Raw genomic sequence first — 72089 nt, 5'->3', positions numbered from 1 at the left:
CACTACTGCTGCTGTCCAAAACTGCTTTAGTGCAAAATGTTGATTTCCATTTTGCCCCAAATTTCACAGTTTATACAATTCGGTCCTTTCTCAATTAACCCCTCAATTAATCTAATTTTCTCAATTAGTACTTTACTATACATTATAAGTTGTTACACAACTATTGAAATTCAAAATTTCCACATATAACTCTATCTTCAAACTCTTTTACTATTAGGTCCCAAACATTCACTTTCTATTCAATTCTTTCAATAAAATCAGCATATGAACAATTTAAAGCTCTAATTTCATGCTAAATCATCATATACTTCCAGCACATATTCATATCAACTTTCAACTTCTTTCATAAAATCAAAAACTAATGGATTTAACAAGTGGGCCTAGTTGTAAAAGTCATAAAAATACAAAAATTTCAAGAAATAGTCAAGAATTGAACTTACTTGTAATAAAAATATGAAGAACCAGCTTGAAGAAGCCCTTCCATGGTGTTTTAGCTGATGAGAATTCAGAAAAATGAAGAGAAATCTAGATAATTCCACTTGGGTCCTAACTTTATTAAGCAAATTTTGCAATTTTCCAATTTTGCCCTTAATTCTCCTTACTTTCTTGCTGATTTCATGCCTCTGCCGTCCAGCCCAAATAGACCTTGGGTCTATTTGCCTTTAAAGCCCTCTTCCTTTTATCATTTAAGCTATTTAATCATTTCCCAAAATTTTGCATTTGTTACAATTTAGTCCTTTTTGTTCAATTAATTATCGGAACTTTAAAATTTCTTAACGAAACTTTAATACTAACTTTTTAACACTCCATGAATATTTATAAAAATATTTATGGCTTAGTTTAAAATCCCCGAGGTCTTGATACCTCATTTCGATTCTAATTATTTTAATATTTATTTCTAGTGCACTATTCACTATTTCAAAAATTTTCCTAACTTCATATTTAACTTATACTTACTAAATTAATAATATTTTCTACCCATTTGTCGAATTTAGTGATCTCGAATCACCGTTCCGACACCTCTGAAAATTCAAGCCATTACATTTTTTTTTTCGTCGGATTTGTGGTCCCGAAACCACTGTTCCGACTAAGCCTAAAATCGGGCTATTACAACTCTCCCCCCCTTTAGGGATTTTCGTCCCCGAAAATCTTACCAGATGGTAGGTTAATGATTTACTTCCACAGTATATTTCAAATTCACACATGATTTTGGATTTTCATATCTTTTACAGATAATCACATAGATTCATAAGAAAATCAGGATAGCGATATTTCAGCATCTGAAGCTACACAAAGTATCGAAAAATTACAATCCATATAGAATGATATCCATTTTGATAACCTGAGTAGTTTTCAGAACTATCAAATATTTCTCTCTTTTTATATTGTCCTCATTTTCTAATTCATTCACTTTTCTGACCACATTATTATTCTCCCGTACACGAACTTCTGTAACACTACACTCGTAAGCTTATTCAACCAAAATCTCACAAATTTCATTGTAACATTTTACTAATATGGGGGTGAGTGTAGTAAAGCCTCAAATTTATCTTACACATAAATGCGTATAACACATACCATACACACATACTATGAAACTTTATTTTCACACATGAGCTTAAACCATGACCAATAATGCACAAAAATAAGCATCATTCATATTTCATCGTTTATGAGTTATAATCAAACATATGACCATTTATACACGAATCATTCATATATTTCCCAATTTTCCTCCTCCTCCTCTCCATTCCACATCCTTAATGTGTATAACACACTTAAACAACATTAACCATAATTTCAATATTCACTAACATGTATATTCAAAGCTGTTTATCCGAGTCAGAGTCACTAAATTATTTTTATCCGGAGCTACAGAGCTCCAAATTAAGATCCGTTAATTTTCCCTGAAACTAGACTCACATATCTTCATACCATAAAATTTTCATAATTTTTGGTTCAGCCAAATAGTACAGTTTATTCTTTAAAGTTTCCCCTGTTTCGCTGTCTGACAGTTCCGACCACTCTTCACTAAAAATTAATTATCTCATTGTACAGAATTCAGATGATGTTTTAGCTTGTTTCTTCTAAAAATAGACTCATTAAGGATTCTAACCATATAAACTATAACTCATAATCATTTTTGTACAATTTTTAATGATTTTCCAAAGTCAGAACAGGGGAACCCGAATTCATTCTGACCTTGTCTCACAAAATCTATTATATCTCATGATTTACAATTCCATTGCTCACATCATTCCTTTTATAAGAAACTAGACTCAATAAGTTTTAGTTTCATATTTTATTCATCCTATAATTCAATCTCTACAATTTTTGGTGATTTTTCAAAGTTACACTACTGCTGCTGTCCAAAACTGCTTTAGTGCAAAATGTTGATTTCCATTTTGCCCCAAATTTCACAGTTTATACAATTCGGTCCTTTCTCAATTAACCCCTCAATTAATCTAATTTTCTCAATTAGTACTTTACTAGACATTATAAGTTGTTACACAACTATTGAAATTCAGAATTTCCACATATAACTCTATCTTCAAACTCTTTTACTATTAGGTCCCAAACATTCACTTTCTATTCAATTCTTTCAATAAAATCAGCATATGAACAATTTAAAGCTCTAATTTCATGCTAAATCATCATATACTTCCAGCACATATTCATATCAACTTTCAACTTCTTTCATAAAATCAAAAACTAATGGATTTAACAAGTGGGCCTAGTTGTAAAAGTCATAAAAATACAAAAATTTTAAGAAATAGTCAAGAATTGAACTTACTTGTAATAAAAATATGAAGAACCAGCTTGAAGAAGCCCTTCCATGGTGTTTTAGCTGATGAGAATTCAGAAAAATGAAGAGAAATCTAGATAATTCCACTTGGGTCCTAACTTTATTAAGCAAATTTTGCAATTTTCCAATTTTGCCCTTAATTCTCCTTACTTTCTTGCTGATTTCATGCCTCTGCCGTCCAGCCCAAATAGACCTTGGGTCTATTTGCCTTTAAAGCCCTCTTCCTTTTATCATTTAAGCTATTTAATCATTTCCCAAAATTTTGCATTTGTTACAATTTAGTCCTTTTTGTTCAATTAATTATCGGAACTTTAAAATTTCTTAACGAAACTTTAATACTAACTTTTTAACACTCCATGAATATTTATAAAAATATTTATGGCTTAGTTTAAAATCCCCGAGGTCTTGATACCTCATTTCGATTCTAATTATTTTAATATTTATTTCTAGTGCACTATTCACTATTTCAAAAATTTTCCTAACTTCATATTTAACTTATACTTACTAAATTAATAATATTTTCTACCCATTTGTCGAATTTAGTGATCTCGAATCACCGTTCCGACACCTCTGAAAATTCAAGCCATTACATTTTTTTTTCCGTCGGATTTGTGGTCCCGAAACCACTGTTCCGACTAAGCCTAAAATCGGGCTATTACAACTCTCCCCCCCTTTAGGGATTTTCGTCCCCGAAAATCTTACCAGATGGTAGGTTAATGATTTACTTCCACAGTATATTTCAAATTCACACATGATTTTGGATTTTCATATCTTTTACAGATAATCACATAGATTCATAAGAAAATCAGGATAGCGATATTTCAGCATCTGAAGCTACACAAAGTATCGAAAAATTACAATCCATATAGAATGATATCCATTTTGATAACCTGAGTAGTTTTCAGAACTATCAAATATTTCTCTCTTTTTATATTGTCCTCATTTTCTAATTCATTCACTTTTCTGACCACATTATTATTCTCCCGTACACGAACTTCTGTAACACTACACTCGTAAGCTTATTCAACCAAAATCTCACAAATTTCATTGTAACATTTTACTAATATGGGGGTGAGTGTAGTAAAGCCTCAAATTTATCTTACACATAAATGCGCATAACACATACCATACACACATACTATGAAACTTTATTTTCACACATGAGCTTAAACCATGACCAATAATGCACAAAAATAAGCATCATTCATATTTCATCGTTTATGAGTTATAATCAAACATATGACCATTTATACACGAATCATTCATATATTTCCCAATTTTCCTCCTCCTCCTCTCCATTCCACATCCTTAATGTGTATAACACACTTAAACAACATTAACCATAATTTCAATATTCACTAACATGTATATTCAAAGCTGTTTATCCGAGTCAGAGTCACTAAATTATTTTTATCCGGAGCTACAGAGCTCCAAATTAAGATCCGTTAATTTTCCCTGAAACTAGACTCACATATCTTCATACCATAAAATTTTCATAATTTTTGGTTCAGCCAAATAGTACAGTTTATTCTTTAAAGTTTCCCCTGTTTCGCTGTCTGACAGTTCCGACCACTCTTCACTAAAAATTAATTATCTCATTGTACAGAATTCAGATGATGTTTTAGCTTGTTTCTTCTAAAAATAGACTCATTAAGGATTCTAACCATATAAACTATAACTCATAATCATTTTTGTACAATTTTTAATGATTTTCCAAAGTCAGAACAGGGGAACCCGAATTCATTCTGACCTTGTCTCACAAAATCTATTATATCTCATGATTTACAATTCCATTGCTCACATCATTCCTTTTATAAGAAACTAGACTCAATAAGTTTTAGTTTCATATTTTATTCATCCTATAATTCAATCTCTACAATTTTTGGTGATTTTTCAAAGTTACACTACTGCTGCTGTCCAAAACTGCTTTAGTGCAAAATGTTGATTTCCATTTTGCCCCAAATTTCACAGTTTATACAATTCGGTCCTTTCTCAATTAACCCCTCAATTAATCTAATTTTCTCAATTAGTACTTTACTAGACATTATAAGTTGTTACACAACTATTGAAATTCAGAATTTCCACATATAACTCTATCTTCAAACTCTTTTACTATTAGGTCCCAAACATTCACTTTCTATTCAATTCTTTCAATAAAATCAGCATATGAACAATTTAAAGCTCTAATTTCATGCTAAATCATCATATACTTCCAGCACATATTCATATCAACTTTCAACTTCTTTCATAAAATCAAAAACTAATGGATTTAACAAGTGGGCCTAGTTGTAAAAGTCATAAAAATACAAAAATTTTAAGAAATAGTCAAGAATTGAACTTACTTGTAATAAAAATATGAAGAACCAGCTTGAAGAAGCCCTTCCATGGTGTTTTAGCTGATGAGAATTCAGAAAAATGAAGAGAAATCTAGATAATTCCACTTGGGTCCTAACTTTATTAAGCAAATTTTGCAATTTTCCAATTTTGCCCTTAATTCTCCTTACTTTCTTGCTGATTTCATGCCTCTGCCGTCCAGCCCAAATAGACCTTGGGTCTATTTGCCTTTAAAGCCCTCTTCCTTTTATCATTTAAGCTATTTAATCATTTCCCAAAATTTTGCATTTGTTACAATTTAGTCCTTTTTGTTCAATTAATTATCGGAACTTTAAAATTTCTTAACGAAACTTTAATACTAACTTTTTAACACTCCATGAATATTTATAAAAATATTTATGGCTTAGTTTAAAATCCCCGAGGTCTTGATACCTCATTTCGATTCTAATTATTTTAATATTTATTTCTAGTGCACTATTCACTATTTCAAAAATTTTCCTAACTTCATATTTAACTTATACTTACTAAATTAATAATATTTTCTACCCATTTGTCGAATTTAGTGATCTCGAATCACCGTTCCGACACCTCTGAAAATTCAAGCCATTACATTTTTTTTTTCGTCGGATTTGTGGTCCCGAAACCACTGTTCCGACTAAGCCTAAAATCGGGCTATTACACTATAACCCTTTTTTACCATACTATACCCGGTTAAAATACCAGGAACAGCCCTTTTGGACAACTTGTCCCTCTTAACAGCTGGTACTTGGCTATAACATAGGCAACCAAAGACTTTCATATGAGCCAATGATGGCTTGAACCCGAACCAGGCTTCAAAAGGTGTCTTGTGAGCAAGTGCTTTGGTTGGAAGCCTATTCTGAATGTAGACAGTAGTGTTGACAGCTTCAGCCCACATGGTCTTGGGCAAATTCTTCTCAAATGATAAACATCTGGCCGTATCCATCAAGCTCCTGTTTTTCCTTTCACTAACCCCATTTTGTTGGGGTGTGTAGACATTGGTTAGCTGGTGTTTGATGTCAGCGTCTTTGCACAAAGCTTGGAACTGAGCTGAAGTGTATTCAGTTCCATTATCTGACCTAATGGTCTTTATCTTGCAGCCTACTTCTGTTTCTACTGTAGCTTTGAACTTCATAAACACTTGAGCAACCTCAGACTTATGCTTCACAAAATAAACCTAACAGTATCTGGTATAGTCATCAATAAAGAGAATAAAGTACCTATTACCACTTAGTGATTTTGTCCTCATGGGGCCACAAACATCAGTGTGCACTAGTTCCAGCTTGCTTGATGCTCTCCAGGTTGTGTTTGTAGGAAATGGAAGCCTGGCTCATCTGACAGACTTCACAAATATCTTCATTCTGAACTGTCTTGGTGAAGTTTTCAACCATTTTCTTACTGACCATCCGAGCCATAGACTTAAAGTTGGCATGACCAAGTCTTTAATGCCAAAGCTTGGTATTTTCTATTAAGGTTGTATGGGTTGTGTGTGAGTCACCTGACCAGTCAACGTCAAAACATTTGTCACTCATGGTGACTGTCATAAGTATGGATCCTTTTTGGTCACTGATTTGGCACACCTTTCCTTTAAAGACCACAGTATATCCTTTTTCCAGCAGCTGAGCTATGCTCAACAAATTTCTATCAATTTCAGGTACAAACAGTACATTTGGGATGAGTTTGTTACCTGATGGAGTGCATATTATCACATCACCTATGTCTTCTGCCTGAATACAGTGTCCATCTCCAATTTTTACTCTAGTCTTACAGCTTATATCTAGAGTTTTGAAGATAGTTGCATCTGGTGACATGTGGTTGGTACAGCCACTGTCAAGGAGCCATCCCTTTTTAACCTTGCATTTTGCAGCTAAACATGAGACTGCAAACACTTGTTCTTCACTGTCACTGCCTTGTTCAGCTACTCGAGCCTCTTCATTCTTATGTTGAGGTTGGTTTTGGCCAGGTCTGCCTTTTTCTTTGCAGACTCTTTCAACATGGCCCTTCTTCTTGTAATGTTGACATATGGCATCTGGTCTGAACCAGCATCTGGCCTCTGGATGACCGGGCCTTTTGCAGTGTCTGCATGGTCTGTCCCATTTTTTTGAGGCATCAACTTTGGATTTATCCCTCCAGTTTTTCTTGCCTTTGTAGGCAGCATTACTCGAGCTAGGCTTGCTCTTGGCCTGAAATGCACCCTCCTGGTGCTCATCGATCCTGCTGGCTCTTCTCTATTCCTAAGCATAAAGAGCATTGATAAGCTCAGTCAGGGAGATCCTTGTCAAGTCTCTCGAGTCCTCTAAGGAGGATATCTTTGCCTCATATATCTCTGGTAAAGTAGAGAGAACCTTCTCAACTATCCTTACTTCGTCAAACTGCTCACCAAGGAGCCTTATACTGTTTACAACAGCCATTATCCTGTCAGAATATTGTTTGACAGTTTCCTCTTCTTTCATTTTCAGATTCTCGAAATCCCTTCTCAGATTTAGAAGCTGCTGCTGCCTAGTTCTTTTAGTGCCTTGGAACTCCTCCTTAAGCTTGTCCCAAGCCTGCTTCAGGGTCTCACAGGTCATAATCCTGGTGAAGATCACATCAGAAACACAGTTCTGAATACAGGACATGGCCTTGTGCCTTTTAGTCCTCTCATCTGCATGTTGACGAATCTGAGCCACAGTGGGGTTGGCCCTCAGTAGAGCTAGCTCGATGTCTGTGTTAACAACTTCCCACAGATCAAAGGCCTGCAGGTAAGTCCTCATCTTAACCTGCCATATGTGGAACCCTTCACCATTAAAGATTGGTGGTGCAGCAGGAGAAAAGCCTGATGAAGCCATTTAATTTTCAACAACAGGTCCTCTAAGATGAAAGCTCTTGATACCAATTGTTGGAGTTTGAGAGTACTTTAACCGGGCAAAGTAAGAGTTGTAAACAGAGCACCAGCAGCAACGTAATATACCCGGGTAAAGAATGAAGGCAAAAATGCTTCCAGTTCAAGCTTTAAGAGCAGAAATTGGAAGGAAAACAAGAACAGAGCTAAAGCAAAGAAAGAATGAGCATGAAGAATAGTTGAGAGTATTGATGAAAAAAGAATTGTATTTTTTCATACCATTATCATAGGCAGATTGCCATTACATATATCAAAATAATAATAAAAAACTTACAAGTCAAATTTCTACCTAAACATACACCTACTTCCACTAAGCTTTCCAAATAACAAAAAGCTTAACTTGTACATTAACACAAAGATGGTTAATAGCTCCATCAACATCAAATTACATCAATCAAAAAGCTTATAGCAAACTAGACTTCAAAATGAACAAAATATTAGTTCAAATCTAACAGCAACACAAAACCTAGGTTGCTGCATGCTTGTCACGAGCTTGCATGGCCAGCTTCCAACTACATTTGCTTCATACCAGCTGCATGGAGATCAGCTTCAACATAAGCACAGGGTAATCAACATTTCAATTCATATTGTTTTGATTTGGATCCATTTGACTGATGAGGATTTGGTTGTTGTTTGTTTTCAGGGTGATATTTGGCATGCTTATTGCTTTACCTGTAGCATTGATCTACTATCTTGTTTTAGCATTGTTAAATTCCTGGAAAATCCTGCTAGTTTCCTGGGAAATTGTTTAACATTGTTGTTTGTATGCTGGGAAAAAAAAAGAAGAGAAAGTTCTCTAAATCATAAACCATAAATGGAAAAGTTCACTTTCATTAACTTTACATAGCAAATTACATTTCATATTTTTAAGCAGAGAGACTAAATATAGATTTCACTCAAACACACTAAACCGTATCCTGGTTTTAAGACTTTTTATTACAATCAGGAGTTTGGGTTTGACCCTTTATTCATGATGGTGAGATGCCTGAAGCAGGCCATCTCGAATCTGAGTGGCAATGTCTCGAACAGCACCAGGTCCATGAGGGATAAAGACGGATGAAGATTTAGAGGCAGCACCAATTTCTTTCATGGTATCAAAATACTGGGTAATAAGGACCATATCCAAAACATCCTTAGCCGTTGTCCCTGGAACATTGACTGAGAACCCAAGCACACTGTCCCTTAGACCGTCCACAATCGCCTGTCGTTGCCTTGCAATCCCCACTCCTGACAGATACTTTGATTCCGCCTCTCCCTCTGCTCTCTTTATCTGTATAATCTTCTCCGCCTCTGCTTTCTCGTTTGCTGCAACTCTCATCCTTGCAGCTGCCATATATATCAAAAACTCTTACCAATAATTAATCATTGATCAAATCAAAATTTTTGGAACAATTAGATGTCACAATAAGAGCTTTATAATGATTTGCTTATGTTTGATTTAGAAATAAACTCACCAGCATTAATCTCGTTCATGGCCCTTTTCACGTGTTCATCTGGTTCTATATCAACAATGAGGGTCTGGACAATCTCATATCCATAAGCAGACATAGCCTATTAAACACAAATCATCAAATATCCCATCAATAAATTTTATACGGAGATCAAGATTGTACAGGCTTACAAGCCGTTTGGAGAATAAAGAAGTTGATAGTTCGAATTACCTTTTCAAGCTCATCTTCAACAGCTTTAGCAATATCATTCTTTTGCTCAAAAGCATCATCCAAATCCAGCTTTGGAACACTTGCCCTAATAACTACAGAATAAGAAAAAAAAAGGTAAAGAAGAAAATCCAAGTTACCATTTGGCAACAAATTAAAGAAGGATATTAAAGCAATAAGATAGCTGTTTGTGAGACCATCAAAAACATAGGCTTGAATTTGAGTCCTGGGGTTGCTAAGTTTGTAGAAAGCGTCATTAGCCTTCTCAGCCAGCGCACGATACTGTATGGATGCCACAACGTTGACAAATACATTGTCCTGCACCAACAATTTTTTGAGTCTAACCAACATAAATGGTATAAAGCGAGGATTTGATGGTTGCAAACCTTAGTCTTTGTCTCACAACGCACATCAAGCTGCTGTAAACGCAGAGTGAGATGGCCGGCAAGCTGGCTCCCAATACACCAAGGTAAAAAATGGCATCCTGGCTCTAGAACTTCATCAAACTTGCCAAATCTTTCCTTTACTGCTACGGTTGATTGATCTACTTGGACACAACAAAATAGGTTGCCCATCCCCTCCCTTGTTTTTCTCTATAGACTAACAACAAACAACAAAAGAAACACATAAAAAAGAAGCACAATACATACGACCGGACAAGGATGTCAAGAGAACACACATTTAGAGTTTAGTTTGAAGAGAGGAAAGAAAACAAGGATGATATAAATAATGCCATTCAAACATCTGACTAGATACGGGGCTAGAAAATATCAAGCAAATCTATTTATTAATAATTAGATATGTTAAAACTATACGTGAAACCTTTACGGAAAAAATTAATGTCCAAAGAAAAAGAAATTTACTAATATTAAAAAACGAATGATACAAGAAGAGTTTTGATGTTCTATACGAATTCTACTTGTGCAACGTGATCTGTATCTCTAAAAATTTATATCTTTAAACCCTACATAGATTCTTTTATTTTGTCATTATATTTCATTTTCTTAATAAGAATTTAAGTGACACAATTCTAACAAAATATATCCAGTTTAATAAATATTTTATTTTTATTTATTAGTAAGAGTATATATATATTTAAAAATTTAAAAATAAAAATGAATTAAATTAATAAAATTTGATTCAGGTCAATTTCATTATTTATTGTGTTTGCCGTATTAATCCAAAGATTCCTACTCACTATAATCATATATTTTTTTTCTTAATGTTTAAAAATTATAGTCCAGGTTTTCAACCAATGAAAGTGTAGCTTAATCCCATTGCAGACACCAATTATAATGATGGACAGAGTAGTATACGTAATTGTCAAATGATGTAGAAATCCTTGAAGAAGGAATCAATGCTGTTTTTAATAATTTAATGAGGGTAATGATAGGTATGCTTTTTGTATTTTTGGTAATTTTGTTAGGTTAGTTTGATGTATACATCAAAGCATTGATTTTCACACTGTCTAATTTTATCATTTATTTCAACAACGAGAAACTAATGAAATTATGTTTGGGAGAGAGCAAATGAAAAAGAATGCATTCAAACTTTAATATAAAATTAAGCGGTTGAATTTTTAAATGTGATTTAAGGATTACACAGTCATCATGCCTAATTCAATCAATGTAGTTCAAATTCCGAAAAGATAATGAATGATCAAGTTTAATAAATATATATGTCCATGGCTTCTCCGTCAAACAGACAAAACAAAGTTGGAAATTGCAAAGACTATCTGGATAAATAATCATAAAGAAAAGAGGGAGAGATTAAAGCTATAAAATTATACCATTTTATTTTATTTAGACAGATAAAACTATTAAGATTTTCAGTGAGACAGTGAAGATAAATCAAAGAACTCACAACCAAATATATTCCTTTTATAAATAATTTAGGTTAAAGCTTAAGAAGATAAAAAATATTTACCTCTTCCCCATTGATTTAAAAATTAAGAAGAAAACTAAATTAATAAAAAGTAACAACTCTTAAACTAAAATTTAAATTCATTATTAAGGAAGTAGGATCGATTCCAAAGAGGTGAATCTAATTTATTTTAAGATTCCTTAAAACTAGAGAGTTTCCTGTGAAAATAAAAAGGAGTTAAAATATAATGTAATAAAATAATAAAATAATAAAATAAAATAGAATATTAGGATTTCGAAATAAAAATAAATTTAATAAAAAGAACTCTAGCCTAAACACAACTTCAATTTTGATTCTGAACTGGTCACAAATAGAAGAATACAATTCAAGTCAACAACCTCGATTTTGTGAGCTATTTAAACTAGATCAGTAAGTCCCTTGACGTCACCTAACTGCACTCAATCAAACCACGTCAATTTATTCTTCGATAAAATAAAACAACAATTATGAATTTAGTTATCATACACACAATAAGAACATACTCACACCACATGTACATGCACACACTATGTCTAAAGGAAGGTGCCTAAATAAAGGCTTACTTGCTCTTTCAGAGACTCGAACCTGAGTGAGATCTATGGGTGAACAACTCTTGACTACCAGACTAATCATAGGATTTCTAGAAGTCTTATTCACTCATGACTTCTAAAAGAATGATGATATAAATGTTTAGTAAATTTATTCAAGTGATCATTTGAAAAGTTAGCATTCAAGATTGAATACATAGAATATAAGATATTATATGATGTTGTCATTAGATGAGAGTAAATACGCGTTGTACTCTTTTTCCCTTAGCCGAGGTTTTGTTCCATTGAGTTTTCTTGATAAGGTTTTTAATGAAGCGGCATGATATGCATATTATAGATAATTATACTCTTTTTCCTTTACTAAGATTTTTTTCTACAGAGTTTTTATCTTAGTAAAGTATAACAAGGCACATTATCTACCAATGGATATCCAAGAGGGAGCGTTTTGAATATATTATCATTAAGTGGATGTCCATTAAAATAAAAATAAGTTTGATGAATTTTAAGACTCTAATATTTATTAGAAGTAGAGATTTAATTCATTTATACTTCTTATGTCTATAAATATAGACTTTGGAGAAATATTGTAAATAATTCTATTGATTATAAAAATTCATATGTTTTCTTTCCTATTTTCTTATTTGTGGTAAATTATTTTATGAAAAAATAGGCTTAAGGGTGCAAAAAACCCTCAAAAATTTTCAAATAAAGCAACTAAGCCCCCCTTTTTTTGCAATCATTTGTGTATTTAAACTTTCAAAATGCATCAAAAAGACCCTCGAGCTTTTTCAAAAAAAGCAATTAAGCCTCTGCTTTTATTAAAAATTATAAAAAATTAAAATCTATAAAATTTATAAATATTATTAAATTTTAATAAAAAATTCAAATATTAAAAATTATAAAAATATATAAAAATCGTAAAAAATAATAAAAGATTGTAAATTTTTATAAAAATAGTAAAAAAATTATAAAATATATAGAATTATAAAAAAATTATAAAATTTTACAAGTTCTTAAGAGAATTATAGAAAATGTAAAGAAATATAAATTTTGTAAAAAAATTATAAAAATTATCGTACCAAAAGAAGCATTTTATAATTTTCTTTTATAACTTTTATTGAATTTTTTTTTATCATTTTTCGTCACATATCATGCTGTGTTGCAACACGTGATGACTTTAATTGAAAAAAGGGGGTCATAAATGTTTTTATGATTTTTATAAAATTTTACAAATTTTTTTTACGATTCTTATAGAAAAATTCTAATTTTTAATAAATTTTAAATTTTTTATATTTTATTAAAATTTAATAATTTTTTATAAAATTTATTATTTTTTATATTTTTTTCTAATTTTTAATAAGAGTAGGAGCTTAATTGCTTTTTTTAAAAAATTTGAGGATCTTTTTTTTTATGCATTTTTAAAGTTTAAGTACTCAATTGAGTGAAAAAGAAAAAAAGAAAAGGAGAGACCTAATTGCTTTTTTTTTTTAAGTTTGAGAGCTTTTTACACCCTTAAGCCAAAAAATATTACTTTAAATTTTTTTTCAAACTAGAGTTTATTTTTTATTGAGTTAAATTATGCATGATATTTAGATAATTGAATATTTGATGATTAAATTCTTGTTATTAAATATGTTTCAAATTTTAGTTAAAATTGTAACGGGGAGTATTTGTTAACCAACTATTGTTGAAGTCCAAGTAAGACGGACTTCTAGAGTTCCTACTAGATCTTTTGCATTCTCTGAAGTGAATCAAAACATGTCAAAGCATCCAAGAACACATGCCTAACCAATGTGCCCTCAATAACACCACAATTCAATTTTTCAACCAAGTTATATACAAAGCCCTTAATTCTTTACTAAGAACACATGCCAATCTTACCTTTCATACATATAATTCAAGTTTACTTCTATCATAGTATAGTCATTCAATAGTAGCATATAACCAAATGATCAAAAACACTTATTTATGAACCACTACAAGCCCAATATCAAAGACATATATTCACATAAACCAAATTCGTTAACTAGTAATCAAGACATTACCAAAACACCTATTACATGCCATATAACCAAAAGTAAACTTTCAAAACTACCAAAAGATATTTGGATAATGTGATTTCTTTTACTCAATCTGATCACCCGATTTCCACGAAATGCTATCTAGAAAGAAACAAGATAAATATCACGAATAAGTTTTTATAAAACTTAGTAAGTTCGTCGAGTAAAACAATAAAACTTGCTAAAATAACATGAAAACTTAAATTACAAGATTAATAATTAGTATTTCCTGTCAATCACAATTCATTACAGGTGAGTTATACACAAACGAGTACGAGATACATTTGAATATAATCATACGAGTTCATACAACAACAAGCCATAATGCTTATAGGAATTCATGAACAAAACATCTAACGCTAAAAATATTGCCCGATGAATGATATAATAGATATGAGTACACAGTTATCCACTCGAAACACACCAAGAGCTCAAATGAGCCAATCTAATTGAAAACACACATTGGCACCAAGTGCCTAGCCTGTAGGCTAACATGCCTCCAAAAACACGCCTGGGCACTAAGTGTCAAACCCGAAGGCTATACATCCGCCCCCGGTAACACACCAGAATCACTATAATATAACTCAATAGTTCGCAACAAATGTTGAACTTTGGTATATTCAGTGTAATGGCCTAAATTCAAGGTTATTGGAACAGTGGTTTCGTAACTAAAAATCTGATTTAAAGAGAAATTTATTTTAATATTTTTGCATGAATATTGATATGATAGGAAAATCGTATGAAAATCGATAGAAAAATTTTACCAATTTAGTGGTTAGTTAGAAAAAGAAATTATTGAAGAAATTGGGTGAAAATAAGGTATCGAGACCTCGATCTCGTAAAACTAAGTCAAAAATATTTTTATAAATATTTATGAAATGTTAGTAATATGGTATTAAAATTTCGTTAGAAAATTTTTACGTTTGGGTAGTTAATTAAGTAAAAAGAACTAAATTGAAAAAGGTGTAAAAGTTACTAAAAGGATTAAATAGCTCAATTGTCAAATGAGGACGGACATAAATTGTAAATAAGCCCAAAGGAGATATTTTGGGTGGCATAAGCTGAGAAAAATCAGGAGAATTGGTGAAATAAGGGCAAAATGGGAAAATAACAAAATTTACTAAAATAAAAATGGGACCAAATTGGAATATCTAGAATTCTCTTCATATTTCTTCATTATCATCAGCCAAAAATGTCCTAAGGGTTTATTCAAGCTGTTATTTCATAATTTTTGTACCAAGTGAGTTAATCCTTGCCTTTTTCTTATAATTTTTGGGTTTTTAAGACTTTTACAACTAGGTTCTACTATTAAATTCATTAGTTTTTGATTTCATGGATGAAATTGGAAGTCACCTTGGTTGATTGCTGTAAGTTTATGATGAAATATCATGAAATTTAAGCTTTAATTTATTTATGAGATGATTTTATTAGGTAATTTCAATAAAAATTGATTTTTAAGACCTAATTGTAAAAATGTTTGGAATTAAAGTCTAGTGCTGAAATTCTGATTCCCAAAGGTTATAAAGTAGTATAAAGTGATAGAATTAAGTGTTAATTGAGAAAAATCAGCTCAAGAGAGGTTAATTGAGTAGGGACGAAATTATCATTTATTAAAAGCTTAGGGGAAAATGGTAATAAACATCTTACACTAAAATAGTTTTGGACAACAGCAGTAGATAGAATTTGAAAATCACCATAAATTGTGGAAATCGAATTAGAAGATGAAAAAAAATATGTAAATAAAGCTTATTGAGTCTAGTTTCTCATAGAAGAAACATTGTAAGAAATGAAATTATAAATCATGAGATATAATAAATTTTGTGAGACAAGGTCAGAATGAATTCGGGTTCCCCTGTTCTGACTTTAGAAAATCATCAAAAATTGGATAAAAATAATTAGGGGTTAAAATTTACATTTTTAAATTATTAATGAGTCTATTTTCAATAAAAACAAACGGAAACATCATCCAAATTTTTTAGTAAGAGATAATTAATTTTTAGCAATGAAAGGTCGAAGCTGTCAGACAACAGAACAAGGGTAAGTTTGAAGATTTTACTATACTTATTGACTAAACCAAAAATTCTGAAAATTTTATGGTAGAAAGGTATTTGAGTCTAGTTTCAGAAATATTAAGCAGTTTTTAATTTTGAATTCTTTAGCTTGACATATAAATAATTTACTGACTACGACTCAAGTAGAAAGCTTTGAATGAACTATAAATAATAGTGGAATTATAGAGAATGTTACATATGAACATGAAATGTATTAAATTGATAATTAAATTTATTTATTTAGATCCAAAAAATTCAAATACGAAGCTAGATCGAGGAAAATAAAAAGTTCGGGATTAGTAGCTTTTTGTATACGACCAAGTATCGAGGTAAGTTCGTGTAACTTGAATTATATTCTTAAATGCTTGAAATGTATGTTATTGATGTGAATATGATTTGAATGTTCATTGTATGAAAATTGATGAAACATTGATATATTTGATAAAAGGGGAAGAAATCTCGGTTGAATGAAAGGAAAATTCGATGGATCTCTGAAAATGAATTAACGGTAAAAAGGATCTAGCCTGGACGGGTGATCCTATCTTGATATAGCCCTCTCGAAGAATATGTGTAAAATGGATTTAACCCGGACGGGTAATCTGAATTAGGGTCTGAATTTAGCCTGGACTTGTAATTCAGATCCAAGCTCATTAGAGTAATTGTCGTTGTAGGGGATTTAGCCTGGACTGGTAATCCCAACAATAGTCTAGGAGTTTATATTACATGGGATTTAGCTTGGACTGGTAATCCCGCTGTATGGATGAGGTTCGCGGGAGTGTGCTCTCTGAAATGGAAATGTGAACACATGAATATGAATTGACAGGCCCGGAATTGTACACTAAAAGTGTACCTTTGAAAATCCATCAAAATTCCGAGAAATTCAACGGGATAAATATGGAAAAATAACAAGGGAATGGAAATCATGGTATTGATGAGCTCATCAATCATGGTATATATTATTGATACAGGGAAATTATTAGATTAACTTAAATGTTGAGTTTGTGCATGTTAGGGTAATAATACATTGAATGGATATTTGAATGTTTATTGCATTGTATTGAAAATATTAGGTAAGTATAATTCTTGTTACATGAGCTTACTAAGCACAAAGTGCTTTGTAACACCCCTATCCCGGATCCGTCGCCGAATTAGGGTTACAAGGCATTACTAAACATAAACACAATTCATCACAGTCGTGTCCCTTATTACAAATCATGCACAAAATTATATCGACTTCTTTAATAATAATTTATACTAAATTAATAACCAGACACGCATCCATAAAAGCTAAGTCTACATAAACCAATCACATAACCAATACAAATCGAACGTACATTATAAATCAAATATAATCATGTGCATTACTAATTCATGTGCAATTCATTATAATATCTTTAATCATTTCCAAATATCAAAGACATTTCATATCATACCTAATTTGACTACTCAAAAAAAAAACTAACTAAATCAAATATGCCTAGCCATTTTAATTCGGCACAAGACTTTCCTCATAAGGCCATATTAATTTTCAACTTACATTAATCACACATTTGCATTACTTAACCAAGCAAGGGTCAACATAAATTTTTATCATTTATAACACATATACTAATAATGCTTTATAAATTAAACGTGTCAATAATATTTGTTGATCATTTTACTAAATCTCATTAATATAAAACATATAATAATGCATATACTTTATATTTGATTTAGCCGAACATACTAATAAAATAACATGACATTTGATCACTTAAAAATATCATTAATCGTCATTTATTTGCACGTAATTATCTTACAATAAATATATTTATTTATAAGCCATTCCACATGCACATATTAGCTTAAATTAAACTATACCTCACGATTAACTAAACAAAATTTTACAATACATACAATCATAAGTAAGAGACCGAATTTCACTTGCAAAATAATCAATTCATTCATTGCTTAATTAACTAACATTTATAATTTCATGCAATTTAACTAAATCAAAACATGTCAATTACATATGTTATAAATTATGCTAATATTTCATATACACAACTAAATCAATTTAAGCATATATTCGGTCATTTAATATGACTTCCTTATAACAGTTATAATATATCTATTCTAGCCATCATAAACTGAACATAGATAGCCAAACATCATAACCAAACATTTGGTCATTCAAATAACTTCAATATGTCTTTTAAAATTTTATTCATTCTTTGCTATTTGTAACCGAACCTAAATAACAAATTCATATATGGACATATCATAAACATATACCTTTTACTTTAGCTAAGCTAAGTCGATTATACTTAAACATTGTATAATCCATCATTTATCTCCAAAAATCCAAATCAATTACAAAAACATATAACACAAACATAACTCAATCAAATTATATTTCATTTGCCATAATTCGTCAAGCATTGATCATATATATGAATACAAATTTCATTTCGTAAATAGCTCATAACCTTCATCTGTATTTATAGAACACAAATCGAATTAACCATTAAAATTGGCTATAAATTCATCACTTACTCCATTATAAAGCCAACTCACAAGACTAACTACATATGCTAATCAAATCCATTTACCGAGCTTATTATTGAACTAGTTGTAAGTTAATCATATCATTACTCGCATCAAGACATAAAACCAAACATCATTGATATATGTCATAAAACATACTTACGAAATGAGCATAAACCATGATCAAGTACATCCAAATATTAGCATAATAATCAAGCCTTGAAACCGAACTTAACAAAATGAACAAGCCATTTTTGCATGGCTTATATATATATATATACATGCCAAATTCTAACATATCCAAAAATAATCTAGCCTATACATGCCATGGGTTCAAAATTCAACTTATAAGTACCGAAAACAGTCGATAGTGTGATAAACTCCGCTGACGATTCCCAAGCTCATAACTAAACTTCAAAATCTATAAAACAAAGACAAACAAGAACACACACAATAAGCTATCATAGCTTAGTAAGTCATAGCAAATAAACAGCTTAAAGACATAATCAACTTATTTAAACCATACCAAAATATATTATCATAATTACATTTAAATTCAAGCTTACTATTTTCTTGTATAACATATACTTTCACTTATAGAATTTATCATGGCCGAATGTACACATATACATATATACAAAATGACATTCAAATTTAAAGCCAAAATATCATAATATAACCAAGTACATTTATATTCATATATATATTCATAAATCAAAATATAACATCACATACATATTCATAGCATATGGCCGAATATATCACACAAGAGCACATATGTTTACATTATTAACTTGTATAATTTGTATCACAAGCCAATAGCCAACTTACCTTATTTTCAAATAAATAATCAACCAACTCATACCTGATCATCTTAGCTCGTTTTACACATTCGATCTCAACTTATCATTGCCCGTTGAACCATTCGGAATTGAATAGGATACTCAGATAGTCACACGTAACATACAATGCCAACGTCCCAGACGTGGTCTTACATGTAATCACATATCGATGCCACTGTCCCAGACAGGGTCTTACTCGTACACATATATCGATGCCATGGTCTTACTCGCACATCACATATCAGAATTCTATGTCCTAATTATTCCTAAGGTTCACATAAGGTTTTCAGACGTCGTAACTCGGTCGAATCGAACTCGTACACGTAGGTTCTGAGCTTATACACTTTTGGCTTTCACATATATATTATCACATTATACATTTCATCATATATAATTCATATTTAATCAAATAAATAACATCTATTTGCTTATAAACTTACCTCGGACAACGATAATCGGGACGAAACGACTAATCGACAACTTTAGCAAAATCTGATTTCTTTGGTTCTTGATCTAAACATATTCAAATTAAACTCATTCAAACATATTTTCACTCAATTTAGTCCAAAAACACATAAATGGGAAAATTACCATTTTACCCTGGCATTTTACACTTTTTACAATTTAGTCCAAATTGCACAAAACACAAAATATGCAAAATTTCAACACACCCATGTTGGGCCGAATATTCTTAGTGTTCATACAAGTCCATATATTTCATTTATTTCATATTTTAGTCCTTCAAATTATTTTTTTTTGCAATTTAGTCCTAATTACTCAAAATCATCAAAAACTCCAATACAAAACATGTTAACCCAAAACATATCTTTCATATTTCATCATCAAACAACAAAAATCACAAGCTTTCAACAATGACATAACTCAAAATATTCACCAAAATCAAAAATCCAAGCATGGGTCTTGTAGATAACTCAGCAACGATCTCAAAAACGTAAAAATTATCAAAAACCGGGCTAGTTACATACCTTAATCAAGATCAACCATGGCCGAACAACCCAAGCTTTTTCTTTTTCTTTCTTGTTTTGATATTCGGTGATGAATAATGAAAGAAAAAATGCATGATAACTTATTATATGTTTTATTATATTAGCATGTTTATTATTTTACATGTTTAACCTTTTAGTTAAAATTTTAAACCATTATAAGCAATGGTTATTACCGTCCATCACATTAAAAATGGTCATATTGCATAATAAATGCTCCAAATTATAAAGACAAGTTTAATTAAGTACTTTCACATTTAACCACCAAATTTTCATTTTACGCGACTAAGTTCTTTTATTTAATCTGGCACCCAAACAACAAAATTAAAGCACGAAAATTTTACAGATATAAATTCACATAAAATAAACACAGAAAATAATAAATAAAAAAATAATTTTTAAATATTTTTTTGACTTGGATTCGTGGTCCCGAAACCACCGTTCTGACTAGGGCCTAATTTGGGCTGTTACATGCTTACCCTGTTTCCTTTTCCACTGTTTTATAGTGTTAAGAGCTCGGAGGTCGGATTTGGTCGGAGACACATCACACTATCAACCTCAAGATTTCGGTATATAAAAAAACTTTATTTTGGAAATCAATGGCATGTATAAGCTAATAAAGTAAATGTTAATGTGAAATGATTGTAAGGCTAGCCATTGGTATGGCTAACAAATCTTCGTTTTGGTATGTGATGAGGTTATCTTATAAATATGCATGAATCTATCTTGAAAATATGCTGAATTGGATTGGTTGATATTTGGTCTCGGTTTAAAATTGCAGGGAAGGTTAGATATCTATAAAGGGATTATATTGAGTTAAAAAAACTAATTTGTAAACTCCGGTAATGCCTCGTACCCTATTTCGGCAACGAATACAGGTAGGGGGTGTTACATTCAGTATATAAACATAAATTAGGAATCATCGCCCACATATCAATCTCATATAGTGCTCTCTATAACCTATTGACATGCTAATCATACTCTATCGTACGTTCATCTGGCTCAAATCACATTATCGTCAAATAAGTTCCAAACAATTTATTATCTTAATTTATATTAAAGACTCATCAAGTATTCAACCAAGGTATTCAACAATCATTTTTATATTTAACGTTCATTTTAAAATATCTATTAAAATAAACCGAACGAACTTACCAGGGCTAAATTGCAGTAGTGGCAAAAGTCTAGGGACTATTTTGTAGCCTTCCATTTTCCTCGATTATCAACTTGTTATTGATCAATAATATAATTTTATTTCAATTATTAACCTCAATTTCATATATTATTCAATTCAATACATATATCTTCTTATTTATAATTTTGCACATTTGACCTCAAACATTTACATTTTATACAATTTAGTCTCTATACATGAAAATTACAAAATTAACCTTATTTAAACACAACCCAAGCCAACCAAATATCTAAGGCTCCTCAACAACCCTCTATTTATCATTAATTCACAACAATACCATGGAATTTTACCATTTAAACAATTTATTTCTTTAACATTAAAATCAACAAAAGTTATTTTACAAAATAGTCCTATTTAACAACCAAGCTTAATAATCTATTATAAACTTTCATAAACCCTTCAAACTAATCCATGGCACATTCTAAAATATTTAACAATTTCAAAAATAGAGGTACGAGTGAACTAGACCTAGTTGCAACAATTCCAAAAATATAAAAATTACAAGAAATGGACTTACATGCAAGGGTTATCCAAAGCTGAACCTTCAACCCTTCAATGGAGGTTTTCTTACTCAAAAATCGGTGGAAGATGACGTTTTTGGAAGATGACCAATTATATTTTTATGTTTTATTACTTTATTATTAATTAAATCTTAAAAATCAACATATAATATGTATAAAATTTACTTAATAATCGTCCCACTATATATAAAATAGTATAATTACCATTTAAATCCTTCCACATATAATAATTAAACTATTTAATCATTATGAATCAATAGTAATTAAGTTTTACCTCTTTTATAAATTAGTCTTTTTTCTTTTAACTAACTAAACATTAAAAGTCCTTAACTAAAATTTAATACAGCACTAATGATCTCGTAAATATTTAATAATTAATATTTATGGACCGACACATCGGAATTGTGGTCTCGAAACCACTATTTTTGATACTATTGAAAAATAGGTTGTTACAACTCCGCTCAAAACGAGTTGACTTCGACCCCGTAACGGACGAGGGATGTCCAGTTTCACTAGTCATTGTAGAACCTTCTAGAAAATAAAGACTATTGGTCCTTTTACCTTTTAACAAAACGAGAGCCTCATGAGACACCTTAATGCCGCTCAACTAGATGTTGATTCTGCAACCTTTCGAGTCTAAAATACTCAATGAGATGAAATTCTTTCGTAAATCAGGTACATACTTGACATTTGAGAGTGTCCTAATCGTCCCATCGTGTATCCTAATTTTAATAGTACCAATACTAATTACCTTACTAGATGAATCATTTCCCATGCGCACAACTCTACCTTCAACCGAATATGTGAGAACCATTATCTGTTGAGACACATGTGGAAAAAACATATCGAATCTAGGATCCACTCAGACGTAAGCTCGGAGCTATCGCTTTTTAACACTAATAAGAAATCATCATCGCTTTTGTCGGCCAAATTAGCACCTGCTACATTTTCCTTGTTACTGTTGAACTAATGTTGATAATGATAATAAAAAACAATCGCAAAGTAATAAGAAAAATATTTATAGGTAGAGTTAATGGCTAGATCAGACAATTGGGTTTGTTGTTGTGTTTTAATGTCAGAATGGGTCTGCTGGTCAGGTGGTGGGTTGTGTGTTAGTTTAGTCTGGGGTTTCGGGTTTGAGTCCTCAGGTGCGTTTTGAGGGACTATTTTTTTTTATTTTTGTTTTGTTTTGATTTAAAAATTTAAAAATTTATTATTTTTAATTTTAATTTTATTTTTATTTTAAAAGAAGTCAAATTCTTTTTCACGTTCTCTTCTTCCTATTCCACACATTTTCTTCTTTTATTTTTCTCCCACATTCTCTTTAGCACATTCTTGTTTTTTTTTTCTCTCTGTCAATTGGAACTTTGTTCCTTTGATTTTTCTCCATTTCTCTTGCTTTGTTTTACAATTTCGTCGACAGGGGTTCTGGAATCGGTGGATTTGAGGTGTCAATTATTTTAGGCGTTTTAATCGCGAATTAAGGTGTGGGTTTAAAAATTTTTCCTTTTTGTTATTAACGAAATTCTGATTTGGTTCTCTGAATTTCAACATGGTTTGTGGGTTTCTTAAATTTATCAACTAAAGTGTCATTATTGCAGAATCGTTTGGAATTCTGTGTTTTTTTTTACTTATTCTTGAGTTAACGAGGGTTAGGGATCGTTTCAACATCAAAGGCCCTTTTTACAGCCTATTTCGGTGTGGTTTCGTGACCACACGAGTGGCCACACAGGCGTATGCCCCACATGGATGGCTCACATGGTCGTAAGAAATTGGGAATTAGGGTTTTTGGGTAAATTTGGGTGCCACACGGCCTGGCCACACGAGCATGTGTCCTTACACCGGTGTGTGAGCTCTCCACACGGCTATGCCTCTTCTGCTCTTTATTTTTAGCACTTTTGGACAATGAGTTACACGAGCAGCTCACATGAGCATATGTCATTTCCACACGGGCATGTGTGGCTTCCACATTGGCGTCTAGACCCACAAGGCCTGGGCACTTCCACACAGCCGTGTGGCCCTATCTTGCCAAATTTTGTACTGTATTGATTTATGACCAGTTTGTGGTTCTGTATGTTTCAACCCCAGGCTAGGTTTTAATAAGGGTAGTTGGGACTTTGTTTTTCCTTGGACATATTCGTTATATGCAATCGTTGCATTAGTTAAGTGACTCGTTAATGTGATGTTGCCTAATATTTGAGTATTGTGATATATGATCCTAGATTTGGTCGATTGAAAATGCGTACTTTCGATTCTGTTTAACTAGTGTGTGACTGTCTAAAAACTATGTACATCGATTATATAATTGATTGACTGATTACGAGCTTCCGTGTTTGTCAGTTTGATAGTGTTTGGTGTGTATTTTTGCATTTACATTATGGTTTTGGGTCTGGGATATGAAGAGAAGGAAGTCTGATATGATTTGGCAGTTTCAACAGTACGATATTTTTGGCAGCTCAACTGCATACTGCGATTTACGTGTCTTTGTTCCACATGTGTGGTGTGTAGGGTTGGATGGGCTTTTCGAGGTCCTATGTGGTGTGTAGGGCTGGTTGAGCTTCTTATAGCTCATTTGTGGTGTGAATGGGGGACGAAGAGGTGTTTGGCTAGATGTGTAACACCCCAAACCCGGCCTAGACGATATGGTCGAATTTAGCGATGTCACATGAGAGTGTTTTTGGAAGACCCTTTTTGCTACGTGAAAACCGTTTCAGTTATTATCTGTAATTTAGGCTAGAGTCATATTTCAAATCGCGGAAGGTTTCAAAACCAATTTAATTTATGAAAAACCTTAGTTATTTCGAGAAAACCATTCTCTAGCGTTGCAATTCTAAAATCTGATTTCACAGTTCAAATCCCAAATCAAAACTGAAAGTCCAAGTCCAAGATTACATTCAAAAGTCCTAAAATAATTATGAAGGAACGAAATAAAATGTTTAAACTATAAAACCCATAAGTGGTAAGCTGGGGTCACCATCGAGTCCTCCGCTGTACCAATCCAACTACTGTTGGGGATTACTTGGACAAATAAAACAGAAAAGGGTGAGTTTTGCAACTCAGTGTGTACATCCCCCACAGTTCAACATAAATACAGACAGATATCAGAAAATAGTCATACTTCGAGCCTGAGCCTTTTAAAAAATCGGTGTCAGCTTCAGCCCACTCAGAAACAGAACCAGATGCATATATAAAGTTGGGCCTTAGCCTACGAAGTCAGATATAGCATGCAACAGATCAGATATACAGAAAAAATATGCCCACCAACCCTGCACACCAACTCCGTCCAACCTAACAAACCATGTGGGGATAAAATCGACCCACCCATCCTTGTACACCAAATATGGAGATAATATCGACCCATCTAACCCTACACACCATAAGGTACCGTAATGCAACACACGTCATGAATATACAGCTTAGCTACCAGACAACAGGCTTATGAAGCCTTTCATATACTTCTTTCACTTCATCAAACCCACCCCAAAGCAATGCAGCATACAAACATGACATGTTAATAAATAGATTAACAGACATATACCCATATACAGAACAGAATAGAACAGATATACATGCTAACTAGCACATGCGTTAATCATACATCACATAATCAGATCAGACCTACAGAAATTAGAGGTCTGAGTAATGCTTACTAACCCTATAACTGGTCACAGTCGACTTGGGCGAACTATGCAACCTTACAGAATATTTCAGAAAAATGGGCTCACACGCCCATGTGACACACCTGTATGGTGCACACGGCCCAAATCATTCCATACATCTTATCCCAAATTCCCACACGCTCGTGTGCTTCACCCGTGTGGCCCCACACGCCCGTGTGGCCCCACACGCCCGTGTGGCCCACACGGCCTAATTGGTCAGGCTTGTGTCTCGCACACGACCTTGTCAGTCATCACACGACTGTGTTGTGTGCCCGTGCCTCATACGCACGGCCTGATTCGTCAACCACACGGCCGTGTATTGCCATACGGCCTATCACACGGGCAGTCCACATACCCGTGTGGCATCGATAGTTTACTTTTCGACTTTCATCAAATCTCGTTTCTATGTAATCAGAGTACACACCTGGTATCGATTCGAAGTTAACGCAACCACGAACACTCTAGAACCTAATATTGAACAATAAGACCCTTAATTAGTCACTTCAACTAAGTTTTTAAGAACGGGCAAATCCCGAAAGTTAACGATGTCCATACCTCTAATGATCAACGACAGTTCCTTGCTGTCTAAAGTGTTGTTTTAGCAATCCACAGCACCTAGATTTTCTCCTAAACAGAAAAGAGTCTCTTAACCACTCAACAAACATAAAAACGAGACAAAAAACACCTCAACACTTACCGAATTTGTGCCAAACATGAAGATAAGTAACGATGACAAAAAAGGACCAAAAACTAAAATTAAAATAAAGTAAAAATCGACAGCAATAGGGGATTTTCGACTGGAAAGAAAAAGAAAATAGAAAAAATATAAAGAGGGGAAATTTGTAGGGAAAATTCGGCAGGGAGAGAGATAAATGATTTGGGTTACTCCCAAATCCCTTGTTTTGCTCCCACTAAACCTCAGCTGTTGCAAAAACTCAGTATCCCAAGCCAACTCAAACACTCCCACGGCATTAGTAGAATAAATAATGCTTTCATTCAGACTCGAACCCAAAACCTCCCTCACATCCACACTCCCCTTATCCACTAGACCAGCAGGCCCATTCTTGCAAGCTTTTCCAACCAATTACTTATAAGCCCTATAACCTAATACAAGGCTTTATACATATAAAAAAACCAAAATTTTTCCCAAGCTAAGGTTTAAACTCAAGACCTCACACACACATCCAGAACACTTAACCACTAAAGCAGATACACGATTATGTCAATTAACTACAAAAGTTGAAACAAAAAATTTAGGGCGTTACAACTTTACCCCCTAAAAAAATTTCGTCCTCGAAATTTACCTGATAAAAAAAGGTGAGGATACTATTGACACATTGAATCCTCTGGCACCCAAGTAGCCTCCTCAGTGCTATGATTCCGCCACAACACTTTCACTAAGGGGACGGATTTCCTACGCAGAACTTTAACATCGCGATCCAAAATCTGAACTGGCTCCTCCTCAAAAGTCAGATCTGATCGAACCTCAATTTCCTCCACAGGCATAATGTGTGTGGGATCAGAGCGATAGCGTCTCAACATCGAGATGTGTAACACATCATATATACGATCCAACTCTAGAGGTAGCTTCAACTGATATGTGACTGGTCCTACTCGCTTCAAAATTCGGTACGGCCCAATAAATCGAGGACTCAGCTTACCCTTGCGACCGAACCTTAACACCTTCTTCCATGGAAAGACCTTAAGAAAAACCCTGTCCCCCACAGAAAACTCAATGTTTTTCCTCTTCAAACAGCATAAGACTTCTGTCTATCAGACACCGCTTTCAATCAATCTCGAATCAAATGGACTTTATCCTCAACCTCTTATACCAACTCCAAGCCCAGAACACGTCGTTCACCTAACTCAATCCAGCATAAGAGAGTGCGACACATACGACCATACAGTGCCTCGTACGGTGCTATCTGTATACTAGACCGATAGCTGTTATTGTAAGTGAACTCTGCTAATGGCAAGTACTCCTCCCAACTACCTCGGAAATCTATAATGCAACCCCTCAACATGTCCTCTAGTATCTGGATCGCCCTCTCCGACTGACCATCTGTCTGAGGATAGAAAGCAGTACTGAAGTCTAATATCGAACCCAATACCTCGTAAAGCTTTTACCAGAATCGAGACGTAAACCGATGATCCTTATCAGAAATGATCGAAATAGGAACCCCATGAAGTCTCACTATCTATGAGATGTAAAGCTTAGCCAACTTCTGTAGGGAAAAGTCTGTCCTGACCGGAATGAAATGTGCAGTCTTGGTCAATCGATCCATGATGACCTAAACAGAATCCTTCTTAGTGGGTGTTAGAGGTAACCCACTAACGAAGCCTATCGTTACTCGCTCCTATTTCTACATCGGTATCTTAACTAGCTGTAGTAAACTCGAAGGTAACTGATGTTCAGCCTTAACCTGCTGACATGTCAAACAACGAGCAACAAAGTCAATAAACTCACATTTCAACCCTGGCCACCAATACAAGTCTCGGTATATTTTGTTTCCACCGGAGTGCATAGCATAAGAGCTACTATGCGCCTCTCTCAGAATCGACTGTCTTAAGTCCTCATCATTCGACACACAGATCTGTCCTCGGAAACATAATACCTCATCATCATTAATCCCAAAATTCAAAGTGATCCCACTCTTCACCTGATGGAACCTTAACTCAATAGACTTATCTCCCTTCTGTTTATCCCTGATCTTATCAATCCATGTCAATCTTACTTGTAGTTCAGCCAATAGACTCCCATCATCAAATAAACTGAGTCAAGCGAACATTGCTCTCAAGTTGGTCATATCCCTACGGCTTAACGCATCGGCCACCACATTGGCCTTACCAGGATGATACTCGTTACAGTAGTCATAATCCGCAAGCAGTTCAACCCATCGATGCTGTCTAAGGTTTAACTCCTTCTGAGTGAGGAGATACTTGAGGCTCTTGTGGTTAGTGTAAATGGTACATTTCTCACCGTACAGATAGTGCCTTCAGATCTTATGAGCAAAGACTACTGCCGCCAACTCCAAATATGTGTCGGATAATTAACCTCATGAGTCTTGAGCTGTCGAGATGCATAAGCAACAACTTTACCATCTTGCATCAGAACACAACCCAAACCCACATGTGACACATCACTCAAAACCACAAAATCCTTACCAGATTCAGGCTGAATCAGAACAGGAGCCTGAGCTAACACCGTTTTAAGCTTATCAAAGCTCTCCCGTTGTGCATCAGTCCAAACTAAAGGAACTCCCTTACGCAAAAGCTTAGTTAATGGAGCTGCGATCAATGAGAACCCCTCTACAAACCGTCTATAATATCCTGCCAGCCCCAAAAAACTACGAACCTCAACCGTCTATAATATCCTGCTAACATATTCTTCGGTTGTTTCCAATCCAACACGGCCTCAACCTTACGAGGGTCTACTCTAATCCTCTCTGCAGAAACTACATGTCCTAGAAATGTCACTTCTCGAAGCTAGAATTCATACTTACTGAACTTCACATACAACTGCTTCTCAAGAAAAATCTGCAGTACCACTGGCAGATACATATCGTGCTTATCCTCTGTCTTAGAATATACCAAGATGTCGTCGATGAACACTACCATAAACTGATCTAAGTAGGGCTGGAACACTTGATTCATCAAGTCTATGAATGTCGCTGGTCCATTGGTCAACCCAAAGGGCATAACTAGGAACTCGTAATGTCCATACCTAGTCCTAAATGCTGTCTTATGCACATCAGCCTCCTTTACTCTCAACTGATGGTAACCTGACCGCAGATCGATCTTAGAGAACACTGAAGCCCCTCTGAATTGATCGAATAAATCTTCTATCCTCGGAAGTAGATATTTATTATTGATCGTTAATTTATTCAACTAGTGGTAATTGATACACATCCTCATTTTACCGTCCTTTTTCTTTACAAACAGAACAGATGCTCCCCACAGAGACACACTGGGCCGAATAAATCCACGATCCAACAACTCTTGTATTTGAACCTTAAGTTCAGTCAGCTCCTTTGGTGCCATATGATAAGTGGTGATAGACACCGGAGCTGTACCAGAATTAAACTCGATACCAAATTCTACCTCTCGATTCGGAGGCAATCCTGGTAGTTTCTCTGAAAATACATCTGGAAAATCCCTCACAGTTCTGATATCCTTAACCGAAAAGTCCACAGAATTAGAAACACTGATGTAGGCCAGATATGCCTCACATCCTTTCCTCACTAACTTTTTTGCTGCCAACGCAGAAATCACATTAGTTAGATAATCTCGTTGTTCTCCAATTACAACTACTTCGTTATCCTCCTCGGTCTCAGAACCACCCTTTTCGTAGCACAGTCTAGACTCACACAGTGTTTAGGGTTTAGGGTTTAGGGTTTTGCACAGTCCAGACTCACTCGGTGTTTAACTAACCAATCTATGCCTAGAATTATGTCGAAGTCCTCAAACGAAAGCTCCATCAGGTCAGCCAGAAATACCGTCCCTTGGACTTCTAATGGAACATCCTTAAGTAATTTACTAACTCTAACAGACTGCCCTAACAGATTTACCACAGTTATCTCACTCGACATGCTCTCATACGGTAACCCCAAGGTCTCAGACACAGTACTAGCTACATAAGAGTGTGTAGAACCTATGTCTATGAATGCAAAGCAAGGTACATTAAAAATTAAAAACGTACCCGTGATGACGTCCGGAGCATCTCTATCCTCACGGCAACGAGTAGCGTAAACCAAAATAGGCTGCCTCGTCTCAGTCAACCCAACACCTCTGCCCGGTGCTATCTGCCCTCGGCCTATGCCATTACCACTCCTGGCCTGTCCTTGGCCCCTAGGTGGCTGCTGAACCACTCTCAGCGGCTGTGCAGTCTTATTAACTGGAGCTTGCATCTGATTAACTCTCAATGGATAGTTCTTAACTCGATACTCAGTGGACCTACACCTAAGACAAGCCCCAATAGTCCTCCAACACTCGCCCAAATGGCGCCTATTACAAAGCTGGCAGATTTCCACCCTCATCGGTGCAACAGTAGGCCCAACTCTAACGAGCCCATCAGACCTGACCTTTTTTCTAGGCCTTATCCCAGTATTTGAAGACTCAGCATCTCTCTTAGCCTTTCTTCTGTCTCGGTTTTAGCGCTCAACACACTTAACTTCCTCAGCAATCTTAGCTTTCTCCACTAGTGCGGAGAAATCCCGCTCCCTCTGAGGAGCTATCAGAACCCAAAGACTGTCTCGGAGACCATCCTCAAACCGGACACAGTGCTCATATTTGGTTGCCACCATGCCTCGCGCATAGCGACTCAACCTCAGAAAATCGGCCTCATACTCGGCCACTAAACGATCTCCCTGAGTGAGATATAGGAACTCATGTCATCTCGCATCAGTATAACTGGCTCCCATATACTTACTCTGGAAAGCCGTCTTAAATAGATCCCATGTCAGTCTATTGAGCTGAGTGCCCTCCTTAACTGTCAACCACCACTGATATGCTTTATCGCGAAGAAGAGATACAGCCCCTTAAGCTTTTTGCTCAGCAGTGAAATTCAAATCATCCATAATGCGTTCCGTGGCCTCCATTCAGTACTCGGCTACGTTAAGAGCAACTTCAGCGATGCCCCTAAATACCTCAGTCTCATTGGAGCGGAGTCATTTCGTAACCGACCTACGGCCCCTAGAACCAGTGTAGAGCCTTAAAACCATTTCTAAAATCTGTAACATGGCTTGGGACAGTGCATCATCCCCAACCGCACGATCATGAGACCCAATCCCAAACCTAGTCTCAGTAACAGAGGATATTGGCATCTCGCTAGTATTTAGATTCGAAATCATATCAGATGCGAAGGACTCAGCTCGAGCCCCCTACTATTGCCTCTAGTACCCCGTCCACGAGTATAACGTGTGCTCATCATATTTTCGGATTAATCTGTATTAATAGTTTAGCAAATCAATATACAGTTCTGATAATTCTTAACAAATATTTTATGCAGTAAAGTTATCAGAATATTCATGGTTTGTTGTCACAAAATCGCGATTCTCTACAGTTTTCAGTTTACACTACCTAGAGTGTTTCAGTAAGGTTTACTACCTATAGTAGTTTTATAGCATGTTAACAGTAATTTCAGACAGTTCCAAACAGAATTTCAGTATATTCTAATCATGCTTTCATATAATTCTAAATAGACTTTCAGAAACTACCTATAGTAGTTTTATAGCATGTTAACAGTAATTTTAGACAGTTCCAAACAGAATTTCAGTATATTCTAAGCATGCTTTCATATAATTCTAAATAGACTTTCAGAAACTTACAAGATTGACACCGGAGACTCGATGTACCACTTATTTATCAAAACATTTCAAAACATTTTACAAATTATTTTTTTCAAAAATCATTCTTTTTACCGCCCAAATCTACAGCCGAGTTTTTGCAAACATGGCTCTGATACCACTAAATGTAACACCTCAAACCTGGCCTAGACGATATGGTCGAATCTGGCGATATCACATGAGAATATTTTTGGAAGACCTTTTTCGCTACGTGAAAACTGTTCCAATTATTATCTTTAATTTAGTCAGAGTCATATTTCAAATCGCGGAAGCTTTCAAAACCAATTTAATTTACGAAAAACCTTATTTATTTCGAGAAAACCATTCTCTAGCGTTGCAGTTCTAAAATCTGATTTCACAGTTTAAATTCCAAATCAAAACTAAAAGTCCAAGTCCAAGATTACATCCAAAATTCCCAAAATAATTATGAATGAACGAAATAAAATGTTTAAACTATAAAACCCAAAAGTGGTAAGCTGGGGTCACCATCGAGTCCTCCGCTGTACTAATCCAACTACTGTTGAGGATTAGCTTAACGATAAAAAAAAGGGTGAGTTTTGCAACTCAATGTGTACATCCCCCACAGTTCAACATGCATACAAACAGATATCAGAAAATAGTCATACTTCGGGCCTGAGCCATTTACAAATTCGGTGTGAGCTTTAACCCACTCAAAAATAGAATCAGATGCATATATAAAGTTGGGCCTTAGCCTAAGAAGTCAGATATAGCATACAATAGATCAGATATACAGAAAAAATATGCCCACCAACCCTGTACACCAACTCCGTCTAACCCAACATACCATGTGGGGATAAAATCGACCCACCCATCCCTACATACCAAATATAGGGATAATATTGACCCATCCAACCCTACATACTATAAGGTATCGTAATGCAACACACGCCATGAATATGCAGCTTAGCTGCCAGACAACAGGCTTATGAAGCATTTCAGATACTTCCTTCACTTCATCAAACCCACCCTAATGCAATGCAGCATGTAAACATGGCATGCTAATAAACAGATTAACAGACATATACCCATATACAGAATAGAACAGATATACATGTTAACTAGCACATGCGTTAATCATACATCACATAATCAGATCAGATCTACAAAAATTAGAGGTCTAAGTAATGCTTACCGACCCTATAACTGGTCACAGTCGACTTGGGCGACCCGTACAACCTTACAGAACATTTCAAAAAAATGGGCTCATACGCCCATGTGACACGCTCGTGTGGCGCACAAAGCCCAAATCATTCCACACGGCCTAGCCCAAATTTCCACACGCTCGTGTGGTTTACTCGTGTGGCCCCACACGGCCTAATTGGTTGAGCCCGCGTCTCGCACACTGCTTCACCAGTCATCACATGGCTGTGTTGTGTACCCGTTTATCATGCGCACGGCCTGATTCGTCGACCACACGGTCGTTTATCGCCACACGGCTTACCACATGGGTAGTTCACACGCCTGTGTGGCATCGACAGTTTACTTTTCGAATCTCGTTTCTGTGTAATTGGAGTACACACCTGGTATCGATTCTAAGTTAACGTAACCACGAACACTCTAGAACCTAATATCGAACAACACGACCCTTAGTTAGTCACTTCAACCAAGTTTCTTAGAACGGGCAAATCTCAAAAGTTAACGATGTTCATTCCTCTAACGATCAACGGTAGTTCCTTGCTGTCTAAAGTGTCGTTTTAGCAATCCACAGCGTCTAGATTGTCTCTTAAACAGAAAAGAGTCTCTTAACAACTCAACAAACACAAAAACGAGACAAAAAACACCCCAACACTTACCGAATTCGCGCCAAACATAGAGATAAGTAATGATGACGAAAAATGACCAAAAACTAATATTAAAATAAAGAAAAAATTGACAGCAAAAAGGGGATTTCGACTGAAAAGAAAAAGAAAATAGAGAAAATATGGAGAGGGGAAATTTGCAGGGAAAATTCGACAGGGAGAGAGAGGAATGATTTGGGTTACTCCCAAATCCCTTGTTTTTCTCCCACTAAACCTCAGCTGTTGCAAACACTCAGTATCCCAAGCCAACTCAAACACTCACACGGTATTAGTAGCAAAAATAATGCCTCCCTCATATCCACACTCCCCTTATCCACCAGACCAACAAGCCCATTCTTGCAAGCTTTTCCAACCAATAACTTATAAGCCCTATTACCCAAGACAAGGCTTCATACATATAAAAAACCAAAATTTTTCTCAAGCTAAGGTTTGAACTCAGGACCTCACACACACACCTAGAACACTTAAACATTAAAACAGATACACAATTATGTCAATTAACTACGAAAGTCAAAACATAAAATTTAGGGTGTTACAGGATGGGTGGTTTTCATGTTGATGCATTTGTTCCGCATTTTATCTGTCTTTCTATCTGTCTAGTTGCGAGATTAATGGTATATAGATCGACGTATTTTGTACTGATGTGTCTATTTTGGTTGTGATGATTATTTGGATATCGAATTGCCATCGTAATTTTCTTTTCTTATGGTACTTAATTTTCATTTTTCTATCGTTTCAATCTCACAATGAACTTGTGTAGCTCATCCCCTTTAGTTTATCCCTTTGTAGGTACCATCATTTTCTGTAGTTGAACTTGGCACATCAGAGGTCTCGGACAGCCACGTTTTAGAATCAACTTTAAAAATATTTTCATAAATTTCATATTTATAAATAAATGGTTTGAATTGTAAGTTTTATTTTGAATATTATGGTATGAATTTTGGGTTTTACGCACGTAAGCGTCTTTTGGACTAAAATTTTTGTATTGTCGGGATTTTACAATAGAGAGTTTTATGTAACTTAAATAACATTTTTTTCCTAGCCGGTTAAATTAAAATTTTACGTACGATCACCTCGGTGATTAATGTAACCTCCGAGATTTGGTCTAAACTTTTAGGTCAAATTTTTGGGGCGTTACAGGCTTTCGAACTAATTGCGTAACCCCTAATAGTAAAGACATACCCTGTAAGATATCTTTTTTTATCAAGGTCTCCAACAAAATCAGAATCAACATACCTAATGACTCCATCTCTAGTTCTTCCAAATTGTAAGCAAACATCAATAGTACCTCGTAAGTATCTGAAAATCCACTGAACTGCTTTCCAGTGTTCTTTACTGGGATTCACCATGTATATACTAACTGTATTAACTGTATATGATAAATCTGGACGTGAGCAAACCATAGCATACATGAGAGATCCCACTATACTAGAATATAGAACATGTGACATGTAGTCAATCTCATCATCTAATTATGGAGGCAAAGCTGATGAAAGTCTGAAATGGGCTGCTAATAGAGTACTAACAGGCTTGACACTCTACATATTAAACTTGCAAAGTCCTTTCCCAATGTACCCTTTCTGACTTAGGTAAAATTTACATGATTTTCTATCTCTGAAAATCTCCATCCCAAGTATCTTTATTGCTGCTCCCAAATCTTTCATCTCAAAATTCTTTACTAAGCTAAGCTTTAACCTTTCTTATCTCTTTTTTATCTTTGACTACTATCAACATGTCATTAACATAAAGGAGTAGATATACAAAAGAACCATCATTTTTTTTCTTAAAATAAACGTACTGTCAAAGCTGCTTCTTTTGAAATCATGAGTAATCATAAATTAATCAAACCTCTTGTACCATTGCCTTGGTGACTGTTTCAAACAATAAAGGGATTTTTTTAGCAAAAAAACATAGTCTTCTTTTTCTGAGACTATAAAACCCTTTGATTGTTGCATGTAAATATCTTCTTCAAGTTCTCCACTCAAGAACGTTGTTTTTACGTCTAACTACTCAAGCTCTAAATCATACATGGCCACAATACCTATCAAGGCTCGAATCAAACTATACTTCACAACTGGAGAAAACACATCTGTGAAGTATACACTTGGAATCTAATTGTAACCTTTTACAACCAGCCTTACTTTATGATAAACCGTAATTTATACATATTTTTACCCCATATTTAATGCATTTTATGGATGATTTCCCATTAGAATTGGTGAATTAGATGCTCCTAAATGCTTTACTTTCATGTTTTATACTTAGGAGAGCATAGGAGAGCGAAAGGAACGAGAAACGGGTCAAAAATGGAGAAAATAGGCCAAAGTACAAAATCAACATGACCTGGACCTCCTCACACGAGCAGACCACATGGCCGTGTCAATTTGGCAGGCTCGAGCACGGCCTGAAGTAATCGCACACGGGCGTGTCCCTACCGAGCCTAAGTTGAGTCCAATTCGGAAAAGGCTAATTTTGAGGGCTCTTAGGCATTCCAAAGCCTATAAATACACCTTAGAGGACGAAGAAAATGAGACACAAAATAGGGAGTAAGGAATTACTCCAATGACGCCGATTGATCCATCTCAGAAATCGAATTCACCATCAAGACTGAAGATCTCTCCTCAATTTCCCTTTCAGGAGTTTTGGGTTTTCTTTACGTTTTGTATTCTTTATTATTCTGAGATGTTTTCTTATCTAGTTATAAACTAAAACCCCTAAATACCTAACGGGAATGAAACCTAAGATGAATCTTGTTATTATTTTCTGAATTGTATGATAAATATTTAACTTGGTCTTAATTATGTGTCCTTAATTCTTGTTTTGATATCCCAGGATACTGATTCAAGATAAGCTCTTATTCAGAGGAGGAATAGACCCTGTCTAAGAGTACATTTGTCATAATTAAGCAGAGTTGTTCGCGCGCCTAGACATAGGGTGACAAGATTTTGCCGGATTAGAGTGAAACCTAGTAAGGGGATCCATAGATCGAGTTAATGCAACCCTAAGGTGTTAATTAGAGAAAGGTCTCAATTATTCAATCTAGGGATTAGACGTTATTAGTCTTGAATAGGGATAATACATAACTTAGAGATATCTACGGAACAAGTTAAATGAATAAATCGTCAGATTCAGAGCCAGAGTAACAAGTAAAGTCTAGGTGGATTTTTCCTTAGGTATTGTCTTAATTCAATCGATTTTCCCAAAAGCAATTCCCCAATTCTATTCTCTGTGAATTCTTAGTTTAGATAATTAGTTAGTTAAAACAAAAACCTCTTTATTCTTAGGCTAGATAATAAAAAGACAGTCATTACTAGTACTTTTGGTTCCTTTGGGTTTGACAATCCGGTCTTGCTAAAACTATACTACTATTCGATAGGTACACTTGCCTACATCGCGATAATAGTTATTTTCAAGAACGATTAATTATAAATATTTAAAACCTATCATGAAATCACGCGATCACTTTGCATCTAGGTTCTTCAACTTCTAGAGTTTTTTTTTCTTCTTGATCACCCATTTACAACGAACAACCTTTTTGCCATTAGGAAGCTTCAATAGGTTCCATGTTTTATTCTTGTGGAGTGATTCCATTTCTTCTTGCATGGCAAACATCAACTTTCCTGAATCTTCACAACTATCTGTCTCGTAATAAATATATGGCTATTGATTTGCATTTATATCTTCAGTCACGTTTAAAGCATAAGCAACTAGATCAACCTCGGCGTACCTTTTTAGATGTTTAATTTCTATTCTAGGTATATTCTTGGCAATTGAATATTGTGGTGCTGACTATGGTGAAGAAACAAGTCTACTCTGAGTTTCTATTTTAACCTGAGAAGTAGACTCTACTATAGATCATGGATCAATCTAAAACTCCACCTGTTTCACATGTGTGTTTGAACTTTGCTGGTCTTTATTGAAATAGCCTTTAAGAGATAAGTTAGGTAACATAGCAGTTTCATAAAAAAATAACATCTTTGCTAATCTTAATTTTTCTAATTTCAGAACACCATAACTTATACCCTTTAACACCAGCCTTATAACCAAGAAAAACACATTTAAGGGATCTAGGTTCTAATTTCCCATTATCAACATGAGCATATGCAAGACACCCAAAAATCTTCAAATTAGAATAATCAACAGGATTACCAAACCATACCTCTTGTGGAGGCTTTTTCTTAATGGCAACTGACAGAGACTAGTTAATAAAAAAATGCAGTAGAGGCCGCTTCAGCCCAAAACGACTTCGATAAAGAAGAATTCGACAACATACATCAAACCTTTTCCATGATTATTCTATTCATCCATTTTGTAAAGTAATTTTACTGTAAAGTATGACGAACTGTTAAGTGTCTCATGATTCCTTCTAATTTGCACAGTTTATTAAACTCATCATAACAAAATTCCAAGCCATTATCTATACAAAAGTGTTTTTATCTGTTTTCCTATCTACTTTTTTTATCATAGTTTTCTAAGCATTAAATGTGGAAAACACATCACTTTTCTGCTTTAGGAAGAATGCCCAAACTTTTTGGGCAAATTCATTAATGATTGTCAGCATATAATTAGCATTACCCCTTGAAGGCACTCTAGATGCTCCCCAAAGATCAGAATGAATATAATTCAATGTTCTCTTCGTGTTATGGATTCCTTTAGTAAATTGAACTCTCTTTTGCTTCCCAAAAATGCAGCGCTCACAGAACCTTAGTTTGCTAATGCATTGTCCATCAATAAGTCATTTTTTGCTTAATTTTGCCATATCATTCTCACTCATATGCCCTAGACGTATATGCCAATGTCTAATAACATCACCATCTAACAAGGAAGAGGAAGTGACGGTTGCATCACCAGTAATAGTAAAACCTTACAAAACATATAACTTGGCAGTCTTTCTCTGTTTTTTCATCACAACGAGATAACCCTTGTTAATCTTTAGAACCCCACTTTCAACTGTGTACTTGTGCCCTTTTGAATCAAGAGTACTCAATGAAATCAAATTCCTCTTCAATTCTGGTACATGTCATACGCCACTAAGTTTTCTAATGACTCCATTGAATATCTTAATTTTGATCGTGCCAATAACTGCGATTTTACATGAAGCATTATTTCCCATCAAAACAACTTATTCAGACACTATTTCATATGTTGTAAACCAATCCCAATTGGAACTCATATGGAAGGTGCAACTAGAATTAGGGATCCACTCTTCGTTCACTTTAGAGTTGTCGACTGAAGCAACTAGAAGTTCACCATCGTTGTAGTCTTCTACAACATCAACTTCACCAGATTGTTCTAGTTGTTTTCCCTTTTGATTAGCAGTCTCTCTTTTGATCTTGTTCTGCAACTTATAACACTCAGATTTAATGTGTCATTTCTTCTTGCAAAAGTTACAAGTTTTACCTCTGTTTGAAGATCTCGATCTACCCTTAGATTTACTGTGATGATTTCATTCATGTGTCCTTTCACGATTATCATCAGTATTTTGTTATTGTCTCCTACGAACAATGAGACCCTCTCCTTGAAAGTCAGATCCAACCACAAGATGTTTCATCTTGTCATACAAGGTTAAAGAAGCATAGACTTTATCAACCGTGAGAGATTCGTGGCTATACAAAATCGTATCTCTAAAGGTTGAATAAGACGAGGGCAATGGACAAAGTAGAATTAACCTTAAATCTTCTTTATCATACTAAACCTCCATGGCCTCTAGATCTGAGAGAATTTCGTTAAACATAGTTAAGTGTTCGTGCACAAATGCACATTCCTCCAAACGATGAGTATAAAGACATTGCTTCATATGCAACTTGTTGTTAGGGTTTTCGACATGCATAGCTGCTGCAACTTTACCCATAATGTAGCAATAGTCTTCTTTTTCATCATGTCTTGTAAAATTTCATTTAAAAAATGCAGATGTAATTGCGTTAAAACCTTTCGATCTTTACGCTTCTTCTCTTCCTCCGTTAATGTCAAAGACATCTTATCTATCCCTAGTAGGGCATCCTCCAAATCCATTTGCACAAGAACTGCCTGCCACTTTATCTGCCACAATGCGAATCTAGTGTTGCAATCTAACAGTGGAATATCATACTTCAATGTTGCCATTACCGTGATCAAGACAAGTAACCTGAAAAGTTCTTGTAATACCCCGAAAATTTTTACAGTAAAATATTATCCGTGATATAGTAAAATAAGGAAATAAAGTGACAAATAGGGAATTTTTGAGTGATGTCAATATTGAGAAGTATATTGTGATATATTAATTCAAGAAATGACTAAATTGCAAAGATGAGAAAAGTCTTATTGCATAAGAGTAAATACTCAAAATTTAAGGGGTTGAAGTGTAAATATAAAAAAGTTGAAGGACTAATGGTACAAATATTTTAAGGGTGGAATGATCTAGAAACCAAGAAAAATTGATGAATTCGGACCAAATTGAATAGGTAAAAAAATTATGAGGGACTAAATCACAATTTTACCAAATTAAGTGATGACTCAAGGATGGAATTCTAAAAGATCATGAAGGATAAAATGGTCAATTAGTAAGAGAGAGAATTCTATAATGTAATGATTATGTTGATGATATTTTAAATTAATTAATTAGAAAAATATTATTTTATTAACATTTTATGAGATGTTTATTATTATATTATTATTTATTTAGTATAAAAGGAAGGAAAGATGAAGAATTATCAACACATTTCCTTTCCCATGCAAACTAACGTAAGATAAGAAGAAGAAAAGAAGTTTGCTTTCTTTACAATTTAGTCCTTCCACCAAAAATTCATTATTTTCACCTAAAAATTGAAAGAATTTCCATAGCCATCAAGAGAGAAAGATAGCAAGGAGATGATGGGGAGCAAGAATATCAAGTAGGATTCAAGAAATCGAAGCTGGAGGAGAGAGAAAATCAAGTTAAAGATTGAAGTCAATAAGAAAAGGTAAGTACATCAAGATTTCAATATGTTTTTAAGTTTGTTATTATTGATAAAGCATGGAAATAATGTTATAGTAGAGTTTTATTACATAAGGTCCTATGTTCTTGATATGTTAGTGAAGAAAAAAATAAGAGAAAGTGATGAGAAATGGTGTAGAAAAAGAAAATAAGGATGTTATAACATGGTAATTAATATCTTGTACTAAAACAGTTTTAGACAGCAGCAATAGTCTAACTTTGAAAAATCATAAAAAATTGTAGAAATATAATTATAGGATGAATAAAACATGAAATTAAATCTTATTAAGTCTAGTTTCTTATAGAATAAATTATGTAAGTAATGGAATTCTAAATCATGAGATATGATGAATTTTGTGAGACAAGGTCAGAATGATTTCAGGTTCCCCTGTTCTGAATTTGTAAAATCATAAAAAAAATTGGATAAAAATAATTAGGGAATTTTTAGAATCCTGAATGAGTCTATTTTCAATAGAAACAAATATGAACATCATTCGAATTCTGTACAAGGAGATAATTAATTTTTAGTGAAGAAGGGTCACAACTGTCAGACAGCAGAATAGGGGTAACTTTAAAGAATAAACTGTACTTATTGACTAAACCAAAAATTCTAAAAATTTTATGGTAAGAATATATATGAGTCTAGTTTCATGGAAAATTAGCGGATCTTAATTTGGAGTCCTATAGCTCCAGATATAAATAATTTAGTGACTATAACACAGATGGACAGCTTGAATATTCATAAAAGTAAATAATAAAGATTATAGATAATGTTACTTACAAGTGTGCTACATACATCAAGGATGTGGAATGGAGAGAAGGAGGAGGAAAACATATATGAATATTCATTAAGCATGGCTAATTTGCATATTTTAGGCTTAGGGACTAAATTGAATAAAAGTAAAACTTTACGGGTAATTTTGTAAAAATGTCAAAAATGACCAAATTGCATGAAATGGATTATTTTATTATTTAAATTACAAAATTGAATGAAATTATTAATTTAGTTCAAGATCGGGGGGAAAACATGTTTTAGGGATTAAATTGAAAAGTGTTGAAATTATGGAAAATTCTGATATTTTATAGAATTCATGGACTGTTATCAATATATATGAGAATAATAGCTGGAAATAAGGATTAAATTGTAAGAATTTTATTTTCCTGACCCTAAGGACGAAATCGTCATTAATTAAAAGTTTAGGGGCAAAATGGTAATTTTGCCTAGAGCATTAATTAAATGCATTAGAAGATGAAATGAATGAAAATGATGATCAAATTTATTTATAAAGATCCGGACGACTCAAATATGAGACTTGATCGTGGAAAAGAAAAGATATCGGATTAATGAAATTATAAACACAAACAAGCAATGAGGTAAGTTTGTGTAACTTGAATTGTATTTTAAATACTTGAAATATGTGGTTATGTGATGAAAATATGATTTGAATGTTCAATTCATGATATTTGATGAAATATTGATAATAATCGATATAAATTGAAAATAAATCCCAGTTGAATGAAAGGAAAATTCGATGGATCTCTGAAAAGGAATTGACGGTAAAAAGGATCTAGCCCGGACGGGTGATTCTATTCTGATATAGCCCTCTCGAAGAATACGTGTAAAATGGATTTAGCCCGAATGGGTAATTCGAATTAGGGTCTGAATTTAGCCTGGACTGGTAATTCAGATCCAAGCTCATTAGAGTAATTGTCGTTGCAGGGGATTTAGCCTGGACTAGTAATCCCAACAATACTCTATGAGTTTATATTACAGGGGATTTAGCCTGGACTGGTAATCCCACTGTAAGGATGAGGTTCGCGGGAGTGTGCTCTCTGATATGAAATGTGTAAGACCATGGTTGAAAGATACCATGGCAACCTGTGTGTAAGACCACGGCTGAAAGATACCATGGCAACCTGATATGAAATGTGTAAGACCATGGTTGAAAGATACTATGGCAACCTGATATGAAATGTGTAAGACCATGGTTGAAAGATACCATGGCAACCTGTGTGTAAGACCATGGTTGAAAGATACCATGGCAACCTGATATGAAATGTGTAAGACCATGGTTGAAAGATACCATGGCAATCTGTGTGTAAGACCATGGTTGAAAGATATCATGGCAATCTGATATGAAATGTGTAAGACCATAGTTGAAAGATACCATGGCAACCTGTGTGTAAGACCATGGTTGAAAGATACCATGGCAACCTGATATGAAATGTGTAAGACCATGGTTGAAAGATACCATGGCAACCTGATATGAAATGTGTAAGACCATGGATGAAAGATACCATGGCAACCTGTGTGTAAGACCATGGTTGAAAGATACCATGGCAACCTGATATGAAATGTGTAAGACCATGGTTGAAAGATACCATGGCAACGTGACATGAAAAGAATAAGACCATGGTTGAAAGATACCATGGCAACATGACAGAAAATGAGTAAGACCTTAGTTGAAAGACACTATGGCATCATGTCAAAGATAAATAAGACCGTGGATGGGAGACGCTCTAACATTTGTTGAACAATTGATATTCAGGTAATATGTATCAGGTGACGAATGGTTATATGAAATAATTATGAAGATAGATAAACGAAATAAGTATCAGTACATGGAATATAATTTATGTTAAGTTTGATATAAGCTATTACCGGAATAAATATACATAAAATATATGGAAATGATGGAGCATGAAATATTGATATAATGAAATAAATGATATATGCTTATGAAGAAACGGTAAGAGCATGATATGTTTCATGACATGTACATATATGATTATCTTTGATATGTTGATACAAGGAAATTATGTAAGTTGAGACTATTATTAAACTCAAGTACGATATGTCGAGAAAATAGATATATCAATGTTGAATTTATATGAGATATGTGCAAGTATACTAACAATGTTGCTGTTTGATGCTTATACAAGTGTCAAACTGTTGATTGAATGGTAATATATTTATTTATATGATGCATTGAATCGGTAAGTATTTAAATTTTTTTAGTGATCTATAAATGGTAGTAATGCTCTGAAACCCTGTTCTGGCAGTGGATACGGGTTAGGGGTGTTACAGCTCTGATACCAGTTTGTTGAACTAATATTGATAATGATAATAAAGAACGATTGCAAAGTAATAAAAAAAGAAAAATAAAAATAAAGCACACAGATTTTACATGGAAAACCTTTTTGGCAAAAAACACAGGCAGGAAAAGAAAATTTACTAATGTCAATTCAAATGATACAAGAGGAGTTTAGACTACATCTATTTATAGGTTAAAAAAACCTTATTCTAATCAATGTTAAATATATGAAGTGTAATAAGGTTGAAAAACATTATTCTAATCAATGTAAAATAAAATAAGTATAGTTCTATATGGATTTTACTTTTATTTTATTTTACCACTGTATTTTATTTTAACAAGGAGTCAAGTAACTCAACTCTAACAATTACTCTCAGCAGCCCTATTATTTCACAAATTATAATAATATACTTTAACATAACCTAACTTCTTACAATAGCGACACTTTTTGTCTCACTTCTTTGATGCTACTAAAACGGAAGCTTGCTTATCTACCTTGCTATCTGAACCAAACTCATTGTTGAGTTTGTCTTTACTCAACAAATGACCTTTCACATCCTCGAATAAGAGTTTGTCTCTACCATAAACTAAGGTATCCTTAAAAGACTTGTATGAATAGGGTAAAGAGCACAATAATAGATAGCTTGATTTTCATCGTCAATCTTAATCTCAACATTATTTAAATCATTTAAAAGAGTAATAAATTGACTAATGTAATCTCTAAGAAGCTCACTTTCATTTATGCAAAATGTAAATAGACATTGTTTCAACACTAAACGGTTAGCTAAAGATTTAGTCACATCAAGAGTTTCTAACCTTTTCCACAAGGCGGATGAGGTTTTCTCCATCAATACCTTCTGGAATACCCTATTCGCGAGGCACAACTGGATTGCAGACAAGGCCTTTTCATCAAGCTTTTCCCATTCTGTCTGATCTAGATTCTTAGAATTTTTCTAGGTAATGACCTTTTTCAGGCAGATCTGAACTAAAATTGCCATCATCCGAACTTGCCATAGATTGGAATTTTTGACTCCATCGAACTTCTCTATATCAAACCTTGTTGCCGCCATCTTTGAGCAGGTTAATCTACGAAAATTGAACTAGCTTTGATACCACTTGTTGGGGATCGACTGGATTAAGCAACAAATAAGTAAAAAATAGCGGAAGAAATTGAAAAATTGAATACACAAATTTAATGTGGAAAAACTGCTCCAAAGAAGATAAAAAAACCACGGGCAAAGATAAATTTACTATAATGAAAAAAAAATGAAGAGTACAAAAGATGGAGATAAAAAATTAAATCGCTAAATCCATAAGTCAAATAATAAAAAAATAATCTAGACTAATCAGAATTCGACTGAAACAAATAACAAAGTTTAACTGAGAGATTATCTCTCAAATTTGACTGAAATATGAGTCTTACTTAACAAAAAGATTGTCGATTTTATACTCTACTATGTTATTTGGTAGAAGCGAATACAAAGAGCAGGTAGAAGGGTTGCCTTAAAAATGAAAAATTATAATTTTAGCTCTTATAAATGATGAAACTATAAATAAATATATGATAAAATTACATTTTACCTCTTTTAAATGAAAAAAATTCTATTCAATCTCTTAAAAAATGATAGGACTATAAATTAATACATGATAAAATTTATATATTTAGATCTAAAGAAATTTAGAATTCAAATTTGATTCTTAAAGGAAATTGGCTTAGTTGTTTTTGTATGTTTGTTTTTTAGGATGAGTGATGGTGATTTGCTTATGCGGGGTGTGTTGTTGTATGACTTAAATAACATTGGTGTCGATATTTCTTGTTAAAGAAAGCAAACACATAGATAAAATCAGATGTCTCAAGGAAAAGAAAAGAAATACATAACCCTTCAAAACACGAAATGAACAAGTTCCCACTTCATTACAATATTGAAACGGTGAAGACTAAAAAAATAAAAAGCAAAAAGCAAAAGAGACGAAAGTAAAGCTGAGTTCCCGCTTCCAAACCCACAGGACAAGTTCCGCAACCAAAAACATTATCATATTTTCAATGCAAACTGACGTTGCTTCCTTCCTTCCTTCTGTATCCCAGCATTAGATTCCAAAGCTGCAAAACAAAAGCGAAAGGAACGTCCAAGCCCTGTCATAAAAATCTTCTTTCTGCTTTGGTTTCTCGTACTATTATATAAACAACTATGATTCTCACTCTTTCTAGCTTTAAATTAAGTGTCAATCACAGCACCTCTGCCGCACTGTGGCACTTTTCTGGGTTTTGCCTTTTTTGTAAATTTGAAGCATGGCTAGTTCGAGCGGCACGAAGCCGTCCCCGCCGGTACGGAGGATGTCGAAGGCGCATGGGATGATGTTTGATCTTCCTAGCAATATCGGGAACTCGGTTGTTGACAGTGACATGGTTCCCTCATCTTTGCCCTCCATTGCTCTCATTCTTCGAGTCGCCAACGAGATTCAGGATGATAATCCCAGAGTTGCCCATCTCTGTAACTTCATTTCTGATTGAACTTCTCATATTCTTTTTGCTTTTATTTTTAAATAATAAACTATGGGTTTTCCAAAGGAGTCGACTACCTTACTTATTATGATTCCTAGTTACATCAAAATATTAACCTTTAGCAGTTGCATTCAGTGTGAAGATATTTTGACAAATAGTAATTTGATAGCCGCAGGGAATTCGTTAACTGAGCTTTTCATTTATGTTAATGAGAATAATCTTATGATAGTAGACTTGTGCTATGTTTGGGAATATGAATCTGAATTTTTAGAGTTGGATTTCATTTGATATATAAATTGTGAGAATGAAATGAACACGATTGTGCATTACGTATAAGTTAGTTAAGATTCATTTGATTATATATTTCAAAGTTACTCAATTTTCTCAAATATCTATAGGTATTTCAAAATCTTCACTAAAAATTGCATCTCGCTTTTAAGTGGTGTTATTCCATATCTATTAAGTCTTGAGTTTCATGTTGTCTTATATTCAATTCGGGCACTCTCTATAGCAAATTGGTTTTAAGTTGAATGCTTAATATCATGGTTCTTAAAGGCAACCGTAGTTTTTCTATAAACGTCTTCACTCTTGGAGTGATTTGAAACATGTCATAGGCAAGGAAAGAAATTTATTTAAACATTTTTCTGATCTTTCTTGTCAGGCAAGACAAACTGATAAAGCTCCCTTTGACTATATTTGGCTGTTTTGGGCGTCTGAGATACAATAGAGACATCTCAGGCTATAGCCAATTTGATTTTCAGGATGGATGCTGGATGCATACCTTAAAACTTTGCATAAATTATTAAGGTACAAATATTTTGAGCTCTAATACTATGCTACAAAAGAAGAGGGTTTGGGTTAAATCAGTGTCATGAAGTGTGCGAAGCACTAGGACCCTTATATTGCCTGAGATGTAAAGATCAAAAAAGGATGCTGGTTTCATTGAAGTAAGGCACAATATCTTAGTTTTGAGTTTTTGTATGTCAGTGTACATATAAAATAAGCTAAGTATATATAAATTTGACAATAAACTCCAAATAATTCTCTGATTTGTCCTGAAAAACATGCAAAACTTTCTTTTCTTTTGTTGGTCAATATGCATGATATCCTTATGATCCCATGCTTGTTGTTGAAGATTCTAACATTAAGTAGAGAGTTGGACGTATTAGAAATAAAGGAAATCAAAGAGAACGTTAAATAGGCAGGCCTCTTTTGCACCTACTTCCCTACAAAAGTTGCCTAAGTGCACTGAATGCACGCTTGATAGAAGGTGCACCTAGTTTGAAAGGGCTTGAATTAGTTTTATTGTTTGGAGCTAAAGCACACTTTAACAACACGGAATTAAATTGAAGATGCCAACCAATGTGGTAGGCTCCTACTTTATATATATACGCCAGAATGGAATCTTGTTATTGCTACCAATGTTAACTTATTTAGTTTTTGCGCAGGAAGTATAATGTGTCCCTTGTTGTCATTGTGGAAATTGGCTTTTGATTAGGCTGTGTAGAGAGGATATATACCAATAGGAGTTAATTATAATTTCTTTTTAGACTTTCAGTGGATCATTGCTTACTGTGCTTCATTTGGCATGAACCCCAATCAAATATTGAAATATCCAACGATTATTCAACTTCACAGTGAAGGAATCTAATAATGATTACATATATAAGAATGTCTTTTTATGTGCGTTTGTTTCCAAAGCGAAGCTGAAAAGCAAGTAACTAGTTATATCAGTCATTGGAGAGCTACATGAATTATTTTCTCCTTATAGCTTCATTCATAATTAACAAGCTTAACTAAGTTTCAATCTTTCAGACGACAGGGATAAGCAAAAACAGCTGTCAGTCATTTTGCCTACTAGAAGGCTTTTTTGATCCTCATGAATGGGATGTTGCCATAAAATCTGTGACGCTGTGTTGTTTCTATTTAATTGTAACCAACCTATCATGTTTTCTTGTTATCTTCTGATATAAGAATTAAAAAAATGTTATAAAATGTGTGGCATAAAGTAATTTCTGTATGCTTGCTAGAATTGAAATTTACTCTTTTAGGCTTTGCTACTTTTTGTATGATTAGGCCGTGTCTATGCATTGAAGGAGGCTGACAGGATGGACCCTGCATCCAATGGACGTGGTGTTCGCCAGCTCAAGACATATTTGTCAACTAAAATAGAAGAGGTATATCTTGTAGTGCCATTAGTTGTCCACTGTTTTCCATTTTGAAATTGAAAAAATGTTCATGTTTTATCAATTCATGTTTGATGTCATTAACATTTCGAATATTAGTTTCTTCTTCTGATATCACATACAAAGAGGAATACATATTCTATTTATGTTTTATTAACTTCATGCTTTATCTTGTTGACATTCTCTGTGCAGTTTATTGGCCAAAGTTTCCTTTTAACTATCTCATATTAAGGCTGAATACCGATTATATATCATCATGATTAACAAAAGAACTATTGCTATATGGTGATTGCAAGAAATTTAACATGGGAAATTTGCATATTTAGCTAATGCATTTTCCTTATTTGCTACAAGGAAAACTGAAGAAAGAAGTTTCATTTCTTCTGTTTATTTATGAGCTTTCATTTTATTTGGACACCTAAAGGCAAAGTAGCTAGATATTGCTCTGAGCATATCGCTTTTTCTAGATGAAGAAATTTTGAGAAACTTGAAATCAATTTGTAACATGAAATATAATTTATGTGTCAGCTAGCATCCTTGTTGAAGAGTGATTTTGATTTATCACTGTTATAGTGAATTTGATCACTGTTATATCGATTACAGACTAAAAGCCTATTGTTAAGTCATTACCTGGCAATGTAAACTTCTAATTTGAGTTGTTTTGTTTATGGTACTTTGGATGCTTATTTTTTTCTCATAATTGTCTTAATATTTATAATAATATTTATTTATTTACCACAAACAAGGGTAGTTAGGTTAATTAGTCATAAAGAGGAAAATGCTTCTGTTAATCCATAAGCAATAATAATCTGTCATGGGATCATCTGAGAACTAGAGACATAATCAGTTAGTGGGATCAGAAATGGATTTTTCTATAGTATCCTAAATTGATACTTGAATCTCTAAATGATTTAGAGACTGTTAATTAGTGGGCTAATTAGGGTTTATTAAGGAGAAGTTACCTCCTTAACATTTGATATGTGGAGCCACCATTACCTTGTGTTTGGATTGGACTTAAACAAGGGAAAGGACGGAAAGGGAAAGTAAAGGGAGTTGAATATCCTTTGCTTTCCCTTGAAATACTCAGTTTTTGTTTACTCCAATTTGGGGAAAAAGCTGGGGAAAGGGAAATAAAAATTTTTTATATGTGAAATACCATTTTTATCCCATTAATTTTTATATATATTATTTTATAAAAATGATATAATCGGAAAAAAATCATTATAATCAATTATTTCTTTTTGTTTCCACAGTTTAACCAAACAAAGGTTGTGAAAATTTCTTTACTTTCCTTTCTTTTACTAATTTTAACTATCCAAACAAAGACATACATACAAACACACATATCATTTCCTTTCCTTAACCTTCCTTTCCTTTCTTTTTCTTTATAGTTGTTTAGTGTTAAGGTAATATTTGCAATTAAGAAATTTGAATATTAATGGTGTTTCCCTTCATTTAAGAGTAGGAATGTATCCCCACTCGTAAGATTTGTTATTGTAGTTTTTACTTTTAGTTTATGTGTTGTGCTTCAAAATCCTTAGGTTGTTTTTTTGCATTGCAGGAAAAAGATGAAATAAAGTGTCAACTTGCAAGAACAGATGAAACGGAAATCCAATTGTATTATCAGATATTCTATGAGAAAAATATTAAAGAGGGGCAAGATACAAAGCAACCGTGAGGCCTTACTTTGAACCATGAACATGCTTAATCTGGCTTAGCATATTGGTTGTTTGTCCTTATCTTCTTCTATTTGTTACTCTTAAAGGGAGGAGATGGCTAAGTTTTATCAGATTGCAATGGTTTTGCGTGATGTGTTGAAAACAGTGTTACCTTCTTCACAAGTTGATTATAAGGTTTGATTCATCTAATTTTGGAATCATTAAACAAGATTCAGGTTCATTTACACTTGCGAGGACTGAAAAAGTACTTCATAATTGATTTTGGCTTGACAGACTGTCAAATATGTTAAAGAACTGGAGAGCAGAAAGGAACAATATGAACATTACAACATTCTTCCGCTCTATGCTGTTGGGATAAAACCGCCAATTATGAAACTCCCTGAGGTAGTTTATTATGCAATATTATGTTATCTTGCTTTTACTTGTTCTCATTAATTGTAGTTCTAACAGTGGTGGTCCCTTGTGCTTGTACAGATCACCGTTGCATTTCAAGTCATACGTAATGTGGAGAATCTGCCAATGCCCATAGCTCATTCAGGTTCAGATGTCAATTTATATGTTAATGACATATTTGATTGGCTATTGTCTCTTTATGGTTTTCAGGTAATGCTTCAAATTCCTACCTCATTTCACCTTTTATTTAATACTATCTCTTGCGCTCTAACCAATATGCATTTCTGGCCTTGTATGTATTTTAACCTATATAAGCTTAACTACCTCATTTCACCTTTTATTTAATACTATCTCTTGCGCTCTAACCAATATGTATTTCTGGCCTTGTATGTATTTTAACCTATATAAGCTTACTTTATTTTTAAGGTCCAATGTTACTTAGGCTGACTGTTTGTTAATAATAGAATCATCAAGGCAATAGATAACAGTACAAGCAAGGTTAGAAAACCAGACTGGAGATCAATTCTCTAGTTCAACTGGTTGCACCAGACTGCTTAATAAAAGTTTTAAGTATTTAAAAATAAATTAACTGTAAATATATATTAAACAGAGTAAATAATTAATCTTGGCTCTATGAAATGGTGTTTATTAAAAAAACTAAGAGGTTGAAGGTTCAAATCTCATCAACTACAAAAAGAAAAAGAAAAAGAAAAAGAAAAGAACAATATAAAACTGCTTTTACTGGTTAAACTGGTTTTCTGCCAGTTCATGATGTTCCGAGTTCTTTATACCATACTAGATTGGGCAGCCTGCTGTTTGCTAGTTAAACTAGTTCAGTTTTTCCATCATTGAGTTCAAGAATATATGGTTCTCTACTCTCTGATGGCAACAGCAGTCTGGTTTTTGGGACCAAAAAGTTCCAGGATGCTTCCAGTAAACCCTTCGGATCTAAACTATAATTATTCACTTTTATCGAATACACCCTCATATTTGCAACAATATAAATGGCTAGATAGGTAGTTAAACACCATGCATAGTTGTTTCTTGCTAAAACTCTTGATCATTTGTGATAGTTTTCTTGAACCCTGTATTTTGTGGGAATAGAGAACGAGTATGGAGTTCTTTTCTCCTGTTTTTTTCTTTTTTAAAGATGTCAAGTTTTCTTTTGGTTTTGTTTTACACGAAGATATGTCAAACATTGTTTGCACTATGAAGGCCACGTCAAAGTTTGTTTAAATGAGGGAGGCTTTCATAATGAAGCAAAGGATTCTTTAACTTGATAGCAGACCCGAGGTGGTTGGGCCGTGATGTGGCTCGAATTTTTTTACTTTCCTTACCCATACCCAGCTTGAAAGCTCATCTTACGATTTAGAAAAGATTAAAATGTTTTTATATTAATTTTTATTCAATGAATAGTAATTTGGGCTGAGCTGGCATAAATTGCAAATTCCAAGTACAGTTCGGCCCAACTTGGGCCAATTTTTTGGGCTGGGTGGGTAAACCTGATCTGTACAGGTTTACTCAATGGCTTTTGTTGATAATTATATCATGAATGTTATTTTCTAAAAGAAAAATAAAAGGAGGCTCCTTTTCATCTAATAACAAGATGTTTTCTTATCCTTTTTGGTATTGAAGAAAGGGAATATAGCAAATCAAAGGGAGCACCTAATATTGCTACTTGCCAACATTCATGCGAGGAGTAGGAATCTTGAAACTTATTATCAGGTAAATCATTTTTCCTCTCTGCAGCTTCATGCTTTCTTTTTGAGTCTCACTTCTCTATTTATGCTTTTGCAGCTTTGGTTAACACTATTATGACATCTTATGTTGATGATTAATACCAAGTTTATTGCAGCTTGATAGTTTTACCATACAACATTTAACTGATGAAATATTCAAGAATTATGAATCATGGTGTTACTATATGCATCGTGAACCAAATATTAAAAGGTATATATTTTCTATGCTTATGAGACAAAGCTTTTCAATTTGTTTACCAAGTTAAATTTATTATGAAAACTTATGCCAGGAATTTAGCACACTGATCTCTTTTTTCTTATGATGTTCACTGAAACCTTAACTTTGTAGATATCCCCAAGGTTATGCAGTACAACAGCTACAACTCATTTATATTGGACTTTATCTTCTCATATGGGGTGAAGCATCAAATATACGGTTCATGCCTGAATGCATTTGCTATATCTTCCACAATGTATGGTTCCTATCACTAATATTAGGATTGCTCCAAGTGCATAATTAATCTTTAGTCATTCTTTTATGATGTGTGTAGTTTATAGCATGGTAGCTAACAGGAATGGTGTAGATCAATAGAGGAAAGAGATGGAAATATGGAAATCTAGAGGGGAAATCAGAGTCTAAAGGCCAGAAGCAACTCAGGAGAAATATAGGTAGAAACATAGAACTAGGGAGAGAACCCGAAAGAGTTAACGGAGGGGGAAAAATCTATATACTTAATATCTCAAATTCTAGCGTTTGTCATCCAATATCTAATCTAAACTAAAATAACATAGGTGTTTATAGGTCTATAGTGTACGAATTTATGTTAAAATGCATAAATGCATAAGAAAGAGGGTATTTGTTTAGCCTTTTTGACTTTTGTCTTGAGCTCAAGTCTGAACCTGAAAATTCCCATACTAATAACATGGTCAAAACTCCATGTTATAACTATTCCCTTTCTCATTATTGTCAGTGTTTTATGGAATCTAGTCATTCTAAAAGTGGCATGCTTAATATTACATTGTTGGTTTTGAAGATGGCAAGCGATGTTTTTGAAACTTTATCTTGCAAAGTGCATCCTGTTAGTGACGCAAACCAAACAGCAGTGCCTGACCACGAATACTTTTTAAGAACTGTCATAACACCTATCTACAAGGTTCTGCTTAAGGTAATTATAATTTATTCTATTTGGAAAATTGTTTGATCCTTTTTTTTTTTTTTTAAAAACTTTAAACCTAAATTCTGATATGATTTGGTGGGAAAGGAAGCAAGAAAAAATAAAGAAGGCAAGGCAAGCCATTCTACATGGAGCAACTATGATGATCTAAATGAGTTCTTTTGGTGAGCTTCTTGAATGTTGAATATGGTTTTGTCTGCACCAATAGATAATTGGAATCCTGAAAATTGTTTTCTCTAGGTCTGAAAATTGCTTTATGCTAAGGTGGAGAAGAGAAGGTGAAAAATATTATTTTCAGCATCTTGATGAAATACCACTTCCAAATGAGGTAGCTTCTTTTCCCTGTTAGTTGCGGCCTTCATCTATGCTAGCCATAAATTTTATTTTCTTAGGTGATTAATTTGAAAATAATTGTTCAATAAAATTAGGTTAAAAAGTTCTAGTTCATAGTAGTTTCTTTTTGTGGAGAGATGATATTGAAAAATCTTAATTGTGCAAGCATGAAAGTTTGGAAGGATTGTTAGTAAATTGGTCATGTTAGTAAAAAAATTATGTTCCTATATCAATGTTTATCATGAATCACCTTTATCAAAGTTTCACAATTTTTTCTAATTCTTTTTTCTTGCATGCGCACTGTGAACTAAAAGTTGATTGTGATTTTGAGTCTTTCGAACTATGTTGATTTGGAGGTTTTGAAATATATTTCTCAGCATCTTCTAAACATATGAGCTTGCTCTCTTTGTTGTCAAATTAATCTCTATTAGTATCTTTCAATTTCTTCTTTTTATTAAGATTTTATTTAAATTACATATGCCCCTTTCAGATTGTTAATCCATGCATTATTGAGAAGAGGAAGCATAAAACCAACTTTGTTGAAGGCCGCACGTTTCTGCACTTATATAGAAGTTTTCACCGAATGTGGATATTCTTCGTAGTGGCTTTCCAGGTAGTCTTTTTTAACCTTCTGTCTTGAATTTTTCTTACTCTTTTACACAATCAGTTGATTGCATCTGTATATTTCTTTCCTTTTCTTATATATTTATTTTATATTTCAGGCTATGGTAATAGTTGCATGGAGGCGTTCTGGATCTGTTTATACTGTTTTTGATGAAGGTTTCTTAAGAAGACTGTTAAGCATTTTCATTACTTCTGCTGTTCTCAATCTTTTTGAAGGTAACAAAAATTTTCATATGACACTTAATGTAGGTAAAGAAGCAGTCTTATATAAATGTCCATGATTTGAAATACCATATATTCATGATAATGGTTCCTGCCTGCTATTCACAATTTTGTTTTTTAGAACAATGCTATTCATAAAGTTTATATATCAATACACTTACAAGTTCTGCAATCAGTTATACCCTAACTTAATGACAGGCGTTTAATGGAGTAAGTTCATGGTTTTCACCTTTGCATTTATTCCTTCTCTGCAGCTGTTCTGGATGTAGCTCTTACTTTCAACGCTTGGAGGAGCTTTGAATTTAACCAAATACTGCGGTACCTTTTGAAATTGATCATGGGAGCTATTTGGGTTGTGATTTTGCCAATAGGTTATTCCATTTCTGTGAAGAATCCAACTGGGGTCATCAAGTTCCTAAAGCATTGGACTGGGGATATGCAAAACCAGTCATTATATAATTATCTCATCGTACTTTATCTGATACCAGATTTACTTGCTACTGTATTATTTGTGCTTCCACTTTTGCGGAAAAAGTTGGAGCTTTCAAACTGGCGGATAGTTACTCTTGTTATGTGGTGGAATCAGGTAAGCATATCAAGCATTATTTATGTTTGACATTTTTTGTGCTTTCATTTTGTTACTTCAGTTGTATGCAAATTTGCTTCTATTCCCGTTTATCTTCCACCCTTATGTATTGCTTAAATTTGCTCTACTTTTGTGCATATATATTTTTTGCTCCAGCCTAAACTTTATGTGGGAAGAGGCATGCATGAGGACTTCTTCTCACTCTTAAAGTAAGAGAAAAAAAATGTTTTTGGTTGTTGCTTTCTCAACAATGTTTCTGGCTCTTCTAAATACGCTTCATGTTAAACTTGTTCCACTGACAGAATTATTGAATGCACTTAGGTACATGATGTTTTGGATTATGTTGCTAGTCATCAAGCTAACATTCAGCTATTTTGTTGAGGTGATATCTGCTTTATATTTACGAATCAGTTGAAGATTAAAATTCTGAAATGTTAAAATTAGCTAAATATTGGTTTCAATTACATTAATCATTGTTCATAATTACATGTGATTATCTATTTTACACGTTTACCCTCATGGTATATGATGTTTATCGTGTTTTATTTTAAAATGAAACTTAGTAAGTCAAAAGTGGCATGCAACATTAAAGCAAACTACGAAATTCTTAATACTTGGAGTTGTTGAAAATGCATTTGTAATTTTAGGTTCAATTTAACTGATGCCAAATAAATTGTTTCCACAGCCGGATGCTCTGTGTTTTATTTTCCCCTCTAAAGCATCTAGTAATCTGATATGTGTGATAATCATGCATCTTAATTGAAAAAATCTAGATAGGGAAGCTTAATTCTTAACATTCTTTGATTTTTGTTGCTTCTTTTACAAGTTAAATTATCCGTTCTTATTCTTGAATTTAGGAATAATAGCAGAAGAAATCAATGGAACTAATTCTTTTAAGAATTCCTGTCCTTTCAAGAATCCAACCTAAAGCCAATTGGTAACAAGTGGAGGGCCCAACTAATATACAACCACAAAAAAGTTATTTAATAGATGCGGAATAGTACCAGTTAATACTCCTCGTGCGTAGCTCAAAAGAGACTACATGTAGATAACCTCTCCAAGAGTTATCAACCCCACTTGGGGTTAGATAGGAAGAACAACAAACCGGAACATAGTTTTGATCCCATGTTAAGCATCAAACTAAAACCAATTTGCAATAGGCAGAGGGACCCAACTTTGATATAAGACATAGGTAAGCCAATACATAAACATAATAGAGGTTGCATAACACCACTTAACCGTATGGATCATAATCTGGAATTTCGTCACTGGTCATATGAAATAAAGTTATGATTTGGGAAAACATAATGTTATATAGCCTTATTGGGGAAAAATATAATTAATATTTTTATGGAGTCTTGTCTTGGATGTCGATCTTTCTTTACTGCAGGTAATAAAGAAATTTGCCAGTCATTTATTGTCTTTGTTGACAGAAACTTACTCCAATAGATATAAACACAATGGTGAACTGCAGCTGATAAAGGAATAGAGGGAACAGGATAATCATTTAAGCTTGTTGGAGAAGAATGCAAGTAGTTTGGCCATCACTTGCATTTTTCTGCAACATGCTAAAAACCTCTTGCTGTTCTACGGAGGTTATTATCCTTTTTTTTTTCCCAAGGTGTCAAGAAAGAATATACCAGATAAAATATGTGATAATTATAGGAGTTAAAAGAATTTTGGTTTCTTTAGTTCTTGACTTCCTGCGGGATCACAAGTAGGCAAAAGTGAAGCTAAAAAGAGCTGGCAAAAGGCCTCCTCTTAACCCCACACACTTTTGAAAGACCTTGTTTGCAAATAAAAAAATTTTACTTTGGCCATTATAGAAATCTCCCTTTAGGATAATGTTGCATCTGACTTGTTAAGTTTTATAATTGGTTACTAGCTTTCCATTTTGAGTTTTGCTGTTGATTTCTTTTTCTTCTTTTTGTACTTTTAATTGTTAAAACATTAAACATCCTAGAAAGTTCTGCAAATATATATTACCGAAGAAAAAATATTTGGGGATTTTTTTTTTTTTAAGTTTCTTTGCCATTCGTGTATTTTTCATAGAAGTCTCTTCCACATATATTTTTTCTCCCTCCACCCACAAACAGAAATTAGTGATTTCATCCCCTGCAGCTAGATTGCTAGTTTATGCTGCTATTGATCTTTCTACATTTGTGTCAGTTTTTATGAATTAGTTTTCTTGACAATATGCTAAAACCAAATAAAGGTTGCTTTTAACCTCTATTACTTGCTTTCACTTTAAGATTTTTCCACTTGTGCGACCAACCAAGGAAATTTTGGATATGCATGTCGAAAACTATCTACTGTACAAGATTGTTCCAAATGGTAATATACCTCTTTTTTTACATTTTATTTTCCCTTGTGATTATTTTACTCTCTTTTTATATCTTTCTGTAGCATTAGTAATTGAAATTCTAAACCTTCTGTAGTTGCTCATAATGTCGGAGCTCTTATAGCAATATGGGCTCCAATTATCTTGGTAAGCATTTAAGAACCTTGTAATGGAAAATTTGATGCCATGATCATAATTCTTGTTGCTTAATAGCTTGTTTCATTATCTGAGTGTTTTACTCATGCATAGGTTTATTTTATGGATGCTCAAATATGGTATGCCATTTTTTCTACCCTTTTTGGTGGGGTTCTTGGAGCCTTCCGACATGTGGGTGAGGTATGCAGTAATCTTGTGCTCAAGCTACTAGAAATATGATAATTAAAAACTGAGTATACGAATGTGTGCACATGTATAAATGCATACACTCTGCGACCTGCGCACATGTATGTATTGAAGTATGATTTTGTGGAAACTCTGAAGATTTGCGAAGTTACATTAGGGAGATTACCTTCTTAAATTTTTTCTTTTATTGAATTATTTAATAGATACGTACACTTGGGATGCTGCGATCCAGATTTCGAAGTGTACCTCGAGCTTTTATTGAACGTTTTTTGCCATCAGCACATCATGATTCAAATACAAAACTCTCGGTAATGCCAATTGCGCATATTCTAGCATCATTTGCAGTTTCTCTTAAATGTTTAAGTTTTTTGTGCATCATTCCAGATATCAAAAAACTTCTTCTAAATATAATTTTTGTCAATTTTCTTTTTTCTCCACTTTTGTAATTTTTATAAAATCTCTTTGGGTTAGCAAAAAAAGCATTTGCTATCAATCGATATGTTATCTTATCATCACTATATATGAAGATGATTTTGATCCTTTTCCTCCTTCATTTGATATTACTTTTGTTCTTTTGAATAAATTAAAACACTTCTCATGGCAGGATAATTCAATTGAACAAAAGAACATGGCTATTTTTTCTCAAATGTGGAATGAATTCATTTGTTCCCTGCGTGAGGAGGATCTAATTAGCAATAAGTGAGGATTTCTTTCATACACTTTATTCCAGATGAAATATAAAGATTTATATGATGACTCGCCTTTTCTCTTGCCTGAAAATTCACCAGGGATCAAGAATTGTTGCTTGTCCCATGTTCTCCAAGTGATGACTCTGTGATTCGGTGGCCACTTTTCTTGCTAGCTAGTAAGGTAAACACTATTCAGTATATTTTCAGGTTTACTTTTCCATGTGACGCAGGTTGTTTATGTTATAGATTATCCCCGTGCAACGTCTTACAGATTCCTGCTGCATTGAACATAGCAAAAGATTCTAAGAGGAAGGAGGATGCCAAGTTGATTAAACTGATCAACAGTGACTTTTACATGCATTCAGCGGTGGTTGAGTGTTATAAGACGATCAAATGTCTTATAGATGGCCTTCTGGAAGACGAGGCTGATAAGAAGTAAGGTCGAAGTGTTCATATTCTTGGCTTGAACTTACAGATGTAGTCCTAAATATCCTCTAGTAATTTAACTTTGTATCTAAGAGATTCCTTGTTTTTTGTCTCAATTAATCATCTTCTAATTTTTGCCTTCTTCTCATCCTGGAATAGGATTGTACTGAAGATTTATGATGAAGTATCTAATAGTCTACAACAGGGGAAGTTTCTGAAAGAATTCAAGATGAGTGGTATGCCTTTGCTCAGTGTAAAGTTGGAGAAGTGGCTAAAGATCTTGGTAGAAATTGAGCTTAATCTGTGTTCTCTTCTTTTGTGTTTTTCCTCTGCTTTCTTTTTCTTAGTGGCATACATTTAAGCACTCTGTTACTTGAGTTCGTTTGTTGCAGATGGCTGATCATTGGGATGATGAAATATACAAGGCCCAGATAACCAAAGCTCTGCAGGGTATCATGGATACTGTTACACATGATGTTATGATTAACGGCCAGAAGTAAGAACTGAAAATTATAACCTTCGCATCAAAAAGAATTCTTCTCTCTTTCTGATCAGATACTTTAACTGCCTTACCTAAAATGAAAATGAAAATGAAAAAAAAAAAAAGAATCATTTTAGATGCTCAGCAGACTGTTTACAACAAAAAGTTTTATCATTATGTAAGGAGATAAGAAAATATGTTCTTATTCTAAATATAAAACCAGTAGTATCCACAGCTCAACAAATTCAAATTTACCCCCAGATTTCTTGGTATTTTATGATTGGGATTAGCAACCACAACTTGACTAGTGAAGCCTCAAATTTAGATCTGTACTTTTGATGAAATCCCGTAAAATAAGCCATCCTAGATGTAATCAAGCAACCATCAATCTTTGTGAAACAAAATTCTGCTAGTTTTTGAAATTTGAACCAGGTAATTTTCTGAACTCTTATACCATTGAACGAGTCTTTATCACTAACATGGGCAATGAATTTCCTCTTCTCTCTTTAGAGCTCTTCAAGGAGCTTCTGTTTATCAGAATAGCAAAGATGGGCAGAGTTTTGAAAAGATTAACACTCAGGATATACGGCACAAATCTTGGAAGGACAAGGCAATGAATCCTCTTTTACATATCCTTTTTTAGTTTGAAATATTGCTAATTGAGATTTGCTTATTATCCTATTCTTCAATTCTCTATAGATCTCTAGGCTCCATTTTCTTCTGACTTTCAAGGAATCTGCTGCTGATGTGCCTCGAAATTCAGAGGCTCGACGCCGTATTACTTTTTTTGCCAATTCATTATTTATGAATATGCCAACTGCGCCCAGAGTTAGTGATATGCGCTCCTTCAGGTCAGTGACCATTGACAATTTCTCAATGTTCTTACACTGAATGACAGCTTGGGAATCTTACGTGACTCGTTGATAATCAATGTAAAAGCGATGGACTGATGGCTCCTTTCAAACTAGTAATATTGCAATACTCCCTCAATCCCACTAAATTTGTCACATTTTGAATTTTATTGGTAAAAAATTTTCAACTTTGACCTCTTATTCTTTAAATTTTATTATGGATAAAGATTGAAAAAATATATTATAAAAACATTCGAAGTAGTTTTTAAATATACCTTTCTCACAAACTTTAATTAATTAATTATTTAAAAGAATTGAAGTCAAAGTTTAAAAAGTTTGACATCAAAAATGTCAACTGTGACATTTTTAGTGGGATAGGAGTATCTTCTTCTCTTTTTCTTTTTCATGAATGAATAATGTTGGCAGGGTCATGCCACGGGAATTATTATCTTGAATCTAGAAATTGGTCAAGGACCTTTATGGTTGTTAGAGAAGATGTGTTTTGTAATTATTCTTTCTAATCTAACTTTTATTTATTTCTCAATTTATTATGTCAGTGTTTTGACTCCATATTACTCGGAACATATTCTTTTTACTGATGATGAGCTTAATAAAGAAAACGAGGATGGGATATCAACTTTGTTCTACCTACAGAAGATATATCCAGGTGAGTTACTATTATTTTTATCGTTATCTGCAATAACGTGAGCTTATTAAGCTAGTACTGTCTCCAAATTAGATGAATGGACCAACTTCCGGGAGCGAATGCATTACCAAGAGAGCAAAGAGGCTATCTGTAACTGGGCAACTTACAGAGGACAGACACTTTTTAGATCAGGTCTGCATAATGATGGTCAACTTAGCAATCCATCATAAACCAACTTTAGTTGTGGATGATTATTTCTATATATTTTACATGATAACATCATCATATATGTTTCTGTCAGTGCGAGGGATGATGTACTACAGGAAAGCCCTAGAACTCCAATGTGCCTTGGAATTACCTAATCATAATGGTTTGTGGCATTCTAGACACACATTCAGTTAGAAATATGAACTGTTATCTTCATTTTTACATTTCAAGGTCTTGTATCTTTTAGGATTTTTACCACCAAATATCATGCCATGCAACTATTAACTAGATATTACTTTGCAGCTTCAAGGGAAGAGGACTCTGCTCGAGCGCAAGCTCTGCCTGATTTAAAATTCACCTATGTTGTATCTTGTCAGATCTATGGAACTCTGAAAAATTCTGATGATTCTCACGATCAAAGTCGTCAAAGAAGTATTCTGAATCTCATGCTTATGTATGTTACCTGTTAATACACCATTATAAGACCAAAATTTTCCATGTAAATTAAAACTTTTTATGAATCATTCGTCATTTTAATATTGTACAGGCATCCATCTTTACGTATTGCCTATATTGATGAAAGAGAGGAGACTGTTAATGGAGAATCTGAAAAATCTTTTTACTCTGTTCTTGTCAAGGGAGGTGATAAATTTGATGGCTATGAAAGGGTAAGTGCTTGTTTTATCAGGATCTTCATTTTTCTTTTTCTTTGTTAAATTTCCGTGTTATTTTGATTGATTGCTACGATGCAATTCTACCAACCTTATTTGCTATCCAAGTCATCCCCATCCCATTTATGGTTTATTTAAACCCAATAGGGCATGCATGAGGTTGAGTGAAGCTAGTTGTTAACCAGATGAGGCAATGCATTCTTTAACCTGTCACTGCTATACATACTAGATTTGGCATACTATCTAGGTTGAAAAAATGTGTTCTACAATGAAAGTAGAAGTTATTTGATAAAAATGTGGTGGGATAAAAAGGTTACACACTTAAAATTAAGTACTTTAGGAGGTGGATAACTCTTGTTTTAAATGTATATATAAAAAGAAATTAATATTCCTAGTTTTATTTTCTTGTTATAGTTTTACTTTAATTTTTATGCCAACTTTCGAAATAGGCGTCACTTGTGATACCAAACTTGATATGAAACTCTATAGTAGTAGAGATAGGCAAGATTAATCTTTATTTCAATTTATAATTTATTTATATTTTTCCAGCTTCCACTAGCTTTTCTGCTTTCTTTGGTTGGTTCTTAATAGGGAAGAAACTCAATTACTGTCTAGTTCCTAAAGAAGTTTATAGATATTAGAGATTAGCAAATTTTTTATTGATTTGGACACAACATTCTCTTGCTTATGATGAAAACCCCTTACGAGCTCAAACAGTTAACTGCCATCATCCATTTTGTTGAAGTACTTCATCAAACTTCTGATATGAAAGTTGAAGAAGTGCACATACAAAAATCTCAACTGATGATAGGGCAAAATAAAGTAAAAATATTTCCTTGACATTAGAGAAGTTTATAGATATTAGAGGTTAGCAAAATTTTGATTGATTTGGACACAACATTCTCTTGGTTATGATGAAAATCCCTTACGAGCTTTAACTGCTATCATCCATTTTGTTGAAGTACTTCATCAAACTTCTGATATGAAAGTTGAAGAAGTGCACATACAAAAATCTCAACTGATGATAGCCAAAATAAAGTAAAAATATTTCCTTGACAATCAAACATAATGATTGACTGATAATTTGATACCAATCTAATAAATGGTGCTATGAATTTTTACAATGACAATGTGCCTGCTTCAGAACATCATAGACATGATAGTGAAAGCAAATTGCTTTTTTCTCTCTGTTGATAGTTATGTATCTGGCACATATATTTTATCAAAGACAATAGTCCAATGCAGATCTATTGGGCCATAAGATTATGTCAGTTTAATAACATATGTGATTGTTTACGACATCCTTTTACATGGATTATTCATTGTACGTCTAGGAAATATACCGCATCAAACTTCCGGGTCCTCCAACAAAAATTGGTGAAGGAAAACCTGAAAACCAAAACCATGCCCTTATTTTTACTCGAGGAGAAGCCTTGCAGACTATAGACATGAATCAGGTAGCTGTTTTTTCTCCTTCTCAAAATAGGTCTGTAAGGTTCTAGAACATCATTTAATACTTTGTTTTTTTAGGATAACTATTTTGAAGAGGCTTTTAAAATGAGAAATGTTTTGGAAGAGTTTGAACACTCCTGTCGCTGGCAACGGAAACCTACAATATTAGGTTTAAGGGAGCATATATTTACTGGAAGGTTAGTCTTACCTGTTGTGATTATAGATTTTGATCTTGGTTTGTTTAATGATGTGCACCAGCAAGTCAAAAACCAATCATTTCACAGAATAATGTCCAGATACTAACATGTTAGTATTTTTTTAATTTGACAGTGTTTCATCACTTGCTTGGTTTATGTCCAATCAAGAGACTAGCTTTGTGACTATTGGCCAACGCTTTTTAGCAAGTCCTCTGAGGTTCCCTGAAATTTTCATCTTGACTAAATTTTTACTTGGGAAATATTGTATATTGATTGTTGCTAATATTCACATGGTGTGCTAGTTAAAATTTGATAACAGGGGCCTCTCCACCTATTACCAATTGGTTTTACGTTGGGGGCCCATCTAAAATTTAACACCAGTATAGTTTCCATGATTATCTCATCTTCGCAGGGTACGATTCCATTATGGTCACCCTGACATATTTGACAGAATCTTCCACATAACAAGGGGCGGCATTAGCAAAGCTTCAAAAACTATTAATTTAAGTGAAGATATATTTGCAGGTACACATCAGCAACTAATCCAACTAATTCCGTAAGTTTAATATTTTGGCTAATTCCACTAGAGGTTTCAGGGTTCAACTCAACTCTCCGAGGGGGATATATAACACATCATGATTACATCCAAGTTGGAAAGGGACGTGATGTGGGTATGAATCAAATATCATCTTTTGAGGCTAAAGTTGCAAATGGAAATGGAGAGCAAACACTTAGCCGTGATGTGTATCGCCTTGGATGTCGATTTGATTTCTTTAGAATGCTATCATTTTACTTTACAACAGTTGGTTTCTATTTTAATAGCATGGTGAGCAAACCGAACTAATTTCTTCCTTTATGTGGTTTTATGTACTTGAATATGTGGTAAATGGATAAAGTTCAGGTGATCAGATATCATTTATATAGCCTAATAGCATGTACTTTTGGGGGAAGGGTTAATTTGGTTTCCTCAGTTGTGAAGCAGAATTTCTTTGCATGTCTACAATTAGTCATTTCAGAAATTAACTCCATAAATACTATAACTTATTACTTGGTTCTATCTTTTTTAATGAGATAAAGCATAGCATCAAGCTACAAGGCTGGTTCATATTATTTGACGTTTGTTTTTCTTTTTATGCCTCCTGCACTCTTGCAATGTGAATAAACATTTATTCCTCTGTTTTTGGCATTACATTGTTTCAGGTTACTGTGCTTACAGTATATTTGTTCCTCTATGGACGTTTGTATTTGGTTATGAGTGGAATGGAAAAAGAGATCCTAGAGAATTCAATTATAAATCAGAACAAGTCCCTGGAAGCAGCTTTAATTCCTCAGTCACTCTTTCAAATGGGTTTGTTATTGGTTTTGCCTATGCTTATGGAAATTAGCCTGGAGAAAGGGTTCCGCACTGCTCTGGCTGACTTTATCATCATGCAGCTGCAGCTAGCCTCTGTATTCTTTACATTTCAGCTCGGAACAAAAGCACATTATTTTGGGAGAACAATCTTGCATGGAGGTTCTAAATATCGAGCTACTGGGCGTGGATTTGTTGTTTTTCATGCCAAGTTTGCTGATAACTATAGATTGTACTCACGAAGTCACTTTGTGAAAGGGTTTGAACTCGGTATACTACTGGTTGTATACGAAGTTTATGGTGTATCATATCGCCGCTCAAGTCTTTATTTATTTATCACCTGCTCAATCTGGTTCTTGGTTGGGTCCTGGCTATTTGCTCCCTTTGTCTTTAACCCTTCTGGTTTTGACTGGCAAAAGACGGTGGATGATTGGGCAGATTGGAAGCGTTGGATGGGATTTCGCGGAGGTATTGGTATTCAGCCTGAAAAAAGTTGGGAATCGTGGTGGGAAAGAGAACATGAGCACCTTAAATACACAAATATACGAGGAAGGGTGCTTGAAATTATTCTTGCACTTCGTTTCTTTGTCTATCAATATGGAATTGTCTACCACCTTGACATAGCTCATCACAGTAGGAGTTGGAGGGTACATTTTGCCATTTTCACTGATATAAATTTTTTTCTTGCCTTATTAAACATCATTTAGGTTAAAGATCATCCTCTCTTTGATCTTGTTTTAACCTATAATTTTGCAGGTTTACGGACTCTCTTGGGGTGTTATCGCTGCAGTTTTCTTATTGTCAAAGGTACAGAATGAAACTAGTTTGTAGCGGAGAGGGGCGGAAGCATATAATTAAATGTTTCTCAATTGGTGTCCACACCTATTAAGAATTGTGTTTCCTGTAGTCTTATTAAAACTGGGCTTCTCCAGCAGAGCCCAGGTGTGCTCTGTTGTTGCTGCCTAAGCGCTTGTAATTTGGTTGTCCATGTATAGGCCTTTGTTGAGCTACATGTGAGGAAGAGTATTAAGTGGTGTTATCCTACATCCATTAATATTGTGTTTTCTGTTGTCTTATATTCGAGTCTAGCCTATGCATGAATTTTTGCTTGCATACACCTACAAGTATGCTCTCTCTTATATTATTTTTAATCCGTAATTAGATATATTTTTGGTTTAGAAATAACTCATAGATAAGGTTTTCTTTTCTTCTCTTTCTATATTGTACGTTGACAGATTGATTTGGTATTTTGCTGCAGATAGTATCGGTTGGTAGACAACTGCTGGGAAAAGAACTTGAGCTAGTATTCAGAATGCTCAAAGCATTTCTGTTTCTTGCCTGCTTGGGAATAACCATACTCTTATCCAAAACATATGGCCTCACTATATCAGATCTATTGGCTGCTGTCCTTGCCTTCTTGCCCACGGGCTGGGGCATTCTTCTTGTAAGTTTCAATCTTTCCTAAAGGTTTAATACATAAATAGCCCCTGAACTTTACACCTTTTCACTATTTGGTATCTGAAGGGAAAAAATAAGGTACTTAACCTGTACTACGTTTTCCATGGCATGGTTCACTCATACTGTCACTACATGTAAGGTCAAAGTATTTTCTAAGTGCTGACATGGCATAGACCCCACACATGATGTCTTGGTATTGATCAACCTTGCTAAATTAGCATTTTACAAAACAGCTTAAATCCATTGGCTTAACTTGCTTGACAAAAATAAATTTCATATACTCAATTGTGATTTTTTTTAGACACTAAATTGTTGAAAGACATAGTTCAGAGACCAATTTACATATTAGCCTTTTTCCAAAATTGTGTAGTATTTAGGGGTGTAATCGAGAAGCTTGCCTTCGAGCTCAACTCAAAATTCAAGACTTGAAGCTCGGATTAAGCTCGATGGAATTTCACTTTTAAAAGTTTGGGCTCAATTTAAAATTGAACAGTTTGAGCTCGCTTGATTAGGCTCGTTTTTCAGTAAAATCCTCATGCTCAATTTCAAGCTTGATTTTTATGCTCGAGCTCAAGTTCTAGTTTGAATTGAAATTTTTAGTATTAATTAATATTAAAGTATATATTAAAAAGAAACTCAATTAGGCTTGCGAGCTACTCAAGTCAAGCAATAAGATACTAGAATTCAGCTCCCTCGATAGCTCCAGTTTTTCGAACTTGACCTTAACTAAGACAATGACTGAACCGAAACTGGTGTCTTGTTTACAGTCCTAATAGAATTGTCATGTCTTATAAATTGTTTTTAATCATGTCTTACAATTTTAATGTATAATTAATAAACATGACATTCCATTGATTTGTGCTTCCAAAATCGAAGATCGGGCAAGCATGCAGGCCATGGTTGAAGGGGCTAATGCGGAATTTTATGAAGGAGATGAGCAGGGCGTATGACTACATTATGGCATTGCTGCTTTTCATGCCCATAGCCATTTTAGCATGGCTTCCATTTGTATCTGAATTCCAGACTCGCATCCTCTTCAATCAAGCTTTTAGCAGAGGTCTTCAAATTTCTATCATTCTTGCTGGCAGGAAAGACAAGTCCTCACTAAAATGATTTTATTTATTTATTTGTTTTATGTAATATTGTGATTTTGGTAATGTGATGGAGCAATTTCTCTATTAAATTCATTTGTTAAATTTAAACTATGGTGTTCTTATCTTTATTAATGACATTTTTACTTTAGGGCAATTCAAAGATAATTTGTATGTATATTAAAAAAAAGTAGATATACATGCACTAAACTATAATTATATCCAACATTTACGTTTGAGTATGAGTAGCATATATTGCAATTATTTTGATATATATCTAACGTAAAGTTGGATTCGATTCCAGTCAACTTTTCTGCTCATAAAACTAGAATACTCTCTTTTAAATAAACATCTAATATCATTAAGCTCCCAGCCGCTGTCACTGTCAATGGAGATGGGAAGGGGATGACCGGAGAGAGCAAATCCGAAAGGGCTATCCAGAATATGACCAGCTAAATCACCTCCGAGGAGGAGCCAAGGTTTGGGGTAGAGCCACCAGGATTGCTGTCTCCATCGTGGAACACGTCGGGTACATCGACGGCTTTTCATCCAACGCCATTGAGAGGGCATCAGCAATCAGCCAACTCTGGTACGGTGCAACATCATCGGCATCAACGTGTCCGACCCATGAAGGCGAAACAATGACGGTGCGCCACCTCGCGCTATGACCGCACCGGAACGTACGAAACAAAAGCCGAGAAAATTGGAGCTTGTCCAGCGGCGGAAAAAAGGGAAAATCCAAGCAAGTTGCCGCCTGTCGCCGGCTAAGGTAACCCGACACAAAAGCAAGGGCGGCTGCTTGAATTATTTTTCCGAAAAGAACAGCAAAAGTAAAAGGACCGACATAGGCAGTCAGAGATATGAGCGGCGCTGGCGCTAGGGCCGAACGGCCGCTCACAAAAGACCAAGGCAGCAACGATTAAGGAGGGTGTGAGAGAAAAAAGGGAAACACTTGGCTATATGTTGGCAAAATTAAAATCGAAAAAGTTTTAAATTTTGAGGAAATAAGAATTTTGGATTTCGAGATGAATTGAATTTTTATCATTTGAATAACTTGAATAATATATTAGTATAATTAATTTTTTTATTTATATTAATTTTAAAAATAAGTAAATTGATCTTGTAATAATTAAAAAAATTAAAAGTAATTTTTAAAATTTAAAATATTTATAAAAATTCTAAATTTTGTATTTTAAAAAAAATTATAAAATTTAAAAAATATATAACAAAGTTGAAAATTTAAATTTTTATAAAATAATAATTTTGAAATCTAAATAAGTAATTAATGATTCAAATTTATCATACTAAAATATCTTATTATTTCTTTCTTTAAAAAATTTAAATATATATGGTTTCAAATTTATGCACTCTAACATGGAAGTAGCTATATTGTAACAAAATTTTATTTAATATTATTATTTTTTCTAATTTAAATCAAATAATTTCACTCGATTCGCCCGAACGCTTCCCCTTAATTTGAGTTATCCGAAAATTCAAAAATAAGAAAAGGAAAAATTGCGTCATTTTGATAAATGTTTACCTTTTCTAAAGTTAAAAGTCAAAACTATCAAGTTAAAAAATAAAACTACGTTGTTTTGATAAATGTTTATCGAATAATCTCTCTGTCCTTCCAGAATCACCCCACTTTCCCTTTTTCCTTTACTCAAAATTAATCTAAAAGCTTGTACTTTATCTGCTAATTAAATAATCGGTCCATGTAAATGCAACATTAAGTATAAATAATAAGATTTGTTAACTAGACTCAACTCGACTCGAAGTTTCTTGACTCGATTTGACTCGACTCGATCGAATACTCACCCCTAATGTAATCTAAAATTGAGATCGGTGTTTAATAAGAGTTCGTATTTTATATCAGTATATTTTAGTGATTATACCTTAGTAAACTATCAAAATAGTTATTTTTGTTTACATCAGGTTACATTTTAGTAACTTATGTTTGAAATGTTATGTTTTAGTCACTTACGTTATCATATTGTAACATTTTAGTCATTGAGCCGTTAGTTGCCATTAACGGTGTAACGGCAAATTGACATAACATTCATAGAAAAAATTTAGGTTTTAATTTATAAAATTGGTCCCCATACTTTTTTGTTTTGAGCAAATTTTTTTATTTTTATTTTTTTCTTTATTTTTCATTCTCTTCTGCTTATCCCTTTATTTTCCTCTCTTCTGCATTTCTTTTAATGTAGTTTTTCTATGTTTTCCATTTGTTAAAACTAGTCGCTATACTTTTGTTTCTTGGAATAATTTAATTTTTTTCTAGTGAGGCGAGCTTGTAGACTAGTTTTAACTAGGGGCTAAGCCAAAAAAATTTTTTAGGGAGGTCGAATGAAATTTTAATTTTTAATAGTTGATAGTACTAGAAAGAACATATGTTTTCTCCCTCCTTATTGGTTAATTTGTCCTCATTTAGTTATCTTTAAGACATATTTTAGCATTTTCAGTTTAATAAATTTTATTTTATAACTCAATGGGTCTTACCCTATTTATCCTTAATTTTGTCATGTTTTGGTACCGATGTCGCTGCATGAGTATTTCTAGATTGCGCCCAGAATTGTCGCCGCACTTAACAGCTGTCCGGATAAGAACAAAAAATGTGTGAGTTTGTACGTACAGAGGCAACATGATTCTGATGAAAGGATACTTGTGCTATTTAAAGAATATAAATATTCACGTGAATAGGAAAAAAAAAGGAGGCTTTTTGGGGGGTATTATCTTCTTCAACCTATCTTTTGAAGCTTTTCGGCTATGGCGGCTTAAGTCTCCTACGGGTGAACCGACGTGAAAGGGACGTAGATCAGCTCTTGATGAGGAGCCCTGAGTGTAACACAAGAGGAAATGGAGAGATTCAAGTTGAAATTGTCTAGGAATAGTATTCTCCACTTGTTTCTTTTATATTTCTTTTCTAAACGATAGTTATTACTTTCTATTTCATGTTTGTATAGAAGTACACATGATTTCTTGGTTAAAAGTTATTTTATTCAATTTTGCTTCTATTGTTTAATCTTTGGGTTTGAATGTTTTTAGCATGGAAGTGTTATTGTGGTCACTGACACTGGAAAGTGTAGCGACAGTTCAAGCTAACAAGCATGACAACGGAAGTTGCTTAAGGATTAGAGGAATTTAATCCACTTGTTCTTAATAGTGTTCCATTGCCATCATCAGAAGGTGTGGTTAATGTGCATGTTTAAGTCTTAGTTTAAATATATAAGTTAAGCTTGGTAAGATATTCATTGCAATTTAATGCATTGACAATCACCTATCCTTTTATACCTTGTGAGCACTTAGTATTTTGTTGAATATTCACGTTGGAGATCCCAATTTATCATTGTCATATTTTATCTTATTGTTTTCAAGTTATTGCCACGACAACTACTCTCACAATTTATCCCGTTTCTATATATTTATTACATTGACAGTGATAGACAAAAGACAACCATCCTCATGGGATCGATATCTGACAGACTCATTTCTGTCTACTATACTTGCATTGACAGTGTACGCTTGCACATTATTGCTGTGACGTTAAACAGCCGATCAATAGTCTATATATTTATAATTTTAAAGGATTAAATCAAAATTTTTAATTTTAGGGGGGCCAAAGTGCAATTTTACCTTTACTAATTTAAAGTTTTTAAAATTTTTAAAGGGCTTAAATAGCAATTTTTCGTTCTAGGGGGACTGGGGCCCCTACCAGCCCTCTAGATTCGCCTTTGGTTTTAACAAATGGAAAACATAAAAAAAATTACATTAAAAGAAATGAAGAAGGGAGAAAAGCAGAGAGAGAAGCAGAAGACAATGGAAAAAAGAAGGAAAGTTAAAATAACATAAAATAAAAAAATTAAATTGCTCAAAATGAAAAAATATAGGGACCAATTGTAGAATTTAATCTAAAATTTTCATTTGAAATGATGATTAACGTGCCATGTCAATTTACCGTTACATAGTTAACAGCAATTAACGGCTCAGTGACTAAAATGTTACAACAGATAACGTAAGTGACTAAAACGTAATATTTCAAACATAAGCAATTAAAATATAACCTGAGACAAACAAAAGTGACTATTTTGATAGTTTACCCTAAAATTTATATCTAAATGTGTCATACAAATGTAGTTGATGTAAGAGTCGGAAGAACAAAATTTAGATAAAAGAAAAAAAATTATCTCTAGTTAAATGTTAAAATTATATATGAACTTTGATTTAATG

The 72089-nt window shown here is 33.8% G+C and overlaps 2 protein-coding genes and 1 long non-coding RNA gene across 5 annotated transcripts; 1 reads left to right on the top strand and 2 right to left on the bottom strand.

Moving 5' to 3' along the window:
- Window positions 1-8854: 8854 nt before the first annotated feature.
- LOC107897582 (hypersensitive-induced response protein 1) lies at window positions 8855-10448 on the bottom strand. The gene is made up of 5 exons (XM_016823073.2): window positions 10084-10448; window positions 9895-10015; window positions 9701-9792; window positions 9494-9590; window positions 8855-9365 (listed from the first exon to the last, which is right to left on the bottom strand). Exons 1-5 carry the CDS (start codon window positions 10270-10272, stop codon window positions 9004-9006), a joined length of 861 nt encoding a protein of 286 aa, XP_016678562.1. The 5' UTR covers window positions 10273-10448; the 3' UTR covers window positions 8855-9003.
- An 8524-nt stretch (window positions 10449-18972) lies between these two features.
- LOC121208396 (uncharacterized) lies at window positions 18973-20679 on the bottom strand. The gene is made up of 2 exons (XR_005903415.1): window positions 20613-20679; window positions 18973-19205 (listed from the first exon to the last, which is right to left on the bottom strand). It is a non-coding gene; the product is annotated as an uncharacterized lncRNA (long non-coding RNA).
- Window positions 20680-46094: 25415 nt separating this feature from the next.
- Window positions 46095-68016, top strand: LOC107897583 (callose synthase 7). 3 transcript variants are annotated; one of them, XM_041078960.1, is made up of 42 exons: window positions 46095-46708; window positions 48796-48896; window positions 50467-50579; window positions 50671-50758; window positions 50858-50968; window positions 51059-51187; window positions 52613-52702; window positions 52833-52927; window positions 53066-53189; window positions 53751-53882; window positions 53979-54055; window positions 54132-54219; window positions 54715-54837; window positions 54947-55064; window positions 55325-55656; window positions 55813-55865; window positions 55978-56038; window positions 57909-57990; window positions 58095-58144; window positions 58247-58333; window positions 58543-58647; window positions 58944-59038; window positions 59128-59209; window positions 59300-59463; window positions 59614-59737; window positions 59847-59950; window positions 60446-60545; window positions 60635-60786; window positions 61344-61453; window positions 61526-61624; window positions 61734-61802; window positions 61943-62093; window positions 62187-62307; window positions 63645-63767; window positions 63841-63959; window positions 64093-64176; window positions 64411-64484; window positions 64556-64785; window positions 65160-65957; window positions 66067-66117; window positions 66569-66754; window positions 67645-68016. In XM_041078960.1, exons 1-42 carry the CDS (start codon window positions 46507-46509, stop codon window positions 67879-67881), a joined length of 5634 nt encoding a protein of 1877 aa, XP_040934894.1. In that variant the 5' UTR covers window positions 46095-46506; the 3' UTR covers window positions 67882-68016. The 3 variants fall into 3 exon arrangements, with proteins under 3 accessions (XP_040934894.1, XP_040934893.1, XP_040934895.1); XM_041078959.1 differs by having other exon boundaries at window positions 64372-64484; XM_041078961.1 differs by lacking the exon at window positions 64093-64176 and having other exon boundaries at window positions 64372-64484.
- Window positions 68017-72089: the final 4073 nt, after the last annotated feature.

This window comes from Gossypium hirsutum, chromosome A10 (assembly GCF_007990345.1).
Source record: "Gossypium hirsutum isolate 1008001.06 chromosome A10, Gossypium_hirsutum_v2.1, whole genome shotgun sequence".
In the NCBI taxonomy this organism is placed as follows: domain Eukaryota; kingdom Viridiplantae; phylum Streptophyta; class Magnoliopsida; order Malvales; family Malvaceae; genus Gossypium; species Gossypium hirsutum.
The sequence above is the reverse complement of the archived record's forward strand: the minus strand, read 5'-3'. Positions and strand labels throughout refer to the sequence as shown.

Bases quoted from the DNA above. Each gene is read 5' to 3' on its own strand.
- LOC107897582 (XM_016823073.2), bottom strand. From the start codon at position 10,272: ATGGGCAACCTATTTTGTTGTGTCCAAGTAGATCAATCAACCGTAGCA. The intron at 10,016-10,083 runs GTTTGCAACCAT...TTGTTGGTGCAG, and splicing joins GTTGTGAGACAAAGACTAAG to GACAATGTATTTGTCAACGT. The intron at 9,366-9,493 runs GTGAGTTTATTT...TATATATGGCAG, and splicing joins CATGAACGAGATTAATGCTG to CTGCAAGGATGAGAGTTGCA.
- LOC107897583 (XM_041078959.1), top strand. From the start codon at position 46,507: ATGGCTAGTTCGAGCGGCACGAAGCCGTCCCCGCCGGTACGGAGGATG. The intron at 57,991-58,094 runs GTAATATACCTC...AACCTTCTGTAG, and splicing joins GTACAAGATTGTTCCAAATG to TTGCTCATAATGTCGGAGCT. The intron at 62,094-62,186 runs GTATGTTACCTG...AATATTGTACAG, and splicing joins ATTCTGAATCTCATGCTTAT to GCATCCATCTTTACGTATTG.